This window comes from Podarcis cretensis (genome assembly GCF_951804945.1).
Source record: "Podarcis cretensis genome assembly, chromosome: 1".
In the NCBI taxonomy this organism is placed as follows: Eukaryota; Metazoa; Chordata; class Lepidosauria; order Squamata; family Lacertidae; genus Podarcis; species Podarcis cretensis.
The window spans coordinates 85,552,998-85,624,138 of record NC_137170.1 but is presented as its reverse complement, the minus strand read 5'-3'; the positions used below and the strand labels follow the sequence as shown (position 1 = coordinate 85,624,138).

General features: G+C 42.9%; 10 protein-coding genes and 2 pseudogenes across 12 annotated transcripts; 8 read left to right on the top strand and 4 right to left on the bottom strand.

The window, feature by feature from the left end:
• Positions 1–1,518: 1,518 nt before the first annotated feature.
• On the top strand, positions 1,519–2,475 carry LOC307201254 (olfactory receptor 4S2-like; the record flags this gene model as incomplete). Its single annotated transcript, XM_079950303.1, has 1 exon — positions 1,519–2,475. One exon carries the CDS (start codon positions 1,519–1,521, stop codon positions 2,473–2,475), a length of 957 nt encoding a protein of 318 aa, XP_079806429.1.
• A 7,094-nt stretch (positions 2,476–9,569) lies between these two features.
• On the top strand, positions 9,570–10,540 carry LOC307215042 (olfactory receptor 4S2-like; the record flags this gene model as incomplete). The annotated part of the gene is made up of 1 exon (XM_079974197.1): positions 9,570–10,540. Exon 1 carries the CDS (start codon positions 9,611–9,613, stop codon positions 10,538–10,540), a length of 930 nt encoding a protein of 309 aa, XP_079830323.1. The 5' UTR covers positions 9,570–9,610.
• A 3,330-nt stretch (positions 10,541–13,870) lies between these two features.
• LOC307215093 (olfactory receptor 4S2-like) lies at positions 13,871–14,783 on the top strand (annotated as a pseudogene). Its single transcript has one exon. The product of its transcript is annotated as an olfactory receptor 4S2-like (transcript).
• Positions 14,784–20,942: 6,159 nt separating this feature from the next.
• Positions 20,943–21,932, top strand: LOC307214870 (olfactory receptor 4S2-like; the record flags this gene model as incomplete). The annotated part of the gene is made up of 1 exon (XM_079973932.1): positions 20,943–21,932. The coding sequence occupies one exon, from the start codon at positions 20,943–20,945 to the stop codon at positions 21,879–21,881; it is 939 nt and encodes a 312-aa protein (XP_079830058.1). The 3' UTR covers positions 21,882–21,932.
• Positions 21,933–26,416: 4,484 nt separating this feature from the next.
• LOC307215086 (olfactory receptor 4S2-like) lies at positions 26,417–27,340 on the top strand (the record flags this gene model as incomplete). The annotated part of the gene is made up of 1 exon (XM_079974255.1): positions 26,417–27,340. One exon carries the CDS (start codon positions 26,417–26,419, stop codon positions 27,338–27,340), a length of 924 nt encoding a protein of 307 aa, XP_079830381.1.
• Positions 27,341–27,640: 300 nt separating this feature from the next.
• Positions 27,641–29,376, top strand: LOC307201246 (olfactory receptor 4S2-like; annotated as a pseudogene). Its single transcript has 2 exons — positions 27,641–27,740; positions 28,552–29,376. The product of its transcript is annotated as an olfactory receptor 4S2-like (transcript).
• Positions 29,377–34,271: 4,895 nt separating this feature from the next.
• LOC307201238 (olfactory receptor 5AR1-like) lies at positions 34,272–70,674 on the top strand (the record flags this gene model as incomplete). Its single annotated transcript, XM_079950280.1, has 2 exons — positions 34,272–34,301; positions 69,850–70,674. The coding sequence occupies 2 exons, from the start codon at positions 34,272–34,274 to the stop codon at positions 70,672–70,674; spliced, it is 855 nt and encodes a 284-aa protein (XP_079806406.1).
• LOC307223532 (olfactory receptor-like protein OLF1) lies at positions 34,380–35,078 on the top strand (the record flags this gene model as incomplete). Its single annotated transcript, XM_079989537.1, has 1 exon — positions 34,380–35,078. One exon carries the CDS (start codon positions 34,380–34,382, stop codon positions 35,076–35,078), a length of 699 nt encoding a protein of 232 aa, XP_079845663.1.
• On the bottom strand, positions 39,879–40,883 carry LOC307223519 (olfactory receptor 5AR1-like; the record flags this gene model as incomplete). Its single annotated transcript, XM_079989534.1, has 1 exon — positions 39,879–40,883. One exon carries the CDS (start codon positions 40,881–40,883, stop codon positions 39,879–39,881), a length of 1,005 nt encoding a protein of 334 aa, XP_079845660.1.
• Positions 46,381–47,352, bottom strand: LOC307222066 (olfactory receptor 5AR1-like; the record flags this gene model as incomplete). Its single annotated transcript, XM_079987109.1, has 1 exon — positions 46,381–47,352. The coding sequence occupies one exon, from the start codon at positions 47,350–47,352 to the stop codon at positions 46,381–46,383; it is 972 nt and encodes a 323-aa protein (XP_079843235.1).
• Positions 52,559–53,960, bottom strand: LOC307214674 (olfactory receptor 5I1-like). Its single transcript, XM_079973518.1, is given in 3 exon segments — positions 52,559–53,077; positions 53,079–53,590; positions 53,778–53,960. Coding segments are annotated over 3 exon segments (1,038 nt in total). The 5' UTR covers positions 53,826–53,960; the 3' UTR covers positions 52,559–52,599.
• LOC307214724 (olfactory receptor 5AR1-like) lies at positions 61,204–62,201 on the bottom strand (the record flags this gene model as incomplete). The annotated part of the gene is made up of 1 exon (XM_079973658.1): positions 61,204–62,201. The coding sequence occupies one exon, from the start codon at positions 62,199–62,201 to the stop codon at positions 61,248–61,250; it is 954 nt and encodes a 317-aa protein (XP_079829784.1). The 3' UTR covers positions 61,204–61,247.
• Positions 70,675–71,141: the final 467 nt, after the last annotated feature.

The following is a 71,141-nucleotide window of genomic DNA, read 5'->3' as shown; positions in this document are numbered from 1 at the left end:
GCATATATTCAACACAAAAACAGCGACAATTTGTTGTTGACAAAGGACAGCTGGACATATAAAGGGCCCCATTACCTTCAGTAGCTTAGGGCCTCATCAAACCTAAATCCGGCCCTGCTCTAAATGCAATGTCTTTCTATTCTTGGAAAGTCCAAAACATCTAAGACTGCTCCCCCCTCTATTTAAAGGGTTGGGGGAAAGTTCCAGGAAACCACTGGGATGGGCATGTGGGCACTCCTGTATTAATGGCAAGACAAGCAGGTGCAAATCCACATTTTGCTACAGTATGAACAAGTCCTTTATTTCTTTCCCATTGCCTCTTTTTTTCACTTTAGTAAATAATACTGTAAACTTAAGGCACCAGGTGCATTTGAAGATTTCTGCTCTAACCAGGGCCATCTTACCCATAGGCGCCAGGGGTGCGGGGCACCCGGGCACCGGGCTCTCAGGGGCGCCAGGCTGAGAGTCCGGGGCCTGAGAGTTAAGCCTGGGGAAGAGCCCGCCTGTCGGTCGGAATGCCACGGTGGGCTCTTCTGCTGCAGGCAGCTCTGTGCTGAGAATTCGGGCGTGACCAAGCCAGCAAGACGCTGAGGCGGCCGGCCGGCTCTGCCCTTCTGCATGCCCGGGACTGGGCAACCTGGAGGGGGGGCACTGGGTGGATCTTTGCACCCTGGCGCCGCATATGCTTAACACAGCCCTGGCTCTAACTGTATGATTTACAAATAAAGGAAGAGCAGAATTGACTATTATGGATGCATTAGTTAATGGGTAACTTTAAAAAGAGAGAAGAAAAGGGGATTTAAATCAGCTGCTTACTCAGAAAGTGAAAAATAAGCTGAAATACTGTATATACTCGAGTATAAGCATACCTTTTCAGCACATTTTTAATACTGAAAAGTGCCCCCTTGGCTTATACTCGACTGAGGGTCCTTTTGGGCTGCTCCTTCCTCCTCCTCCTCCTTTGCTGCTGTCTGCAGTGGCGGCGGAGGAACGAACAGCTCAAAAGCAGCCCTTTTGGACTGCTTGTTCTTCCTCCACCGCTGCCACCACCACCAGGTTTGTGGTGTGTGAACCGGCTTATACTCGAGTCAATAAGTTTTCCCATTTTTTTGTGGTAAAATTAGCTGCCTCGGCTTATATTTGGGTCGGCTTATACTCGAGTATATACGGTACCTTCCTGAGTACCTGAGAATCCTCTTTCCTTTAAAAACAACAACCCTAGTTAACTAATTTGTGTACAACTGCCATTGAGGGATGTCCGTGCTGGTTGGGAGTTGGAATCCAACAGAGGGTGACAGATTCCCCATCCCTTTAATATGGAGTTGCATGGCAAGGCTTCCTTCCTGGCATGCTAGCACTTTTTACTTGCATTGATATATATATATAGCCAGAGACTGTTATGGTTGACTTCACTCTGCTACCTCCACCATCTGATTGTCATAAAACCAGGGGGGATCCTGAAAATGACATGCCAGTTTCTGAGCATTTTCCTTACTTGTTTCTGCAGGTGATCTAGATATGGAACTCAAATCTCCAGCTGAGAACATAAACAATGTGACAGAGTTTATCTTTTTCAGCTTCACCCAAAATGAGGAGCTGGAGAAAATTTGTTTTGTGGTTTTTCTGTTCTTCTATTTAGCCATTGTGCTGGGAAACTCCCTGATCACAGTCACCATCATCTTCAGCTCCCGCTTGAATTCTCCCATGTATTTTTTCCTCAGCTACTTATCTTTTGTAGACATCTGCTACTCCTCTGTCACAGCCCCCAAAATGATTATAGACTTCCTTGTAGAAAAGAAAACCATTTCCTTCATTGGCTGCATAGCGCAGCTCTTTGGGGTCCATTTCTTTGGCTGCACAGAAATCTTCATCCTTACAGTGATGGCGTACGACCGGTACATTGCTATCTGCAAACCTCTCCACTATACTACCATTATGACCAAGCGGGTTTGTGGGCAGATGATAGCAGCCTCGTGGGTTGGAGGGCTCATGCATTCGTTGGTGCAGACCCTTTCCGTCACTCAGGTCACCTTTTGTGGACCCCATGAAATTGACCACTATTTCTGTGATGTCCACCCTTTATTGAAACTGGCTTGCACAGATACCTACATTATTGGCATCATCGTGGTGGCTAATAGTGGGATGATTGCATTGGGCTGCTTCATCATCCTGGTTATCTCCTACATTGTCATCTTGGTCTCCTTGAGGTCTCGCTCTTCCGAAGGGCGTCAGAAGGCTCTGTCTACCTGTGCTTCCCACATCTTGGTGGTCATTTTATTTTTTGGTCCATGCACCTTTATGTACATACGCCCTTCCAGCGACTTTGCAGAAGACAAGTCGGTGGCTGTGTTTTACACCGTGATCACCCCGATGCTCAACCCATTGATCTACACATTACGAAATGCGGAGATGAAGAATGCCATGAGAAAACTATGGAGCAGGAAAGTGACTTCAAGTGAGAAAGGAAATATTTGAATTTTAGCATCATTTAATATTTGAATTTTAGCATCATTTAGCATCATTTTAGCGTCATTAATTTAGTTAAATAAGGTACATAGAAATCCAGTGGGGCAAAACCACTTGGACCCATGCCCCGAAAGCACAGGGCAAGTGAAAAAACTGCTTGGACCCATGCTTTCTAGGCATGGGACAAGTGGGTGTGTGGATGAGCTTGTAGTAGTAAAAATGCAGCTGGTGCAGATTTTTCAGCTCTGGTGTGTCAGGATTTATGATCTCCCTCTCATACCAAGAGACGGCAAGCTGGTGGTTTTCTAATGTTCAGATTTATTGGTATTTACACAGTAGTTTCAGTCCAAGCACACAGCTCAATCTTCCTCACTAGATGGGTCAGTTGAGCCCACTGAAGGGCGGGCTGTTCGCCAACAGGATATCCTCCATTGGCTGCCCATCCTTCTGTTGGCCTGACACCAAGTCTGGACTCTACTCCTCCCCCTAGTACAAAGGAGGCTCAGGAGCAGCTTGTCCAGTTTGCCCCTCCTCCCCCGAGAACGGGTCTGTGAGCTGTGGCCCCTCTGCCTGCCTTACACTGTCTTGGGGATTTACGACATGCATTCCAGGACGGGAGGGGCTCGTCTCATTCTCCACATGGGAAGAAAGCAAGTCTCTGTCTCTTTCTGCTTGCCACCCCTCCTTGGTCTTCAGAGCCCTCGCTGTCACTCTGGGAAGGAATGTTCCTGACATGGTGTAATGTGTGTACAACTATGTGACTCAGTACCTTGGTAGCTGCACTTTGAACTAGTTGCAGCTTCTGAATCAGGCACATGGGTACAGTGGTACCTCGGGTTACAGACACTTCAGGTTACAGACACTTCAGGTTACAGATTCCGCTAACCCAGAAATGGTACCTTGGGTTAAGAACTTTGCTTCAGGATGAGAACAGAAATTGTGCTCCGGTGGCGTGGCGGCAGCGGGAGGCCCCATTAGCTAAAGTGGTACCTCAGGTTAAGAACAGACCTCCAGAACAAATTAAGTTCTTAACCCGAGATACCACTGTAGTCTAATCATGAGGTTACCAATTCATGTGCCACCCTGGCAAGACTAGCCCTGTCTAGGAATGGTTGTAGATGGTGCACAAGTAACTCTCTCTCTCTCTCTCTCTCTCTCTCTCTCTCTCTCTCTCTGTCTCTGTCTCTGACCCACCATTGAAAAAGCTCTAATTCTTCCCTCAGCAGCCCCTATAAAAATGTCTCCCTGTGCTGTGTTTAGGTTTGGGAAAAAAGTATCTTATTGCCTCCAATAGCAGATTTTCTCCAAACCTAACTGAGGTGCAGGACGGGAGAGAGAAGGAGGTCCTGATGGTTTCTCACCACTGTACTATGAAATAATGAAGAAGAAAATTAGTGGAGTGATGGAAGGAACCAAGTCTGATTTGGTGAGCCATTCAAAATGTCACCATACTGTTTGCCAGTTCATTCCACCGACTGTGGTGTCCCCCTTCCCCCAGGTGCATTCTGCAAAGTGTTATTGCCACACTCAGTGGCAGATTTAAGTTGATCAGAGCAGGAGCATCAGCTAAGTCTGGTTGGGTACCGGAATAGAAAAGCAATATGAACCAGTTTGAAAGGATTATTTATCTAAACAAATTCCACCAGGCAGGCATGGACTTTGGTCTTTCAAATGTCAGTGGTGTCCTATGTGAGCCCAAAATTTGGCACCCCCTGCCTCCACTCTGCTCAGTTCACTACGCCATAGTTGTGATGCCCTGCGGCACCTCCTAGGCTTGGCGCCCAGTGCAGTAGAACTGGTTGTGCCCTCAATCAGCCTCTGCATCAGTCTATAAGACAAAAAGAGAGATAGGACTGCAAGGCTTTCCAGCCATTCCGTGGAAAGACTAACAAAATTGAGCTGCTCCTTTCCTTGAACTCTTTCCATTCCAGCTGGTGTTTACAAGAACTCTGTAATTAAGAAACAGTGCCTGAATCTTCCAATCCCTTTTGTGTTATGTGTTTTAGATTGTAAGCTTGAGGGAAAGACTATCTTATCACTGACATTTGTAAGCTGCTCTGGAGCCTTTTCTGGTTGAAGAGCAGGATAACAATGCTATGAATGAATGAATGAATGAATGAATGAATGAATACCTTGGTTTTCACTTGCTACTTTGGCGTACTGTCTATAAATGTGTTCATTTGTAAGGGGATAACTCCATTAGATACTGAAACACCAGAAGGAAAACTTCTACACACATTTGAGATAGGATTCAATGTGTGTTTTCACTCAACTCTACCAGGTTTTGGAGAGCAATGACGTCCTTCCTGTATTGCTGTGGGTTCTATAAGCCCAAATTAGGAGTCACATTGATCAAGCAGATGCATATAGGAAGCCTGCAAATGCAACAGCACTGTGCTCAACAACAACAACAACAACAACAACAACAACAACAACAACAACTTTATTATTTATACCCCACTCATCTGGCTGAATTTCCCCAGCCACTCTGGGTGGCTTACAGTACAGTGGTACCTCAGGTTACATATGCTTCAGGTTACATACGCTTCAGGTTACAGACTCCGCTAACCCAGAAATAGCACTTCAGGTTAAGAACTTTGCTTCAGGATGCGAACAGAAATCGTGCTCCGGTGGCGCGGCAGCAGCAGCAGGCCCCATTAGCTAAAGTGGTGCTTCAGGTTAAGAACAGTTTCAGGTTAAGTACGGACCTCCAGAACGAATTAAGTACTTAACCTGAGGTACCACTGTACATATAAAAACATAGTAAAACCAAGTTATTGGTGTTCAAAGACATACTGCCTCTGACAGTGAAGCGGGGACATAGCCATCATGGCTAGTAGCCATTGATAGTCATGTCCTGCATAAATTTACCTAATCCTCTTTTGAAGCTATTCAGGTTGATGGCCATCACTGCATCCTGTAGGCTCCAAAGTTTAACTGTGCACTGTCTAAACAGGCACTTTCTCTTATCTGTGCTGAATCTTCCAACATTCAGCTTCATTGGTTGTGCATGAGTTTTAGTGTTAGAAGAGAGGGAGAAAAAGCTTTCTCCACCCACTTTCTCCATGCCATGCATCATTTTATAAACGTTCATCATGTCACAAGTTGCCTTGACTTTAAACATCAGAGCAGTACCAGAGAATGAAACAAACTCTGGAATTTCTATTCTAACTTCTAAAAATGAAAAAGGGAGAATGATAGAAAAAACAAAACCTTGATTGATATTTCTGTCCTGTGTCTTAAAAAAAAGTTTTGCATTGCTTCCTCATGAACGTTTTTCTATTGGGAAACGTCTATATTCTTTTGAGAGCTTATTAACTAAATTGATGACGATGATGTGCTCTTGCAGAGCATTATCACATGCAAATATTTTAGTTCAGAAAAAGGAGAGGAGTGACAACCTTCCCAAAGATTTTGTAGAAGCAGCAGTGATTTGAGATAAATATATCGAGTCAATAGCTTCAGCTGGTCTTTTGCTCTCAAGAGGGGAATTTGGCCTGCGTCAACAGCACTGGGACAGATGTCAATTGGTGGAATTGCAGAGCAGTTCAGTGAAGCAAAGAACAGATAAACTTGGTAGAGAGATGCAGCAACTTTGGTCACAGAAGGTATAAAGGAAACTTTGTCAGTGCTGGCAGATCGTGAAATAGGATCTCTTCCAGAGGACCAGTTTATTTTTTGCACAATTTTTTCAGGGAAGGTACACAACATCGGCCTTCTATGGAACAATCATGCTGATTTCTTTGTGAGGTGCTTATCTAACATTGCATCAAGCAAACGTTATCACATACTTTCTAGCACATTTTATCACAGAAGTCTGCATTTGCGGGGTGGGCATTGGGTTTGTTGTGTACGAACTTTAATTGCACCACCTGAATTTGCTGGTATGTGGTTGAATCCCACCTGAAGATAAGCGACAGCCCAGCAGCGCCCTTAAAGGACACTCCTCAGTCAAGACCACCCAGGTAAGAATGGCGAGATACAGTAATGAACCGTACAGATCACTGATTATTATTGCACTAAAAAAAAATGTTCATTGGGATTTCCAAATGGTTCATTTCTTTCTTTCTTTAATGCTGCATCGAGGTACATACAATACTTCCTTATTTATTCTTAAAACACTCCTCAAAGTGCCATTTTAAAAATTCCATTTTATTTTGATGTGACATTACACCCCCTCTCTGGCAAAGTCATGGGTTCAGAACATGTGGGAAGGGGTAAAAGTTTGTGGGTTCTTTTCCTTTATCCTGAGGCAACTGGAATAATCACATGGTTAACATTTTGTAAGATTCCAGGTCTCTTATTTCAGGTATGAGTGTTCAGTGGTAAACTAAATGCAAATTGTGAGGGCAACAAGGGTAAGTAAAAAAAGAGGAAAAAAAGAGAGAGGTTCAAATCATGATCAATAAGAGGCAACTAAGGTGCAAGAAAAGAGATATTTTGAGTCTCTCTGCCCATATTGGCAATGTCACTGACTGACAGATAATAACTTCACACAGTTCTCTAATGTTTCCTCTACTGCAGGTTCTTGATATGTGTCCAAAAGAGGATAATAAAAACCACATTTAAAATGTGTACAAAAATGTTGAATGGCTTGATTAGGTCAACGACGGGGAAACTGTGGCTCTCCAGATGTTGTTGGTCTACATCTCCCATCACTCCTAACCATTGTCCATAGTGGCTGTGGGTGTTGGGAGTTGGAGTCCAACAATATCTGGAGAGCTACAGGTTCCTCATCCATGGTTGAGGTGGTCATGATACTGGGCTTGGTTGCTTCCAGTTGTCCAGCCCAATCCAATGCTTATTCAGAATTAAGTTCTGCTGGGTCAATAATGGGCCTTATTCCCAATTCATTGTGCATTGGACTGGAACTCTTTGGCCCTGATGCAAAGAACAATGACTTAAACAAGAGACTGTGGGACAATAGCTGTCCATACAGAGCCCCATTTGCTGCCTAACAGCTGATCCAGTATTTCAGACTTGACATTGTTGATCCCCTCTAAAAGGCAACAGGGCATATGGACATAGCTCCATGGTTGAGCATCTATTTTGAAGGTCCCAGGTTCAATCCTTGGCATCTACAGGAAGGGCTGGGAGAGGCCCCTGTCTGAAACCTTGGAGAGCCATCATCTGTCACTGTAGAGCAGGGGTCAGCAACCTTTTTCTGCTGTGGGCCAGTCCACCGTCCCTCAGACCATGTGGTGGGCTGGACTATATTTTGAAGAAAAAAAATGAATTTCTATATCCCACAAATAACCCAGAGATGCATTTTAAATAAAAGCACACATACTACTCATGTAAAAACACGCTGATTCCCGTACTGTCTGTGGGCCAGATTGAGAAGGCTATTGGGCCACATCCAGCCCCCGGGCCTTAGGTTACCTACCCCTGCTGTAGAGCTATATGGATCAGTGATCTGACTCAGTATAAGGCAGCTTCCTATGTTACATAGCCCAACACTAAGCCCCTCATCTCATGTGATCATTGTTGTTAGTGTGGAAAGCATTGCTCATTTGTTCTTTTATTGATCTAACAGGTGATCTAACCGGATCACAAAAATGTTGGGAAAAGTATTTGGGTTATGATATTGACATCATCAAATAGGAAATGATAAGGAACAAGGTATCTGTGAAATCAACCACAGTAAAGATTCAAGACTCTACTCAATATATTCTTTGGGTGGAATTACGCTGGTAATTTTTTCATACATTAATCCCAGTCTGTCTCCAAAATGCTGGTGGTGTAAAAAACCCAAAGACATGAATTTCCGCTTTTTGGGAGACGGTGTTCGTAGGAATTAATTTAATAACAAAGCAAGAATTTATACTAATCTGTCCATTAGCATTGTTGCGGATATGGGATGTATCAAATGAAGATGGTTTTGATAAATAATTGAATCTGCTCTTATTGCTACTGCCCGGGTGGGTTATTGCAAGAAAATTGACATATTTAGAGGAATTAAATAAGGATTTGTGACCTAGTCCAATCTGGTTCATAGATAGTGCTGAAAAAAGAAATAAACTGGTCCTTAGGAAATGCTGAAAAATTAAGGTACACTAGAGGACCAACAAAATAAGATTCATTTTCAACTACATGGCAAAAAATTATTTTATATATTAAAGTTGATAGTAATATGCAACTGTCTCCAGTATAGTATGCTAGGATTTCAAATGCTTAGTAGTTTTTAAGCTTTAAGTGAGAATAACATAAAGCCTTGAGGACAATATCTTGATATTTATAAATAAAACTGATTTATTTTTTTAAAATGTTGTAATAATAATAATAATATTAATATATTATTTATACCCTACCTATCTGGCTGACTTCCCTAAACAACTCCCCATCACCAGTAACGATAATTATTTTCCAGGGAATGTGAATAAAATGACCCAAACTTGTACTTTGTCTGCATGTCTATGTTTAATTCTAGTTTTCATTCTGCTCTGTTGCTTTTCTTTCCTGATTTCTTCTTTGTATGTTGTTGAAGTGTATGCTTTTGTATGAATAAATAACTTTTAAAAAATAGATAACCATCATCACTTTAGGGGCTACCCTTAGTATACCACTGGCAATAGTTGCATTAAGGAAGGTGACACAGCAGCAAGGAAACATCAGTGGCATCTGAAAAGACATGCATTACTAGGTTGCTTATGGCAGTCTCAGTGGCTGATTTGAGAGCAACAGTATTCTATGGCGATGTTGACAGGGCTGTTCGGAATAAGGAAAGCAAGTGAATGAATAAAGGATCAGATTTCTGTACAGATGTTGAAAACAAATGTATTTTGTGCTTATATAGCTGACTGTAAAACTTTATTAAATCTAGAAATTTGAATAGCACGCTTGCATCCCAAGTTATGGACTATTCCCCCAATGAACCATTCTGCAGCTGACTTACCACACCTCCTAGATTTCCTTTCTTGAATTGCTGAATGCCAATTGGTTAACTGCAGAGTGAAGTATCTTATTTTATATTTTTAGAATGTGACTCCTCGGGAAACTTCTGATGTTAACATCTAGTTTGTGGATGTGTTGTTTTTTCATTGCTGTATTCAAAAATAACCCTTATTGTTGACACTGTTCTTATTTTTGTATGATGGCAGGTTGTTCTAATTCTGCGTTGTAATCGACTGTCTCCTCTGACTGCATGGCGAACAGGAACAATGTGTCTGAATTCATCTTCTTGGGACTCACCGCAGATCAGGACTTACAAAAAGCCTGTTTTGCGCTCTTTCTGGTCCTCTACGTGGCAATATTAACGGGGAATGTACTTATCATTGCCACCGTCAAGAGCAGCTCCCGTCTGAACTCTCCCATGTATTTCTTCCTGAGTTACCTCTCCTTTGTAGATATTGGCTACTCATCTGCTACTGCCCCCAAACTGATTGCAGACTTCCTTGTTGAGAAGAAAATCATCTCCTTTGCTGGCTGCATGACACAGCTCTTTGTGTTCCACTTCTTTGGTGTCACTGAAATCTTCCTCCTTACAGTGATGGCTTATGACCGGTACATAGCTATCTGCAAACCCCTCCATTACACAACAATTATGAGCAAAAGTGTATGCAATTGGACGATGAGGGCATTATGGCTGGGAGCATTTGCACATTCGATGGTACAGACTCTCCTCACCTTACATCTCCCCTTCTGTGGGCCCAATGAAATTGACCATTATTTTTGTGATGTCCACCCTCTATTGAAATTGGCCTGTACTGATACTTATATTGTTGCGTATGTTGTCATTGTCAATAGTGGCATGGTTTCTCTAGTCAGTTTTCTTCTCCTGACAATTTCATATATCATTATCCTAGTCACTCTGAGAACTCGTTCTTCTGAAGGGCGTCTCAAAGCCCTCTCAACCTGTGGCTCTCACATCACGGTAGTGGTTTTATTTTTTGTGCCTTGCATCTTCATCTACCTGAGGCCTTCCACCACGTTCTCAGAGGACAAGGGCGTGGCCGTGTTCTACACCATTATCACCCCTATGCTCAACCCTTTGATTTACACCTTGAGAAATGAAGAGGTGAAAAATGCAATGAGAAAATTATGGAGCAAGAAAAAAGTACTTTGGGGTGGTTAATTAAAAAGTGTGAAATAAGATTATGACTTTTACAGGGCTCAGCCATTAGATCTGAATCTGGAGAGGAATGGTTCCCTCCTGATATGGTTTCATTTTTTATATTTTAGTAAAGGAAGGACTCGTACATTTGTGTTCTTGCTTAGTGTTCTTTTCTATGCAAATAAAAATGATTATACTCAGTTCTGATCCCAGAGCAGGCCACCAGGATAAAGAATATTATGAACCGCTTTGAGTTTTTTTAAACATTCAATCAGTATATAATTTTTATGGAATAAAATAAACAAATAAATATTACATTCGTTAGTACCTAAAAATAGGGTTGGCATATTTCAAAAAGTAAAAACAAGGACACCCCGAAAGTTGTTTAGTTTTTTTTAATGAAAGGAAACCACCAAAATTGTTGAGCTTTATAAAGGAAAACCTGACAGCTGTTTTTTTTAAAAAAGGAAAACACCAAGAAAACTGAAGATCCAGGACAAACCACTGCCTTCTGGGAATTCTACCCAGACATCACTTCCGCCTTTGAAATCCCGGTAATGTCCGGGACATATGGCTAGCCCAACCTAAATGCTTTCATGGAAAGAGGTGTGGCATTGAAATGACAAGAGGCTTTATTGCCTCTAAAAGCATCATCTGCAGCAGGAAAGTGACTTTTATGTTCGGACACTACAGTCTTTTGCAGATAATTATTATTTTTTAATTAAAAAACCCCTAAAAACCGAAAGGAACTTTTTCTTGAAAATGCTTGCTCAGGAGCTGCTTGGGTTGGTGGTGGTGAGGGGAAGGTGGAAAGGAGGGCAAGGCACTGTAATAAGGGCACTGTTTTGTTTTAAATTGCCCTTTTCTCCAGGCACCAGGGAAGAGTATGAAGGGTGAACTTTGGGATGTCAACTAGGAACAAAACAACATAAGAAGAAGCCTGCTGAAGAGGCCCATCTAGTCTGGCATCCTGATCTCTCAGTGGCCATCAAGATGCCAGTACTCTCTCTGGTATTCAGAGGCATTCTACCTCCAACAAAGGAGCTAGTACATAACCACCATGGCTACTAGCTATCAATAGCCTTATGACCCATGAATCTGTCTTCTCCTCTTTTAATGACATCCAAGTTGGTGACCACCATTACTTCTTGTGAGAGATTTCCAGAATTTAACTATGAGCCGTATGAAGAAGTAGTTCCTTTTGTCTGTCCAGAATCTTCCAACATCCAGCTTCATTGGATCTCTTCCGCTTTCAAGTGTTATGAGAGGAGAAATTCTCCCTTAACAACTTTCGCCACACCATGAATATGGTTATACACTTCTGCCATATCCCCCATTACTCGCCATTCCTGTAGATTCCTATAAAAAGGCATGACCCAAGGAGGGTGCCTTCTCAAAGCCTGGTGAGCACTTGCCTGGCTTCAGGAAGGAAGTAGGAGGGCTCCTTCTTCTCAATACTTGGCTTCAGCCTGTGTCATGTGGGTGCAAATGGCCTTGCACATGACAGCATACCACGAAGGTCTGCCCCTGCCCTGGAGAGCAGTTGCCAGTCAGAGTATGTGATATTTATTCCTTATTAATTTTATGAGCTGCTTAACCTGTCCTTTAACACAAGGCCCCAGGGCAGCTTGCAACAATAGAATATGCAATTATAAAATAAATAAAATAGCTACAACCATAAAAAGAAGAGTGTAGAATACGGAACTAGATGGAACAATGGTCAGATTCGGTAAAAGGCAGGTTCCTATGTCCCTATATTGGCTTGACTGGGCTTGCATGAGGAGACAGGGACACCTGAGGAAAAAGCTAGCCTGATCCAGTTTAGCACAGCAGAAGATAAGGATGTTGAGGGTGGAAATTGATACCTATGCAACCCATACTCACTCTAGTCCAGCTAGGGGCCACATGCAAGGAGAAGAAGATGCCCCTATGTGTAGCTGAATGAGGAAACACATTTGCTAACAGATGCTGTGAATGCAGACTGAGCCACTGCTGGGGCTGTGCACTCTTCAAAGAGTAACAATTGAGCCAATCAAATGTTTAAGTGGTGGGCCGGTGAGCTAAAACATTTCCTACTCTTCCTTTCTCTCTGAACAGATGTTTGGCAGAATCACTGCCTTTTGCAGAAGGCCCCATATAGATGCAGCCCTGGCTGCTGTGTCGCTACAGAATAGGAGTGGGGCCATTGTTCTGTAACTCTTGATTTTATGAAACCACAGACAATTGAGGAATAGTAGAATACAGTTGAGGATCCTGGAACAATTCAGAATAAGTTGTGGATGCATCCCCCTTGGGCATAATTAAAAGCTGCAGATAAGGAGTAGCTAAACTGTGATGTGACATCAGATTTGGCAAAAGTTCCACAAAGCAAATAGTTATATATCCTTTGGAGGAACTAACTTTGCCTCCCAGGAAGAGACTGGAAGAGCTTAATTGTTGATGAAAGGAGTAGTTGTGTTTGGAACCCCTATGTATACTTGACTTTAAATATTTCAACCACAGTTTAGTGCAAGAAGATTCATAGAAGAGAACACTGGCAGATGCAATAAGATGATATCTTCTTACATCATTCTGTTGAGTACAAAAAGAAGTTGAAGATAATATGTGGTCAGGTGGCACAGCTTTTCATTCTTGGGTTGAAAGCATCAGTGTTTTTTAGACTTTAAAGAATCCCGTGATAACGAAGCTCTAATGTTGCAGGTGGTTTAAATGCCATGAACTCCAGAGTTGCTCAGCCTGCAACAATAAAATGAACTAGGCTTCAAAGCAATAAGATAAGCATAATTAATTGCTTCCTCCTGCAAAATATTGACAATCGTCATAGATTTCATGAAGGACATGGGACCTACTCTTCAGTAAGCACTTCAGCTTGCTGGGCAAAGCAGTTGGTTGGAGTGCTAGTTCATTTCTATATCTACTTGCAGGGAAAGTTTCTCAGCTTAGTCATGGAAAAGCTCTGTTTAGAAGCAGAGGCAGATGTAGGGCAGCACAACTGGTTCTCACACTGAGTGCCAAGCTTAAGGGGCGCGGCAGGGCATTGCAACTATGATGCAGTGAATTGAACAGACTGGAAAGTGAGAAGTGAGAGAGGGAAACAGTCTTTTACTCCAGTGTTTATAGATGGCTTTGCTGCAAATCCCCTAAGGATACAGTTTATAACCGTAACAGAATAATTGTGTTGTTAATTGTAGTGTTGCAGGAGAATGGGAAAAATGCATAAATACTATGTTCACTGTAGTGGATATCAGCCTCCACAGTATGTTCTGGATCTCAACTACTCAATAACAGTAGAAGAGCAATTTTTTTTATTCTCATTGCAGGTGATCTAGTCACAGATGAGGTGTTCAGGTGATGCAGAACATAAACAATGTGACAGAGTTCATCTTCTTTGGCCTCACCCAAAATGAAGACCTGGAGAAAGTATGTTTTGTGCTCTTCCTCTTCCTCTGTTTAATCATCATGCTGGGAAACCTCCTCATAGTTGTCACTATAGTCTTCAGCTCCTGCCTGAATTCTCCCATGTATTATTTCCTAGGCATCTTATCTTTCATAGACATGTGCTACTCCTGTGTCACGGCCCCCCAAATGATTGTGGGCTTCCTTGTCGAAAGGAAAACCGTTTCCTTCATTGGCTGCATGGCACAGCTCTTTGGGGGGTATTTCCTTGACTGCACAGAGAGCTTCATCCTCACAGTGATGGCGTACGACCGGTACATTGCAATCTGCAAACCTCTCCGCTATACCAGCATTATGACCAGGCAGGTTTGTGGGCAGCTGTTGGCAGTCTCATGGTTTGGAAGGTTCATGCATTCATTGGTGCAGACCCTTGCTGTCTTTCAGCTCACCTTCTGTGGACCCAATAAAACTGACCATTTTTTCCTGTGATGTCCACCCTTTATTGAAACTGGCTTGCACAGATACCTACATTGTCAGCATCAACATGGTTGCCAACAGTGGAGTGATTGCTTTGGGCTGCTTCATTATCCTGGTTGTGTCCTACATTGCCATCTTGGTCTCCTTGAGATCTCGCTCTTCCGAAGGGCATCAGAAGGCTCTTTCTACCTGCGGTTCCCACATCACGGTAGTCATTTTATTTTTTGGGCCATGCACTTTCACCTACGTATGCCCTTCTGGGGAGTTATCAGCAGATAAGTCTGTGGCTGTGCTCTACACTATGATCACCCCAATGCTCAACCCGTTAATCTACACATTACGAAATGCGGAGATGAAGAATGCCATGAGAAAACTATGCAGCAGGAAATGACTTCAAGTGAGAAAACAAAAATGTGAATGTTAGCTTTATTTTAGTTAAACAATATGCATAGAAGTCATTAAAATAGATTTTTGTGATTCCTATCTTGAAAGCAACAAAGACTGTCCCTACCCTGGGCTCTTAAACAGGTTAAAGCTTTATTCTATCTTTGCCAGTGGCATAGCGTGGGTTATCAGCACCCGGGGCAAGGCAAGTAATTTGCGCCCCCTAACCCATGGATTTGCGCCCCCTAACCCGTGGATTTCCCTAACCCCCAGATGTTGCGCCCGGTGTGGCCGGCCCCCCCTGCACCCCCCACGCTACGCCACTGATCTTTGCCATATGTTTTTATGCTGCTTTCATACATTTTATTCGAGGTGTGTATTTTAAATTTGTTTTTATTTTATTTGAGAAGCTGAAAGTCTGTACATGATTGGAAACACATGTACAAAGAAGCAACCAAAATATTCAGCAGAAATTGAATCTTAGAGGAATGAGTAAGGATGTGTGTAACTGTTAATTTTTGTTCCTCTCAATTTCTCATTTTCCCACTTCTTTATACTTCCATGTCATTTTGTGATTATTTCTTTATCTTTTTTTCTTTATAAATTTCTGAAAATTTATCAGCATTTTAGTGTGAATTTTTCCTATTGTATACACATTTCCCTGCACAATTCTGCATAATATGCACATTGTCACAGATCAACATTCCATAATATAATGACTTTTAAAACATGGTTTTCACGAGTATATGCATTAATATGCACACTTTGCCCAGAATATGCACTTCTGTACACATTCCTTGACAGAAGAACTGTATTGCAAAATTTGGAGAAGTGTGAATTTGGAAGGATAGCTGCGTTTGCATTTGGGTATTGTTTTGGATAGTGTGAATTAGGTAGATCCACTTTAAATGTGAACTGAATCGAGCCTGTTCCCCTTTAGAGAGGAATAACTCAGGAGTTGAAGATTGTTGACACTATAAATATAGTTTTGAGAAAGTGACCAGAGAAGAAATGTACTCCACACAGGTGGACTCAATAATCAATAACCAAGCACTTGTCAGACACACGTCACTGCTTTGAAAACGGTTTTGGCACACAATCTATATAAGCAGCTCCTAAAGCAGGTCTAGAGAACCATTTTCCAGCTGCAGGCTGCATTCTTTCGTCACCAGCTTCCTGGGGGATGCTTGTTGGCCATGCATATGGCTAGCTGGCACAGGGCAGGTCTACTCCATGTGCTCAGGCTCACCCATACATGTACACCCACCCACACTCATGCATTCACACATACCATCCATTTTATTTATTTATACTTTTAAAGACTGCGTAATAGAAACATTGCTAAGTAGTTACCATAAAAACCACACACAATAAAAATGCAACAATGGCATTGCTGAGGAATGGATAAAAAGAGATCACTACCACTACAACAACACTGATTTTCTTTCTGGTGCCACAAGACTCTTAGCTGTGAAATTGCCTCCGTGGGATGCTGCTCAGAGAGCCAGCAGAGATTTAGTGCACAAAAGGTCCCAATGATTGATTATGGTCTCTGAGGAGGGAAGACTGGGAGAAGCTGTACACACTGGAGATAGGATAATCCTATATCCAATCACAGTGACTGGCACATGGACCAGTGACCTCACTTTGGTAACTTTCTGCCACATTCGGACCCCTAGATACCTGGCCTGCCCCAGCCACACTCCTAAAAAAATGAGATGAGACTGCAAGGCTCTTCAATCCACTCTGTCGATAGACCAGCGATATAGTTGACTGTTCTTCTGTTGAACTCTTTCCATTTCAGCTGGTGATTACAAGAACTCTGTAACTAAGAAAGAGTTCCTGAGTTGTTTCCCCCCATCCCTCCCAATCCATTTGCATTGTATCTTTTAGATTGTAAACTTGAGGGCAGAGATTGTCTTATCAATGGCATTTGTAAACTGCTCTGGGAGGCATTTTTAGTTGAAGAATATGATAAAAAGTATTACAAACAAACAAACAAACAAACAAACAAACAAACAAACAAACAACTGGAGACCTTGGCTTTCACTTGCTGCTTTGGTGTTCTGTCTTTGTTTATTTGTGAAGGGATAGCTCCATTAGATACTGAAATACAGTTGTACCTCGGGTTAAGAACTTAATTCGTTCTGGCGGTCCGTTCTTAACCTGACACTGTTCTTAACCTGAGGTACCACTTTAGCTAATGGGGCCTCCCACTGCCACCACGCAATTTCTGTTCTCATCCTGAAGCAAAGTTCTTAACCTGAGGTACTATTTCTGGGTTAGCAGAGTCTGTAACCTGAAGTGTCTGTAACCCGAGGTACCACTGTATCAGAATGAAAATGAAATCTTGCTCACACATTTGAGACATGATTCAGTGTGGGTATCCGCTCAACTCCTCTACCATGTTTCAGTAAGAGGCAATTCAACATAATGTGATTCTTCCTTTGAAGAATGAGTTATCAAATTGAAAGGTGGGGATCAAGGAGACAGGTGGTTGGTTTCACGCGTCCAAGCAGCCTGTCCACATCCTCGGGGGTAACGGATTGAAATTGATTCCATGCAACTTGACCAGACAGGGCTCCAGCACTCTCCCGCCCCAGCCCTGCTCCCACGGTGGTGTCTAGCTCCTTCCGAATATGAGTGATTTTATCTGCAAAAAACTTTGCAAAGTCATTGCAGGAGATCTTGGGGTCTTTGCAAGGCCCCGGTGGTAAAGGTGGTTCCTGCAAAGAGAAGCAGATGCCCCGTATGTACCCAAAGCAGAATGAGGAAATGCACTTTTTCAGCATTCCCCCCTCCCCCCCGGAAGTGCTGTGCATGCAGATGATGGATTGGGCCAATCATATGTTTAGAAAGTCATCTGGTGGGTTAAACTATTCCCCACTCTTCTGTCCTCTCTGAACAGATGCTTGGCAGAATCACTGCTTTTTGAAGAAGGCTCTGAATAGATGCAGCCCTGGCCACTATGTGGCTACAAAATTGGAGTGGGGCCAGCCATTGTTCTTAACCTCATTTATGAATCACAGACAATCCTGGAACAACTCAGAAAAAGTTGTGGATGCATCCCCCTTGGGCCTAATTAAAAGCTGCAGATAAAGTAGTAGTTAAATTGTGATATGACATCAACTTTGGCAAGAAGTCCACAAAGCTAATAGTTATGTATCCTTTGGAGGAAATAATTTGGCCTCCCAGGACAGGAGTGCTGGTGGAGCTTAATTGTTGCTGAAAGGAGTGGTTGGTCTCCAGGTGTTTGGAACCAAGTATGTATGCTTGAGATGATTGTAAGATGCAGTAATATACATGTAATTCCTTCTTACAGCTTCCTGTTTGGTGCAAGAAGAAGCTGAGTTTCATACATGGTCAGGTGGCACAGCTTTTCTTCCTTGGGTTGAAAACACAAATGTTTAAACTCAAGAATCCTGTGGTACTGAAGGTTGGTAAAGAACCTCTAACCTTGTAGATGATGTAAATGTCATGAACTTCACCATTGCTCTAGTGCAGGCTTGCAGCAATAAAATGAATTCATCTTGAAATCAACAGGGTAAGCGTACTTAATTGCTTCTCACCTCTGATTTCCAAGTTGTGCACTCATTACAGTACAAATGAAAATAAAGGCTGTTTCTGCAGCCTTGACTCAAAACAGAACATATTTTCTTGCTTGCTTATCAATCTGAGAACTAATGAGGACTGTTGTGCTGAATTTACACGTCTTTGCCTTTAAATTTTTCAGGGAGGTAACACAGAAAAAATATTGGGGAGAGTTTCTGGTTAGGAAGCCACTTCTGGGTTTGAATACAAGAAAGTGGGGAAGTCTGTGAGGTTTCACATGTCTTAGGGTACCTCCATATGACCGGTTTATGTTGCATGCTAGGGTTGCCATGTGTCCTCTTTTTCCAGGACACACCCTCTTTTTCCAGGAGTAAAATTTCTGTCCAGGTGGATTTTTTTTTAAATTTGCCAAAATGTCTTTGGCTATACTTTCTGGATGAGACATAGACATAACTGGTGGCTGAAGACTTGCTTTCTTCTTCTCTTCTCCTGCCCCCTCAGCAATATATTATAGCTTCTATAGCCTACATATAGTAGCGTTATTAAAAATGAGAGTCGTCACAGCGACCTCTTTTTTGCTCTTCAAAATATGGCAACCCTAAATATACTGATTTATTTGTAGGGAGCATTCATTCTGATTTGCTTTTGGAGTGTTTATATGCCTTTCCATTAATTCATTCATTCTACACCCTTCATGCTTTTCTCCATCAGCTTGCAGGAAGCATCCCACAACAAAACAGGAAATTTAGGTTTGTGCAATTAAAGTGGGTTAAACATTCTGTTGCCCTAGTGCAACGAAGCTGCTTTTAAAAAAGCAACAGACTTCCTGTGGTATGGAAAGTGATGGGTAAATGCATTGAAAAGTGTGGGATGAGCAAATGACTAAAGGGATGATGTGTCAAAACTAATCATGATGGATGCACAGTAAAGACCTGCCATAATCTAAGGGCTTGCCCACACTTCTGCTTGCCCATGCCTAGAAAGCAAGGGACTGAGTGGTTTTCTGCTTGTCCCATGCTTTCCAGTTACAGGACCGAGTGCTTTTGCCTTTGCCTTGTCACTTTCCTCTGGAAAAATCACTTTTTAGCACTAAATCAGAGCAAATGTCAATCTGGAGAAAACTCGATTTACGTTTTCTCTGATTCGGCAGTAAACAGCAGGTTTTCCTGGGGGGAAACAGTAGCAAGTAGAAGGGTGGATGAGTAAACTTCTGTGTCAGTTTTGTACAAGCAAATCAGGATGAGTGCTCAAAAATCTATATCTATGTTTAAATTGGATTTGTTGCACTATGGGGACAGAGTACTTTAATCCACTTTAAATGTGGAAACCTGAATTTCTGGGTATGCACTTGAATCCTTCCTGTAAAATACTGACTGTTCTGGAGGCACTCTTAAGAGATTTCATGAAAGCCATGGAACCTACTCTTGAGTAAGTGCTCCGGCTTGCTGGGTGGGGTGCTTACTCACTTGCAGATCAACTTGCAGGAAAGGTTTCTTAGCTTATTCATAGAAAAGCTTTGTTAGAAGGCACTCCATTAAGCAGAATTGTATATAAATTTGAGAGCTTTTTCAAGCATTTCTTCTACTCCAAGACAAAGAGAACCAGAATTTATAGAAGGCTTTGCCATGGAATTCTACTCAGTATTGATCCAGATTAGATTCCAATGTATAGTTAGCAGAGTAACAACTTAAACACGTTGCAGGATTCCCAAAAAATAAACCAGAGGCAATTGTATTTCATCTAGCAGAGCTTTACTGTTATTGAAGGCAAATGAGCATAATGGTCACAAATCCAATACATTCAGGATTGGCACCGTCCATAAGAATTCCAGTTGCAGCAGACTTAAACTTACAATAACTTATAATAAGTCTGAACCTTAACACTAAGCATACTATGTACAGAACACCACACCAGACGGAAAAGAGATAGAAAGAGAGAGTGAAACCCAGGCTCCTTCTGGCCTCTTATTATAGTCAGCATGACCCTGAAGAATAGATAAGAGAACCAGTTTAAGCCAGCTGTACTCAGCTTCTCTGAAGGAACGACCCAAACACCATGAACCTTCTGCTTGTTTCTTTCACACAGAGAAGCTTCCAGAACCCTCTTGAATTAATTAGAATAGGAAAGATGAATACTTTCTGCACTAAGAAATGCAAACTGACCATTTTTTCTATAAATCACCTACAGGATGCCACTGATTATCTCAGCAGAAAAATTGGGTTAGTAATAGCTGTTTTGGGGCTGAGTGGACACACACACACACACACACACACACACACACACACACACACACTATAGTTGATGTCAGGCTTGCCATACAATATATTTCTGGATTTCAACTACTTATTAACACCAGTTACAGATAGGTAGCCGTGTTGGTCTGCCATAGTCAAAACAAAATAAAAAAATTCCTTCCAGTAGCACCTTAAAGACCAACTAAGTTAGTTCTTGGTATGAGCTTTCGTGTGCATGGTATCTGAAAAAGTGTGCATGCACACGAAAGCTCATACCAAGAACTAACTTAGTTGGTCTTTAAGGTGCTACTGGAAGGAATTTTTTTATTTCATTAACACCAGACGTTACAGAGCAAACTCATCTCTTCTCATTGCAGGTGATGCAGAACATAAACAACGTGACAGAGTTCATCTTCTTTGGCCTCACCCAAAACGAACAGATTGAGAAAATATGTTTTGTTCTCTTTCTCTTCTTATATTTGGTCATTGTGTTGGGAAATCTCCTCATCATTGTCACGATCTTCTTCAGCTCCCGCTTGAATTCTCCCATGTATTTTTTCCTCAGCTACTTATCTTTTGTAGACATATGTTACTCTTCCGTTACAGCCCCCAAAATGATTGCGGGCTTCCTTGTCAAAAAGAAAACCATTTCCTTCATTGGCTGCATGACACAGCTCTTTGGGGTCCATTTCTTTGGCTGCACTGAGAGCTTCATCCTCACAGTGATGGCGTACGACAGGTACATTGCAATCTGCAAACCTCTCCACTATACCACCATTATGACCAGGCGGGTTTGTGGGCAGCTGGTGGCAGCCTCATGGGTTGGAGGGCTCATGCACTCATTGCTGGAGACAATTGCCACCAACCAACTTCCGTTTTGTGGACCCAATGAGATTGATCATTATTTCTGTGATGTCCACCCTTTAGTAAGATTGGCTTGCACAGATACCTACATTATTGGTGTCATTGTGGTTTCTAATAGTGGAGTCATTGCTCTGAGCTCCTTTATCACCTTGGTTTCATCATACATTGCCATCTTGGTCTCCTTGAGGTCTCGCTCTTCCGAAGGGCGTCTCAAGGCTCTATCTACCTGTGCTTCCCACGTCACGGTAGTCATTTTATTTTTTGGGCCATGCACCTTTATGTACATACGTCCTTCCAGTAACTTCTCAGAAGACAAGACTGTGGCTGTGCTTTATACTGTGATCACACCAATGCTCAACCCATTGATCTACACACTACGAAATGAGGAGATGAAGAAGGCCATGAAAAAATTGTGGAGCCAAAAAGCGATTTCAAGACGGAGAAGAAGAATGTGACATTTATGTATTTTTTCATTTAAGCCATGTGAGTTGCAGTGATTAAAATAAGCAGTGTATATTGTGCTTTAGGGAAGGGCCGAGTAGAAGGTAGATTGGAATCTAGTCATAGTTTTGCAGTAGACCAGCAAGAATTTCTGATTCCCAAATTTGTAATAATAGCAAGAACAAAAATGCTCCCTCTTATTCCCAAATTATGATATTAAAGATGCTGATTGAAGTAACTCAGCTGTCAATTTGTGCTTAGATATGCAGATCATCTCAATTAGCTCTGCCCCCCGAGCTGCTGCTTTGTATCTAGCAGCCATTTGCAGATATTGGGCTCCATTGTAGTGCAGTCGCTAGAGTGTTGGACTAGGACCTGGGAGACGAGGGTTCAAATCCCCACTGAATCAAGGAGGTCACTGTCTCCCAGCCTATCCTGGGTGGTTGTAAGAATAGAATCAGGAGGAGGGAAGAACCACACATAGCACTTTGAGTTCTTTGGAAAGGTGGGATAGAAATGTAATCAATTTTTAAAAAGTAAAAACAAAGTAAATCTCCTCAGCCTTAAGTCTGTCCACCCTTCTTTGGAGAATGACCTCTACAGGGTTGTATTGATCTGAATATGTTTTGATAGTTAAAATCTTTTCACTGCAGTTTATTGAAGTCTTGTTCTATAAAAATGACATCAATAACAACAAAGGATGATGAAGCACGTTTTTGCTTATGTTGTAAATCAGCAGCAGTTTCTATGATTATCAATATATTCAATATAATTTTCCAACAAGAGACTTCAGAGAGTTCTACGGGTGGCAGGAGTTTGGGATTTATTGGGATTATCTTTTGTCCATAGAAAAAATTCCTGCCATTGACCTTAAAAGCCATCTATAGTGTTTTCTTGTCTAGTCGCTTTAATTTATGTTGTTTAGTTTATCTAACAAATCAATATGCCAAATCCTATCTATTGATCCTCACTCTTCTGATTTCCAGTTAGTGTTACCACTAGTCTGGCTGCTGCCAGAATAAGTGACATCATGACTTTGTGAGGGAGATCCATGTTTTCCCCATTAAAGATAGTTAAAAGTTCCAGGGAGAGTTCTGTCTTAATATGGTGACCTGCCATTTTGCTACATTCTAGAAAAATGTTTCCTAATGTTTGTGTATTGCCTCTCAACTTCACCTATGAGCCTATGCTCATAAGCTCAACAGAGCCTATGCCTTTACATTCTTTTCTCCAAAAGTAAGGGATCATAGCAGCATATATGCAGCTTATTTTGGCGTGTGTGGCACCAATATAAAACTTTAAGTGGATTTTTCCTAATTCTTGTTGAAACTGATATTACTGTTTTCTTCTTCTTCCATTTTTGTACAAAGTTTTCATACTTAGAGTATGACCTGAATTCCCCTCCTCATATTATCTCTAGTGTACTGAGATTATATTGCTTTGCATTTTGTGTTAACCAATACATTTCTGATACTAAATCCTTAACTTGTTCCTAAATTCAGGAATCATAATTTCTCCTTTTGTTAACAATCTTATTGCCTGTGCATCCACAATAGGCATAGCACTAAAATATAATTTTTGATTAATGTTGTGCCAAGAATGTTTAATTTTTAGAAGCTGTTATTTTATTTGTTGTCTTGTTTTCAATCTGGTTCCTCAATATAAATATTTAATGCTGTAGAAATATTTTCCTCCATTCATTAAATTAAATTAATTGATTTTTGCAATGAAAAAGTGTGTGACAACCTAATGGCTCAAGGTTAATGGTGAAACACCTGAAGTCCACTTTTTGGCATATTTAATCCACTACAGAAGCATTACCTGGTGCCCCCAATAGTGAGAAAATCTTTCAGGACAGCATCTACAGCAATTAACTTGAATGCAGTACACCTACATACTGCCTTGCTAAATCAAGATCAATGCATTTCCCCCCAAAATTGCTATTCCCCCCATTTTATTCAAAGACATTGGAAATATACAGACATTCATACCTCCAACTTTTTCTTTTTTTTGCAGATCTCCTTCATTTGCTCAGTATGTTCAATACTAACTGTTGATAGGTAACTTCACTCCCTTCCTCACTTCCACATCTTATGGTTCTTTATGGTTCAAAGAAGTCACCCCTTCAAAGAGAAGATGCCTTCAAATGGAGGGCTATTCTCTGCAATGAAGGACACATGGCCATTGTGGCTGATAGAACTTGAAATGCCTCCTTGAAATTTGTATCCTATGGTATCCCATGCTAGTGCAGCTCAGAGTAGACCTACTGAAGTTCATGGGCCTAATTTGGGACCATTAATTTCAATGGGTCTGCTCTGAGTACAGCTTGGTTGAATACAAACCTAGGCATTAAAAAAGTTGAGTTGTTTCTCTAATGACTCATTTTCCACTGGAAGGCATCTCTATGCTCCTGGGAGCTTATTAAGCATCTTAGTGATTTGCTAAGAGGGCTTGATCAAAGCCACATGCTTCTAGGTTCTTAGAGCACAACAGTGTGCATGTGTGCATGTGTGAGAGACAGAGAGATAGAGACAGCCAGAGAAAGAGAGGGCCCCGTACAAACTTCAGCTGGTCTCCTGCTGCATTACATCCAAGGAAGGCCATCCAGGTAATAAATGAAGGACTGCAATAATTGATTTAAGTGTGTAGATTGCTGATTAAAGCAAAAAATAAAATAAAATGCCCGTTAGGACTCAAAGTTTTGTCCCCCCCCGCTATTCTAATTTTATATATAGCCTGTCTTGTTAACCATAAGGGCAAGGGAAGGTAACAGCATTTCCCCATCTCATTTATTCTCACAAAATCCCTGTAAGATAAATATTCATTAATTGCTTTGAAGAAAGGCAAGTTAAAAAGCAGTATATAAATTTGGGAAATGATCAAATTATTATTCCTATTTTACTGCCGACAACATTTATTTCCTTGTGGAAAGCGTTTTATACATCCCAACAGAACTAAGTTAACATAGGGCCCAGTAAAAGGAGTGTATGAATGACATTCCACTGGTTCCGTCTCCCCAGGCAAGGCTCTGTTGGAAGTTTGTTAGGCATGCTTGTATCCAGTGCTTAAAAAAAGAAAGAAAGAATAAAACGTGCCGGTACTCACCATGAAGTTGTTAAAGTAAGTTCTACACTTTTAACATTGGGTGGGAGGAGGTGCCGGTATTACATGCCCTTAAGTACCCCCACTGCTTGCACCCTAAAAGTTACTTTTCTTCAAAGATACAGTAGGGGTAGTTTCCTTGTCACTGCAATACAATGAACCTGTTGGATTTTGGGATGACACATTCAGCTCTTTGAAGGAACAGAACTTCCATTAGGAAAAACTGTGACATTCCATCGTGGTGAGAATGCTGCCATGTTGCTTTTTTTGTGTTGCCCTCTTGCTATTGTGGGAAAAGGTGGGAGGGTTTTGCCTGTGGATGGTTGTGGGCAAAAACTTCAAACGTGATTAATGTTTAATCCGTGTCCCCTCCGCCCTTTCGTAGGGTTCCTGTCTTTGAAACAGCTGCATGCCAGTAAAAATGTGCAACTGGTGTGGATTTTCTGGTGATGTACCAACAGGTGATGTACCAAGTGTTAGATACAGCACATTATGTATTAATGTCACACCATGCACAACATGTCCCTATGATAAATTTCACTGATGTGCATGTCCCCAAATTCCTACTATAAGACCCTGATCTTGTAATGCAGGTTTCATAACTTGAGAAACGGGATGTCATTTCTGATGGCATAAGTTTGTCAAACACTAGTCATGAAAGATCTTTTAATTAAAGGCACAAAGCTTCTATCTATAAAAATATGATTCCAATGCCAGTTAATTCTAGGCAAAGTCCTCGGAATGCATTCAAAGAGATTGTTTGTTGCCCTGGTCACATTCTCCCCATAACTAGTCAGCACTTCCACTGTACACCATACAGTGCACAGTCCATTGTACACTGGAGATTTTAGGGACCAACTGCATGTGAGATGAAAAACACCACTCAGAAGCACATCAGACATTTGAACATTTTAATAGTATGTGTGCTCCCAATCCACATTTTTCACTGGGACCACAATGCATAGGGAGCTGAAGTTTAACCCTTCTCTACCCAGCTGTGAGCCATCCTGGTATTAGGAAAAAAACTCTGATAGATGCTGATGGGAACTTTCTCACTAAGACTAATAGCACTGCCTGGAGTGGGATTTTCATTTGGCTTGTGGATTACCCCCCCCCCAATGTTTTGTGATCCCAATGAAAACTGCCCCACTGCCCCTGCTCTTACATTTTTAAAAACCTTGGTGTCCTTCAAAGTGGTGTGTGCAGTGTCATGTATAGTTTGGCCCTTTGCAGTATGTGGCAAAGCTGCAGACAACAATGGATTCTCAGAGTTGTTCAGAATTAACGAAAGAAGGTTCATCCCACAATATTTCTGAACTGTCATGAAAACAACTACAGTTTTCTCAGGTTTACTTAAAAATATCAGTTTTAGTTGACTCTATTCATTATTTTGTCTGATGGCAGGTTATTTTAATTCTGGATTGTAATCATCTTCTCTGCTGACTTCATGGAGAACAGAAACAATGTGTCTGAATTCATCCTCTTGGGGCTTACCCCGGATCCAAACATACAGAAAGCCTGTTTTGGGCTCTTTCTGGTCTTCTACACAGCAATAGTGTTGGGGAATCTACTTATCATAGTCACCATCAAAAGCAGCTCCCGTCTGAACTCTCCTATGTATTTCTTCCTTAGTTACCTCTCCTTTGTGGACATCTCCTACTCCTCTGTTACTGCTCCCAAAATGATTGCAGATTTCCTTGTTGAGAAGAAGACAATCTCCTTTGTTGGTTGCATAATACAGCTATTCTTCATTCATTTCTTTGGTGGCACTGAGATCTTCCTTCTCACATCAATGGCGTATGACCGGTACATAGCCATCTGCAAACCCCTCCATTACACAACTATTATGAGCAAGAATGTATGTGGTTTAATGGTGGCAGGCTCATTCCTAGGTGGGTTTCTTCATTCAATAGTCCAGGCTCTCCTTACTATACAGCTGCCCTTCTGTGGGCCCAATGAAATTGACCACTATTTCTGTGATGTTCACCCTTTACTGAAATTGGCCTGTACCAATACTTACATTGTTGGACTCATGGTCATTGCCAATAGCGGCATGATATCTCTGACCAGCTTTCTTGTCTTGGCAGTTTCATACATCAGCATTCTAGTTATGCTGAGAACTCATTCTTCTGAAGGACGCCTAAAAGCCCTCTCCACCTGTGCTTCCCACATCGCTGTTGTGATCTTATATTTTGGACCCTGCATCTTCATCTACCTGAGGCCTCCCACCACATTTTCTCAGGACAAGAGTGTGGCTTTATTCTATACTATTATCACCCCTATGCTCAATCCCTTAATTTATACACTGAGAAATGAAGAGGTGAAAAATGCCATGAGAAAATTATGGAGCAAAAAAGTATTTATGGAGTGAGAAATAACAAGAGGTGCAAGTTTATGACTCTCATATGAACACTGGGGACAGGGATATTCCGCTTGCATTTACGGAAGTGGCTAATTGTTACATTGAAATCTGGAAAGGCAGTTTCCCTTAAGCTACCGCTGTGTTGGTTCTATTTTAGTAATTTTTACTTGTGTGTTTGCTCATTAAACAATCGGTACAGAGAAATTACCTCTCAAGGCATAGCTGAACCACTGATTGGGCTGCAATCATAGACATGCTTATATGACGGTAAGTGGAATTGAATGCAGAGGGCATTTCCTCTGAAAAGACATGCAAAGCTGGTGTCAGAATCCAAGAAATCTCAACAGGGGCATCCACCAAGGATGCCCTCTGTCGCTGCTGCTCTTTGCACTGGCGATAGAGATCTTAGGTATATACCATATTTTTCGCCTCATAAGACACACTTCTTCCCTCCTAAAAAGTAGAGCAAAATGTGTGTGCGTCTTATGCACCGGGGCAAAAAGCAGATCATGCCTTTTTTTTTAGAAAGAGGGAAGGGGGTGTTGAAACAAAGCCGCTGATCAGCTGATAAGCAAGCGATAGAGAGGGGAGATAAGGGACTAGCGATAAAGGAGGCTGCCTGGAAGGGGGGAGGTAAAGACAGTGAACTTGCAAGGAGAGGAGACAGAAAGATTAAATCAATGAGGAGAGAAATTAGAAGAAAAGGAGGAGCAAAAAAGTGCTCCAGCTAAGGAAAAGACACTATAGCAAACAACTGTTTTGGCTGCACGCGCAGCACCCAGAGCGCCGTGTAACATTGTGGACATTGTGCGATGCATCCTGTTGTGTGCGTCAAAGACTCTCCTCCCTGAAAGAGAGGGGAGTGGTTGTGGGCGGGAGCCCGAGCACCGCCCAGCAGGGGGCATTTGCCCCCTGCCTCCAGCTCACCTGGCTGGCGCTCACGCATCAAGCTGCTGGTTCCTTTCTGGCTTTTCCGCTGTCGGCGCACGCTTTCAGTGCTGTCCAACGTGGGGTGCCAGTGCAGAACGATGGGGAATGCAAGCGGCATGGAGGCAACATCTCCTGACAGGATCCATGTGCTCCTATTCATTGGGTTTTGTCGCTGCCATTGGTGCTGTTGGCGTGCGGCGGATCTGTGACAGAATTCATCCTCTTGGGACTATCCCAAAATGAGCAGGTCCAACAAGCCTGCTTTCTCCTGTTTCTGCTCATCTACTTAGTGATTGTTCTGGGGAACCTTCTGACCATGGTCACTGTGCGGTCCAGCTAGCGCCTCCATATGCCCATGTACTTCTTCCTTTCTGTCCTGTCGTTTGTGGACATCTGCTATTCATCTGCTGTGGTGCCCAAGCTGATTGCAGACTTGCTTGCCAAGGAGAAAACCATTTCATTTGTGGGCTGCGTTGCTCAGCTCTTTTCTGTGCACATCTTTGGTTGCACTGACATCCTTATCCTCACAGTGATGGCTTATGACCGCTATGTCACCATCTGCAAGCCCCTCCACTATATAGCCAACATGAGCAGGCGAGTCTGCCATCAGCTGGTTGTAGCCACTAGGCTGGGAGGACTTGTGCATTCAATGGTCCAGACTATCCTCACCATAAAGCTGCCCTTTTGTGGGCCTAATGAGATTGACCACTATTTCTGTGACATCTACCCTCAAGCTGGCCTGCAGTGACACCCACATTGTTGGAGTCTTGGTTGTTGGCAACACTGGGATGATTGCTTTGGGATGTTTCCTGGTGCTGGTTGCGTCCTATGGTGTCATCTTATTCACCCTCCACACACACTCCTCTGAGGGGAGGCAAAAAGCCCTCTCGATCTTTGCTTCCCATATCACTGTGGTGCTCATTCTGTTTGTGCCCTGCCTGTTCATCTATGTCTGCCCTTCTACTACCTTAGCAGTAGATAAAGTGTTTGCTCTGTTCTACACTATCCTCACGCCTATGTTGAACCCAATCATTTACTCGCTGAGGAATGCCGAGATGAAAAATGCCACGAAGAAGCTGTGGAGCAAGACACAGAGGCTTGGGAAGCCAAAATAAATTGGGTTAGTTCTCCTGTCCTTGGAATATTTGTAATCATCTGGCCTTTCGATTGGCATACTCAACAAAGATCAAACCTGTCTTTAGTGTGGAAATATTATTTAAGAAGGAGTTATAATTCAGAAACACCCCCCTTTGAAGCCCCCCACTCCAAATTCAGATAATACTTTGGACATCAGCAGAGAACACATTACAGATTTTTTGAGGATCTAGAGTGGCTGTGAGCCGGAAGCCTATCTCCACTACAGATATATGCTTCAGACATAGGTGGTAAACCTCCAGTTTGCAGGCCAAACTTAGCTCACCAGCCTTCCTCATTTCATTTAACTTTTAATTTGTATACTGCCTTTCTATATTACTATATGCATGGCGGTTTACAAGCTGAAGAAACAACAAAGATCACACACATTGTAACAATCTAATCCAATTCAAAAAAGTCATAATAAAAATTTAACTTATATACAACTTATATCAAACAAAGTAATATTCAATAATCCATTAGAATATAGCAGTGCACAATGAAATTAAATATCAGCAAACAATGATTAAACAGAAATTCACTCTTAACAATTGCAATAAATAATTACTAAACTATAATCAATAAAAACAACAGCAAGTCACAATGCATAAAACACTGCAATACATACAAAACCACGTAAAAGGGTTAAGTTGGGAAATTGTGACACACAATTCATAAGATGATGATGATGATGATGATTAGTATTAAATCCTGAAATCCCTTTCTCCCCATTTGGCTCACAAGGCCATTTTGGAAAACCCACAGCAACCCTTTCTACACCTGACATCAGGTGTGGGATGGGTAAGGGTAGTGCTTCAAAGGAACAATTGGGAATTTAAAGTGAGCTCCCCATTATTCCTTTGCTGGATGGGTGATGGGACTTGATGAGTGGTGGGCACCTTAGCAGCATATGGTGGGCACCATGACACCTGCAAGAACCATGCTGGCAAAGTCAGATGTAGTCAATACTGAACTAAGGTAGCCCAACAGCCTGATGGGGTGTAAGGCAGCATCTCACGTTCTTGGCATAAGGGCCCAAATTTAATCCTCAGCATAGCATTAGCAGCTGAAAGGATCTCAGACCATACTGTAAAAATGTGGGGCAGGGAGGAAGGAGGAGAACCGAGGAAAGAAAATCTCACCCTCTCCAAGACATTCGCTTGAGGTGACATTCAAACCCAGGTTTGGCTCATCATGGTCCCCACACTGAGACCCCACCAGAGGTCTTCTGGTAAAGATTTTCCCCAGGCTTTCTTTCATCCACAAGATCAGACTCATTTTAATTCCCTGAAATCCTGTTTTGATTGATTTTAACATACTTTTATACTCCCCATGTTAAAGACTTACTGAGGACTGTGTTGAACTATCACATGGTGACTACAAAATGTGATAATTCAGGGAAGAATGAATGGATGTTCCTGTGGGAAAAATGAGGAAAAAAAATATTGGTATTCACAAACTCTCTGAAGGAATTGTGCAACATGCAACCACTTTGAGCATGATTTAATTGGCTTCATCTAGGGCCATTAAATGGGGGAAAGAAAACCTTCAAAAGCTCCCCAGATTTAAAAGTTGCTTATAAAGCCTCTTCTTTCTGATGTAGCAGCAGTAAAGCATTTAGTGTTAATTAAGGCAATGCATTCTCATATTTTGAAATGGGATTGTACATCAACTAAGAGTGCTTCCAGACTGCTGCTATTTTTGGGGTGGGATTCAGTCCCACCATGGCAAATTGAGGCTGTGCAGTTAAAACTGATTTGGAGCCCATGCACAACAAAGCTACCGGTACTTTCCTGAAAGGTCAGACTTTTTGTGATGGAAAAATGCACTGGAAAGTGTGGTTTAAAACTTGCTTGGTGCAATCTTGTTGAATCCCTCCACAAACAAATCAGGCTGAGTGATCATTAAACAGGTTGTCTGGAAGTGCCTGAGAAATAATTATCCATGCTGTATCTTGAAACTGCTTAGTGATTTTGACAATTAAGTGCCATACAATTTTTTAAAAAAATAATAATTAAAAATGTTTCTTAATCACCGGTTGGGAGCTAACAGAGACCTGATCTGCATTCCCTGTGCATTTGGTGAGGTTTAGAGTGGCAGACCCAGACACTTCCATCTTTTTGTAGGCAAGTGAAAAGAATGGATGGTTAAAGACTGTAGCGGTACTAGATAAACACCTGCCTAGCCAAGCTTGTAAGGAAGGAACTCCACCAATCTTCATTTATTTGGAATCCAAATTTTCATGTAAGTAACAGTTTGCTGTCCTTGTGTCTAACCTACCATCTGGGTTAAGATTCTGGGAGGAAATGTGAGATGTGGATGTAACAAACCAACAAACAATTGATGGGCTAGTTTTCAGTTACCCAGGTTATGCCAGAATCTTGGCTAGGACCAGGGAATAACATCTAATGCTGCTGAAAGCCAGTTAAGCAGTGGATAAGTAAATGTGGACACGACTAAAGCACTCCCATGCAGACAAAGCTCACATTTCAGCACTTCACTGGAAGCGAGTGAACGTCAGAGTTGTGAGGTTGTGGCAGGGAGGATGAACTCCTGGCTGTCACTCAAGCTTAGGACATCAGACACTGTCTTCTTTCTTTCCCATTTATCTGTAACTGCAAGCAGGACACCATGGTTGTCCCACATTGCCCTGCTCATTTGGCAAAGAGGGAGAAATATTTGGCAGTTAACCTTGTTAGTAGCAGAATTCCCTGGGGCACTTAGTTTTACAGAGTGAGCTTGTAATATCCTTGTGTTATTAAAATGGTCAGATGCTTCAAGCCTGCTTCTGCAGCTCTGTTTTCCCCATGAAGAAAAGCAAGCTTTTTGCATACACTCAGCTGACTAGCTAGCAACCCACTGAACTCAGTTTGGATTGAGTATTAGCATATAAAACTGCAAACTTTTCACTTGGTGAGTCAGGCAGCCTGTTCTCTATAAACAGGGAGCTTTGGCTGAATGAAATGGAACTATTCTGAACAGCTTTGTGCTTCAATGCTTAAAAGCACTAAAAGCTAAGTAGTAGTAGTAGTAGTAGTAATTATAATATAATATAATATAATATAATATAATATAATATAATAAGTGTCCCATAACATGGGTAGCTCACTAAACAATGTGATGGGCTATACTGCAATGTGCTCTACATGGGGCTACCTTTGAAGGTGACCCGGAAACTACAACTAATCCAGAATGCGGCAGCTAGACTGGTGACTGGGAGTGGCTGCCGAGACCACATAACATCGGTCCTGAAAGACCTACATTTGCTCCCAGTACGTTTCCGGGCACAATTCAAAGTGTTGGTGCTGACCTTTAAAGCCCTAAATGGCCTCGGCCCAGCATACCTGAAGGAGTGTCTCCACCCCCATCATTCTGTCTGGACACTGAGGTCTGGTGGTTCCAGTGGCGTAGCGTAGGGGGTGCAGGGGGGGCCGGCCGCACCGGGCGCAACATCTGGGGGTTAGGGTTAGGGGGCGCAAATCCACGGGTTAGGGGGTGCAAATCCACGGGTTAGGGGGTGCAAATTACTTGCCTTGCCCCGGGTGCTGACAACCCACGCTACGCCACTGGGTGGTTCCCTCCCTGCGAGAAGCGAAGTTACAGGGAACCAGGCAGAGGGCCTTCTCAGTTGTGGCGCCTGCCCTGTGGAATGCCCTCCCATCAGATGTCAAAGACATAAACAACTATCGGACTTTTTGAAGTCATCTGAAGGCAGCCCTGTTTAGGGAAGCTTTTAATATTTGATGAATCATTGTATTTTAATATTCTGCTGGAAGCCACCTAGAGTGGCTGGGGAAATCCAGCCAGATGGGTGGGGTATGTATGTATGTATGTATGTATGTATAAATACAATACAATACAATACAATACAATACAATACAATACAGAAGGATAAAAAACAGTTATTTATAGTTTTAAAAAACACAATGAAAACATAGGTGTTTATACTGAGTGGGAGGGTAAATATCCCATGCTTCTGAGCATGCATGTTCCCTTTGACATATACATGCATGTTGTATCTTTTCAATGAGACATACAGCAGAAAGGACCTTTTCAACAGGCAGTGATAGAAGCAGAAAGCATTATGAGGGGAGGGCCGTATCTCAGTGATAGAGAATCTGCTTTGCATGCATAAGGTCGGCAAGGTTTACCTCGCCTGGGCTGGTTCACTCCAGCGGAGATCCCTCTGTGGGCCGGATTGCGCATGAGTGTGAGTGTACCCACCCGTGATTTCCTGCGTCTGCACAGATGCAATTTCCGGCACCGCGGAAGTGAGTCCCTGCGCGCTGCGCTGTGCCGGTTTAGCGCAGTGCGCGGGGACTCACTGAGCAGGTGGCTCGGTTCGGGGGTGGCTCGTTAAATGACCCCTGTGGGCCACTTGTGGCCCATGAGCCTTAGGTTGCCTACCCCTGCATAAAGTCTTTGGCTTATTTCCAGGTAGGATTGAGATTGTCCCCTGCCTGAAACTTTGGAACATTGCTGTCTTTCAACGTGGACAATGCTGAGCTTGATGGACCAATGGGCTGATTCAGTATCAGGCAGCTTCCAGTGATGTGGTTTATAATGGGCTATAAAAAGAACCATATGCCATTGATTCCTGTGGCCTTTCAGACAAAAGCCCTTCACAATCAAGTCAGAACAACATGGGCAATCATCAAGGATTTATTCAAATGCTAATTCACACAATGATGGCCCATCAAGATACCACCTCATTTGGCTGATCTACTCAGCAGAGCTCTCATTGCTCAGAAGAATGATGGAGAGAAATAGCACCACTGTGACAGAGTTCATTCTCCAAGGATTTATGGGAAACCCAACATTACTCTTCGTAGTATTTCTTGTCATGTATCTTTTTAGCTTGATAGGGAATCTAGGGATGGTTGTCTTGATTAGGAGCAGTCCCCAGCTCCATACCCCCATGTACTTATTTCTGACACACTTTTCATTTATGGATGCATGCATAACTTCAACCATTGCCCCTAAAATGCTGCTGAACTTCCTGGTGGAGAAGAAAGCCATTTCCTACAGTGGGTGCATTCTCCAGTTTTTCACATTTTGTACTTTTACAGATGTGGAGTCCTTCATCCTGGCTATCATGGCAATAGATCGTTATGTGGCCATCTGCAAACCATTGTCCTACACAGTCATCATGTCGAAGGCACTCTGTGTCTGGCTGCTCACTGGGGCATATGTTGGGGGGATCACGAGTTCTCTGATACACACGTGTGCATCTCTAAGACTGTCTTATTGTGGGGAGAATTCTGTCAACCATTTCTTCTGTGACCTGGCTGCCCTGATGGCTCTTGCCTGCTCAGACACATCCCTCAATGAGTGGCTTCTCTTAACTTTTGGCATCTTGGTTGAAGCGTCCAACATTGTGACTATCCTCACCTCCTATGGCTTTATAATCACAACTATCACCAGGATACACTCTGCAGGAGGCCGGCTGAAAGCCTTCTCTACATGTGCTTCTCACTTGACGACTTTTGCCCTGTTCCATGGCACCATCCTCTTCATGTACTTCCGGCCCAGTTCCAACTTCTCAATGGACACAGACAAAAGAGTCTCTGTATTTTACACTCTTGTCATCCCCGTGTTGAACCCCCTGATTTATAGCCTGAGGAATTCAGAGGTGAAGGATGCCCTAAGGAAACTGATCAGGAAAAATGTAAATCCTCACTGATTATTTTAATACTGTGGACTTGAGTAACTAAGTTTTGTGTATGTATGTAGGCTGGCTGCAGCGCTAGAAGTAAAGCCATAACCAGCAATGGCTGGTCTACTTGGGCAAATGGGGCCCTGCCCCACCAACCTCCAGTCTATCTTCAGCCAGCCCTCCACCTGCTTGCCTTCTTACAACAGCCCAGGAGGAGGTACTGCCCATCAGCTTCATTCTCCTTATTCTAAATATTGTCCTTGTAGAGGGGAGAATGGAAGCAAAACTAGAGCCTGTTATTGGCTCTGGCTTCACCTGTGGTTAACCTTTCTACCTTCCACCCCACCAATTCAAATGGGAATCAGTCACCACTGGCCACAACAAAATAGGAATTTACTTAACAGAAGTGTTCCTTTGTTCATGACTTCAGTTTAACAAACCCTCCACACATCTTAATTCCAGATGCATGCATAGGCATTATTTGAAGACGAGTTAAGTTGTGTCAGGGCTCAGTGTTTTTAGTGGTATGGTTTAATTCTAAAGCATGTAAAGTATGTAGCACTAAAGAGCCCTTGAGCAAGTGCAGATAATATTTCTGTCACCAGTGAACAATGACAGAGAGTGATTAGGTGATTAGGAAGAAGGGTATCAAGATCAGTTGGTGGTGTTTTCAGACAGACTCGAACTCTGACATCTCTTTTTCTCACAGTCATGCTCAACCTATGGTACAGTTGATGACTGGCAGGTGTATGTGTGACTCAACTTCACTGAACAGCATTCAATCTGAGGTGGGTGGTATGAAAGTTCTATCTGTGTTGATGGCCCATTCACACATGTGATGTTGTAGTCATCTGGAGATGAACATGCCAGTGGGAATCAGCTCTGGGAGAGGAAATATAGTGATGAGGGAACAAGGAAGACATGAATCCCTTAGTCAAAACAAAAAAAATTCCTTCCAGTAGCACCTTAAAGACCAACTAAGTTAGTTCTTGGTATGAGCTTTCGTGTGCATGCACACTTCTTCAGATACACTGAAACAGAAGTTTCCAGACCCTTCTATATAGTGAGAAGGTGGGGAGGGGTATTACTCAGAAGGGTGGTGGGAATGGGTGATTGGCAGATAGCTGTGATGAGCCTGTTGACGACTCTTAACGACTGCAATAGGTCTTACAGGAAAAAGCAAGGGGTGAGAAGGTGAAAAATGGCTTTGTCATGTATAATGAGATAAGAATCCAAGGTCTTTGTTCAGACCAGGACTCTCCATGGTTTTAAGTTTGGTGATAAGCTTATCACCAAACTTAAAACCATGGAGAGTCCTGGTCTGAACAAAGACCTTGGATTCTTATCTCATTATACATGACAAAGCCATTTTTCACCTTCTCACCCCTTGCTTTTTCCTGTAAGACCTATTGCAGTCGTTAAGAGTCGTCAACAGGCTCATCACAGCTATCTGCCAATCACCCATTCCCACCACCCTTCTGAGTAATACCCCTCCCCACCTTCTCACTATATAGAAGGGTCTGGAAACTTCTGTTTCAGTGTATCTGAAGAAGTGTGCATGCACACGAAAGCTCATACCAAGAACTAACTTAGTTGGTCTTTAAGGTGCTACTGGAAGGAATTTTTTTTGTTTTGACTATGGCAGACCAACACGGCTACCTATCTGTAAATGAATCCCTTAGTCTCTTGAATTGTTTCTCTGCTTCATCCACACCTGACTTTAATGTTTATTTGAAGCTGTTTGCATTCCCATTTATGTAGTGTTATTTGCATGACATCCTGGTCAAAACAGTTTCTTTCCCCTTGGTATCCCCTTGTAAATTTCTCTAATCCAGGGATTGTGTTAGAGAAAAGCAAATACATTTCCTTCTCTTGAGTTTGTCTTTAATGCATGTGTTGCTTTAAACCACCAGAGGACACTGCTTGTGTAGCAATCTAGCCAACACTTGTTTGTAGCTCTCTGTCAAAGTTAAATCCACCCATAAAAGCTGAGCTATTTTGTTTATTTTTCTCTCTCAAGCTGTTGAGCCAAAATGTTTGTTATTTTCTCCCTCTCATTTCCACTCATCCTGTAAATAGATCCTGCATGAATAAAGCCTTTAAATTCCAGAAAGTGTAAGTGATGATTCCAATCCAGTCCACCAAGCTGCAAGGTCTGCTAAGAGTTTGAGACAACAGGGCAGAGGACCATAGGGCAAATCCAATGCTGTTAATAGTACCACACCAGTTTCAAAGGGGAACTGTTTTCCACAGAAAATATTTTAGAGATCAAGAATAATTGAGAGGGAAGAAAAGCATGCAGTGGGACTGTTTCCCATTAGATTTCTTTGCCATCTTATGCCAAAGGTCTTGGTGTAGGTTATATATTGACAGCTCTTCATAGTTTCATAACTAAATTGATGAGCTATGATGAGCTGTGAATATATTATAACCAAGACCTAGGATTAACCAAAATGAAAAAGAAAAAGAGAGAGGGAAAGAAATTGAAAAGAAAGAAAAAGAAAAAAAAAGTGCCCAAGGAAGTTCAGTGGGATTCATCATCACTGTAAACTATCTCAAATGGACACAATGACAAGCTACATCATACATCATACAAAACTTAGCCTCTCCCAGATATAGAATAGTGAAGAACAAGTGTGAGCTTCAACAAAATGATGTAGTCTGGAGTGAATAGTATGCAGTGCTCAGTTTTCTAGCCAGCCAGCCAGCCAGCCAGCCAGCCAACCATTCCTTTTCCCAGAATACTCAATTCCATTTCCCCCGAGATTTCATTTTCCCATGCATTCCATGACTACTGACCATGCTCAATCTTCTTTGTGCTGTTCCCTCCTCTGCATTTCCTTTTGGCATCTTAAAATCTTGGGTTTCCCCTAAGCCTGCTGATACCTCCGTCTTGTTGGTAGGTGTGGTCCTTTTGACTTCATAAAGACCCACACTTGAAGAATGAGTTTGCTATTAGCATTCAAGATAAAATTTCACAAACACACAAAAATACAAACACAGTAAAAACGGCATCCTTTATTGGGTCAGTCCATTTGTGCAGATTAGCTTTAGGTACACAGAAAAAGGTGGGTATGAGAAAGCAGATATCATACCCTCCAAGTGTCCTGGGACAGTCCTGGAATCATGGAAGCCATCCCGGCTTTTGATTTCATCCCGGAATGTCCCTATTTCCCCTTGCCAGTGCTGTTGCCCACCAAGGCTGGTGAGGAGAATGAGCCGGCACTTGTCCTGGGCAGCAACAATGAGCATCCTGTTGCCTCTCCATGGCTTCTCCATTGCCGCCACAGCTAGACTCCTTCCTTGGGCAGTTGATGGTGGCACTGGCTCTGAGAGTCAGGCAGAGGGCAGGGGAGTCCTGGGTGGGAAGAATCATAGAATCATAGAATCATAGAGTTGGAAGAGACCACAAGGGCCATCGAGTCCAACCCCCTGCCAAGCAGGAAACACCATCAGAGCACTCCTGACATATGGTTGTCAAGCCTCTGCTTAAAGACCTCCAAAGAAGGAGACTCCACCACACTCCTTGGCAGCAAATTCCACTGTCAAACAGCTCTTACTGTCAGGAAGTTCTTCCTAATGTTTAGGTGGAATCTTCTTTCTTGTAGTTTGGATCCATTGCTCCGTGTCCGCTTCTCTGGAGCAGCAGAAAACAACCTTTCTCCCTCCTCTATATGACATCCTTTTATATATTTGAACATGGTTATCATATCACCCCTTAACCTCCTCTTCTCCAGGCTAAACATGCCCAGCTCCCTTAGCCGTTCCTCATAAGGCATCGTTTCCAGGCCTTTGACCATTTTGGTTGCCCTCCTCTGGACACGTTCCAGTTTGTCAGTGTCCTTCTTGAACTGTAGTGCCCAGAACTGGACACAGTACTCCAGGTGAGGTCTGACCAGAGCAGAATACAGTGGCACTATTACTTCCCTTGATCTAGATGCTATACTCCTATTGATGCAGCCCAGAATTGCATTGGCTTTTTTAGCTGCCGCGTCACACTGTTGGCTCATGTCAAGTTTGTGGTCAACCAAGACTCCTAGATCCTTTTCACATGTACTGCTCTCAAGCCATGTACTGCTCTCAAGAGAGGAGCACAAGGTGCCTTGACTTTTTTATTTTTATGCTTTGTGCATTTGTGTCTAATCTTGCCCCTCTCTTTATTTATTGGTGTGTGTTTTTCTTTCTGCAAATTCTACCAAAGAATAAATTTTTAAAAGGGGGTTAAGGGATTTTTTCAGGATGGTGGAGGCAGGGGTGGAGGAAGGAGGGTGCGGTGGGTGCAGGCTGTCCCGGGTGTCATCACGGGGGGGGGGGACGACAACGACGAAATGCCGGGCGGCACTCATCGCGGGGCCTGCAGCGTGCCCAAGCCATGTGTCTCTTGTGGGAGAGATGGGGTGGCTTGGGTGCACAAAGGCTCCGCGCTGCCCAAACGGTCCGCCTGCTGCCTCCCCCCCCAGCTGTAGGGTGGTAGAGTGGGAGGAGGCAGGCACACTCTGGAGGCCCCGCGGTGCACCCTGCCCCTATGTGAGGGTTGCCCTGCCCTCGCCCCACCCCTATGTGTGACTCGCCCTGCCCCTGGGCGTGCTGCCCCAGTCACCTGAGCGGCTTCCTCTGCCACTGGTTGGAGGTCATGTGTGCTGTGTCCTATTGGTGTAGTGGTGGTGGCGGTGGGCAGGGCACAGGTTCAAAACTGTGGGAAGGGGCCAGCGGCACTGGGTGGCAGTGTATTTTGCTTGAAGTGCCAAAACATCCGGGACCTCAGGAAGTATCTCTCCCAGTACTGATCTCATCTCTGATAAAGCCCTGGTAAGATACTTAGCAATCCTAAGGATCCCCAGAACACAGTTTTACAAACATGGCGTACACTTCCTTTGAGGCAAAACCATTCCCTCTCAAAAGCCTTAAGTTGGCAAGTGCTTTTGTCAGGGCATCCTTCACATCCTTGTTCCTCAGACTGTAGATCAGAGGATTGAGCATGGGGATCACTACCGTATAGAACACTGAAGCCCATTTGTCTTGGTCCAAGGAATAGCTGGAGCTGGGCCGAAAATACACGAAGAGCATTGTCCCATGGAATATCCCAACGGCTGTAAGGTGGGAGGCACAGGTAGAAAAGGCTTTACGTCTGCCTTCAGCAGAGCGCATTCTCACAATTGTGCCCAAGATGTAGATGTAGGAAACAAGAACCATGCCAATGCTGCTGGCTAAAATGCAGCCAAAGAAGATAAATACCATAAGCTCATTGTTGTATGTGTCAGAGCAAGAGAGCAATAGAAGAGGAGGCTCGTCACAGAAGAAATGATTGATGATATTAGACTTGCAGAATGGTAGTTGGAATGTACAGCAAGTGTGTATCATTGCATCCGCCATGCCTATGAAGTAAGCCATAGCCATCAACCGTCTGCAGACTCTTTTGGACATAAGGACTGAATAGTGAAGGGGATTGCAGATGGCCATGTACCTGTCATAGGCCATCAAAGCCAGCAAAAGGCAATCAACATCTACAAAAAGGGAAAGTATATATAGCTGTATAGCACAGGCATTGAAAGAAATTCTTTTGGTCTCAACTAAGAGGTCAGCCAACATTTTGGGAGCAATGGCTGAGGAGTAGCAGAGGTCAGCAAAAGAGAGGTTGCCCAGGAAAAAGTACATGGGGTTGTGAAGCTGAGGCTCAATGCAAATTAAGACAATCATCCCCACATTCCAGATTACTGTGATGACATAAATCAGTAGGAAGAGCATAAAAAGAGGGAGCTGCATTTTTGGATCATCTGTGAATCCCAGAAGAATGAATTCTGCTATGATAGAATTATTTCCTTGATCCATCATTTCCCTCAATCAGTGCTGGGTTCAGGATGATTCTTTCTTTTCCTTGAGAAGGGAAGAAAGAAGATTTGTTTTTTTGACAGTTCCCCACAACTTCCTTTTTGTTTAGAAACAACAGCAGTCCTGGATTCAAGATAATGGCCATCACAAGCTCAGCTGCACTAGTTCAACACAACACCAGCTATGCTCCACATCCCTGGCACATCCGTGTTTCAGCCGTTCTCAAGAGAGGTTTTTTTTTTTTGAAAAATCAGTAACAATAGAGGACAGATTCAAGGCTTTAGCCCCATGTACCAGAGGTTTGGTGATGTTATTGCAGACCCAAATGCTAAATATTTCTTTCTGAATTAGTGAACTTACCTAAGGTGTGGTCTGGAAGGTTTCTCTGCTTTCAGAAACTGAGTAGGGGGAGAGACCTTAAATGCTAGCTGCTAGGCACCTGGGACATCATCCCTGATGCTACTGAATACCCCAGATACCCATGGTTGTTTTGATTATTACATTTTAATTGGCTGCTTGCATGCAAGAGACCTCTAAGACTTCCCTTCTGATTTTTGTATAGTCAATTTTAACTATCTAGGTCTAGTATAACTTCTACACACTGGTCTGGATTGTTTCTGTCAATGGTTTTGAGAGCTCCTCACCAAGCCATGACAACTCCTACAGATTCTGCCAAAATACTAAGGCATGCACTCTCTTTCATTCCATGATGGCATGGTACAAATTGTAATTTGTTTGCTTTCTCAACAAATCCAGTGGAACAATGCAGGAGGAAGCATGAACAAAAGTAAAATTGTTATGTTTGTCATCTTTGTGCTTCACTGTCCTCAGATCATAATTTCCTTTGTGAAATGACATTGTGGGCCCAAGTACTGGTATTTGGGCAAACAAACAAACAAACAAACAAACAAACAGTCAGATAAGTAAGTAAGTAAGTAAGTAAGTAAGTAAGTAAGTAAGATACTTACTTATTGTGATGTTTTAAGATGGTGCCTCTTGCATTGGTAACAAGATTTGCATGTTATATTCATGGATATATGCACTTTTATAAACACTTTACCTCAGTGTATATGTTTTTGGAGACATCTTTGGCAGGAGAACACCACTGTCAAATCTGAATTGCAAAGGTGAGCATGGAAGCTCAGTGGGATTCATCATTGCTGAACTGTGAACTATTGCAATTGACACAAGACCAAGGCAACTATCTGTTAACAAACAATAGACATCCATAAAAATAGCAAAAGTAGTTTCTTTCAAAAATAGATTTTATCTTATACAACTGCAAACACAGTAAATAAAGAGTCCACTTGTGTTATACCAGTAGTTCAGTGGTCGGACATTGTTCTGGTAATCAGACGTTTTGTAGCTAAAGAGCTTAGTCATCGAGCTGTCAAAATCATATCTAAGATTCTGCCATACATTAGGGACTCCATGGATTTCGTTCAACAAATTGAGTCAGTGGTAATTCCTTCTGATTCTTTCTTTGTGACTCTGGATGTTAAATCTTTATATACCTCTATACCTCATGAGGAAGCCTGCACTTGTGTATCTGTCTCTCTAGGACGACATACCTTTTCAAATCCTCCAAAACATTTTCTTATGGACCTATTAGACATAGCTTTAGAGAACGATTTCTTTAGGTATAGTGACACCTTCTATTGTAAAGTGAAGGGTGTAGCCATGGGTAATCCCATGGCTCCTTCCATAGCCAATTTATTTATGGCTGATTTTGTGTATGGGCCTAATAACCCTTTTGCTTCATATCTGGTTTTCTGTTGAAGGCTCATTGATGACATCTTTCTGATTTTTTTAAAATGCCAAGAGATTTCCTGACTTTATATCATGAATTGATCAACTACACACCTTGCTAATGTTTTCTGCCAATACTAATCATTAATCAGTCCCATTTTTGAATACTTTAGTTGCATGGACCATTGGGATTTTTTTTCTGTTTCCCTATATAAAAAGGATACTGACTGTAACACTTTGTTACATTTCAAACCACATCATCCATACAATCTTAAACATAACCTATCTTTGGGCCAATTTTGTGTCGAAAAAGGATTTCCTCTACTTTGGACATGTACCAATGAGCAGCAGGTGAGCTAGAGATTGCCATGGTAAATAGAGGACATCCCCGGCATATTATTAATAAAGCCTGGGTGAAAGTAGATGCATGTGACAGAGGGGACCTTCTTGTACCCAGCAGGAAAATACCATAAAAAATGTATTACCTGCTCTTTTGAGTTTACCCCGCAGACGATGGAGGTAAGACAAATCATAAACAGATACTGGGGCTTTGTATCTCACATTGTGGGTTGTGATCTGCCTCCCTTGATAGGGTTCCACAGAACCTCCAATGTTAAATTTTTTTTTGGTTCACAGTGATTTTAAATGACCACAGAAAATTTCTCATCTACCAGTGGCACACTTTAAGTGTAGAGGCTATTGAAACTGCCTCATATCATGTCCCTAACAGCTCCACGATTCTGAAACGAATGGGTTCACTAACTGTGGCACCAGAAATGTGATTTATTTAATTGAATGCACTTGTCAGTTGATATACATTGTGCCACCACCCGCCCTGTTAAGACTCGTATTTTAGAACACCGATCCCACATTAGAGGCAAAATCAGAGAGGCTCTGCTGGTTGAACACTTCATTGAAGAAAACCACACTTGTGATGACTTTCGCTTTTTTGTTGTAAAGCACAAATCTTCAACTCACTCCACTGGCATTAATGTGTCCAGATTACTTTCCCAGATGGAGTCCAAGTGTATTTATAAACTCAATACACTAGATCCACATGGATTAAATTCAACATTAGAATTCACAGGATTCATTACATGTGACTGTGTTTGTGGACTTTCTGCTGCTAGGTCTTTAAATTTGTGAGCCCCACCCATGTTTCCTAAGAAGGTTTAACAAACTGAAAGACACCGTCCTCCTTCTTTGCTCCTTCCAATGGAAACATGCAGATGAGTGCAGGTAGGTTTCTATAGAGATTTTTTGCAATAGTGGGACTGGGGGTATTAACTATATATGTGCAAATAGACTAGTTATTGTCTCACCTTTATTCTTGTAGATATACTCCTGCTTTAAGTGTTTACATAATGTCTTCTCTTGTATATTATTTACTACAAAGGTATGTCTTAATTATGCATTCTCAACGTATTTTTAATTTTCCTTATTCTACAGTACTTGTTAATTCAGTGCAATTCTGTTACAACTGATTTTAACAGCTTGATGACCAAGCTCTTTAGTTATGAAATGTCTGATTACCGGAATGACGTCGATCACTGAACCACTGGTATATTACAAGTGGACTCTTTATTATTGTGTTTGCAATTGTTTAAGATAAAATCTATTTTTGAAATAAACTACTTTTGCCATTTTTATGGATGTTTAGTGTTTGTTTACAGATAGTTGCCTTGGTGATATTATCTTGTGTCGACTGAAGTAGTCATTGTAAAAGGTCATTGTAAAGGACGCCTGGACGGTTAAGTCCAGTCAAAGGCGACTATGGGGTTGCAGCGCTCATCTCGCTTTCAGGCCGAGGGACCCAGCGTTTTTCCACAGACAGCTTTCCAGGTCATGTGGCCAGCATGACTAAACCGCTTCTGGTGCAACGGGACACCGTGTTGGAAGCCAGAGCGCATGGAAACACTGTTTACCTTCCCGCCACAGTGGTACCTATTTATTTACTTGCACTGGCATGCTTTTGGACTTCTTGGTTGGCAGGAGCTGTGACAGAGCAACGGGAGCTCACCCCATTGCAGGGATTCGAACCACCAACCTTCTGATTGGCAAAACCAAGAGGCTCAGTGGTTTAGACCACAGCGCCACCCTGTTCATTGTTTTATTGTTATGAACTGTGAACTATGGCAAACTACATCATACAAAAGTTAGTTAGACTCTCCCAGATATCGAATAGTGAAGAACAAGTATGAGCTGCAACAAAATGTTGCAGTCTGGAGTGAATAGTATGAAGTGCTCAGTGTTGCAGCCAGCCAGGCAACCATTCCTTTCCCCAGGATACTCCATTCTATTTCCCCCAAGATATCATTTCCCCTGCACAACAATCAGTCAGCATTCCATGACCATGCCCAGTCTTCTTTGTGCTGTTCCCTCCTACACATTTCCTCTTGGCATCTTAAAATCTTAGGTTTTCCCTAAGGCTGCTGATACCTCCGTCTTGTTGGTAGGTGTGGTCCTTTTGACTTCATAAGGACCCACACTTGAAGAATGAGTTTGCTATTAGTATATAGGATAAAGCTACACAAACCCATCAAAAATACAAACACAGTAGAGTGGCATCTTTTATTTTGTCAGTTCATTCGCATAGATTAATTTTAGGTACACAGAGACATGGTGGTGTGAGAAAGCAAATATGTACAGGGTTCTGGGTTGTTGGTTTGGTTTTTTTTTGCTATTATTATTATTATTATTATTATGATCTTACTTTCTTCTTTCAACCCTTGGAATATAATGAGTCACATGGTCAGCCGAAGTCATTCGGCTCCTGAAGTATGAAATCTAAACCCCCACCCCAAGTTTGAGATGGCTGATTAGGGGCACCATTAAAGAGCAAAGGAGCAGCAGTGATCTATATTTTGTAAAATGCTTTGAACTTCTATTACAATCAAATGGCATGTAAATATTGTGCAAAAATAAATCAATCAATCAAATATACCAAACTGCAAAAGCATGTTTTTTTAAAAAAATAGAGTGCAATCCAGCCAAAGTTAAGAACCTTTTAAGTGTCGTTGACTCATTTCAACAGGGTACAGTTTAGCATTTGCCTGACTATCCCACTGAAATGAAGTGATTCAAATCTGCTCAGCCCTGGGGACAGACAGGATTTGGGGAAATAGCTGGATTACAACATACTACCAAGATAGTTTGAAAAAGACAGAAGCGACACACATATTTTGCTGATGTGTGAACTGTTACATATGGGCATTTTTAAAAAAATCGTATGGTTTGTACAGCCAGTGGTTTTCCCTTTCTGCCTTCTGGGAGACGTCTCCACATTATCTGCCAAGGAACCACTGCTTGCTGTAGAAAATTAGGGAAGATTACTCATTTTTTTAAGTAGCAGGAAACTTGTCTTTTCAGGAAGCATAGGTCTGATCCTCCTCATGAGGTGAAGCTGTTGTCTCAGGCAGCGGATCTGGGCCCGAGGAGCACACTGTTTACCTCCATGTCTGTGCCTGGGCCTCTGCGGTTGTGCCCCTGCTGCTACACCCTCCTTGTTGTGCCTGAAGTGCACTATGGCAGTGCTGGCAAGGGGGCAGCGGTGGCAGCACAATATGAGAGGGCAGTGGCAGTGGTGGTGGGCAGGTTCAAATCTGTGGGGAGGGGCCAGTGGCATTGGGTGGCCATGCACTTTGCTTGAAATACTAAAACATCCGTGGTCAGATGTGAGGAAGTATCTCTTCCAGTGCTGATATCCTCTCTGATAAAGCCCTGATAAGATACTTATCAATACCAGGGGTCATCAGAACACAGCTTTGCAAGACTTAAGACTCCCTTCCAAAAGCCTTAAGCTAGCAAGTGCTTTTGTCAGGGCATCCTTCACATCCTTGTTCCTCAGACTGTAGATCAGAGGATTGAGCATGGGGATCACTACCGTATAGAACACCGAAGCCCATTTGTCTTGGTCCAAGGAAAGAGTGGAGCTGGGCCGAAAATACATGAAGAGTATTGTCCCATGAAATATCCCAACGGCCGTAAGGTGGGAGGCACAGGTAGAAAAGGCTTTGCGTCTGCCTTCAGCAGAGCGCATTCTTATGATTGTACCTAAGATGTAGATGTAGGAAACAAGAACCATGCCAAGGCTGCTGGCTAAAATACAACCAAACAAGACAAATAACATGAGCTCATTTTTGTATGTGTCAGAGCAAGAGAGCAATAGAAGAGCAGGCTCATCACAGAAGAAATGATTGATGATATTAGACTTGCAGAATGGTAGTTGGAATGTACAACAAGTGTGTATCATTGCATCCGCCATGCCTATGAAGTAAGCCATAGCCATCAACCGTCCGCAGACTCTTTTGGACATAAGGACTGAATAGTGAAGGGGATTGCAGATGGCCATGTACCTGTCATAGGCCATCAAAGCCAGCAAAAGGCAATCAACATCTACAAAGAAGGAAAGTATATATAGCTGTATAGCACAGGCATTGAAAGAAATCCTTTTGGTCTCAACTAAGAGGTCAGCCAGCATTTTGGGAGCAATGGCTGAGGAGTAGCAGAGGTCAGCAAAAGAGAGGTTGCCCAGGAAAAAGTACATGGGGTTGTGAAGCTGAGGCTCAATGCAAATTAAGACAATCATCCCCACATTCCAGATTACTGTGATGACATAAATCAGTAGGAAGAGCATAAAAAGAGGGAGCTGCATTTTTGGATCATCTGTGAATCCCAGAAGAATGAATTCTGCTATGATAGAATTATTTCCTTGATCCATCATTTCCCTCAATCAGTGCTGGGTTCAGGATGATTCTTTCTTTTCCTTGAGAAGGGAAGAAAGAAGATTTGTTTTTTTGACAGTTCCCCACAACTTCCTTTTTGTTTAGAAACAACAGCAGTCCTGGATTCAAGATAATGGCCATCACAAGCTCAGCTGCACTAGTTTAACACAGCACTAGCGGTGTTCCACATCCCTGGCACATCCCTGTTTCAGCCTTCCTTTGGGAGGCTGATAATGTATATACACCCGCAAAGCCTGAGCAAAGCCTACCTTAGGTTTGCCATATTTGAAGAGGTAAAAATCCATACACAAAAAGTTCTTGAGCTTTTTTAAGGGCAATTGCCGAAGAATCCCTCAGCCACTGCCGAGCCCAAGCTGCCCACACCAGAGTCCCATCCATATGACAACCCTATCTATATCTGTAATGTGCAAAGTTGTGGCCAATTTTCAATCCCAACAGTTGTCTTCTTGAGTTTGTTCCACCTACCTTTGCTATCGTCCTCGTCCACGGGAGTGTGGGGCTCTTCAAGTGTGTCTGCAAGAGAGTTTTTTTCTTTTGAAGAACAGTGTCAGTGGAGGGCAGATTCAGGGCTTTAGTGTCTTTACCCGAGGTCTGGTGATGCTATAGCAGAACCATACACTAAATATCTCTTTCTGATTTAGTGAACTTACCTGAGATGCAGACTGGGAGGTTTCTCTGCTTTCAGAAACTGAGTAGAGGGAGAGACCTTAAATGCTAGCTGCTAGGCACCTGGGACATCATCCCTGATGCTACTGAATACCCCAGATATCCATGGTTGTTTCGATTAATTTTAATTGGCTGCTTGCCTGCAAGAAACCTCTAAAACTTCCCTTCTGATTTTTGTATAGTCAGTTTCAACTATCTAGGTCTACTATAACTTCTACACCCTGGTCTGGATTTTTCCTGTCAATGATAGTGAGACCTCGCCACCAATCAATGACAAGGCTCGTGGATTCTGCCAAAATACTAAGGCATGCACTCTCTTTCAGTCCATGACGGCATGTAACAAATTGTACCTTGTTTGCTCCCTCATCAAATCCACTTGGACCATGTAGGTCCCTGCAGCAGCAAATTTGTTCTGTTTGTCCTCTTTGTGCTTCACAGCCCTCTGATGATCATTTCCTTTGTGAAGATATCACATCATGAACCTAAGTACTGATACTTGGGCAAACAAGCAAACAAACAAACAAACAAACACACACACACACTACTGTGGTGTTTTAAGATGGTGGTTGAGATGCCTCTTGCATTGGCAACAAGATTTGCATGTTATATTCATGAATATATATATGTGTGTATATCTATCTATCTTTGGTTTCTAGGAGGAAGGTGAAACGGGAGGCATATGCTTCCCAGTCTCCTGACGCTGGGTTGAACAGCAAGAAGCTGCTGTTGGTTGCCATTCTGAGTTCCTTGGGTCCCGGAGCTGAAGCCTGGATACACAGTGTGAGGCAGTGGTGTGGCAGGTGGTGGTACTGCGGTGCTGTGTGTGGTGGTCAGCTCAGCGGGATCCCACCTTTGTCGCCAGTGAAATATACTCGGAGTCGAGAGTGGATTTCATGCTCTTTATTCAGCTCATAGTGGTGAGGAGGAATGGAAGTTCCCCCACAATATCTGCTTTATGTACATTATTTACACAATGGGCCCCACATGATTGGCTAATTCCGGGATTCTCCTGTAGGCCAATCAGGTTGTGGATTCACTTCCACCTGGAGCTGGATTGGGTGGCTCCTGTGGACCAATCAGACTGCTGTATTTTGGATCCTATTCAACTCAGTACATAACACCAGTAAACACGTACATAAATATAACAACCACATATCTGAAGCGGCACAGGAAGACAGTCCTGAAACCATTTTGACTCCAAAACTGACCAAATGTTTCTCTGCAAGGAGAGAGGGGGTGAGGGAACCTTCTCATTGTCTCAGGAATTAAGTAATTACCATCTCAAAGGAATGTCCAGACTACTGGAAAAGGCAATCAGATAAGGCATTATCAGATAACCTGGTAGACAGGAAAAACAACAACATTCGAATGTTTGTTGTAGACCGCCTTTTCTGTGATGTAGGTATGATGTTTGTGGGGGGTGGTCTTGGGCTGCACCCCTTCTGTGATGTATGTATGGAGGGGTGGTCTGGAGCTCCAGGGCAGGGAATTTCAAAATGTCTATATAAGGGTGGGCACACCTTTGTTCTGGGTCCTCCTTCTGCGTGTGAGGGGAACACCCTGTTGCAACAGCTTTAATAAAGATCAGGCTTACTAGCTGCTTTGCTTCACAATATTCTCTGGTTGGCCTCTGTTATTTTCTCCTACCAATAGAGAACCTACAAAGGACTCTATAAAGGCTCTTGTGTACCCCATAAGGGAATAAGGGCAGATTTTGTTTACAACACCCCTGTGAGGCAGTTGGGGAGACGGAAGCTACCTGCCTTCCTACAGCTGCCTAAGTCCTCTTGTCTCCAGGTGTTAGGGATGTGGCTGAATCGAATGCCTGGGAAGGGTCAGATTCTGGAGATGAAGGAATGCCTGTACAAAGGGAGACAGAGTCTGACTCTGGAGATGAGGAATTGCAGCCACAGCCAGAGCAGGAGTGGGCTAGTTCACCCCCCCCTTCACCAAGGGCTGGGAAAGCTCACAGGCAGAGGGAGGGGAGGGGATAGATGACATTGAGGGGGTTGCTATGCATCTGGGAAATGGGCAGTGTTTAGAGGGATCTTCGTTTGATAGCAGGGAGGGGGTGACCAACTCTGAAATATACTCAGAGTCGCAAAGTGATTTCATGCTCTTTATTCAGCTCATAGTGGTGAGGAGGAATGAATGAAAGTCCCCTCAAAGTATCTGCTTTATATACATTATTTACACAATGGTCTGCACATGATTGGCTAATTCCGGAATTCTACTGTAAGCCAATCAGGTTGTGGATTCACTTCTATCTGGAGCATGATTGGGTGGTTCCTGCCAACCAATCATACTGCTGCATTGTTCTAGGACCAATCAGACTGCTGCATTCTGAATCCTATTGTTCTAGGACCAATCAGACTGCTGCAGTTTGGATCCTATTCAACTCAGTACATAACAAACTCGTAGCTAATGGCAGCAGGCCTAGAGCTGCTTTCTGGGTGTAATTTGTAAATAAATGTACATAAAACTGCCAGAGATTCATTAATTCTTATTGGAGCTTGCTTGCCTGCCTGAGATCATTACACCAGGGTTTCCTCCAAGCAATCTGGGATTGTGCCTGCATGTCTGCCTTGCCTTGGGAGACTGGGAGAGGGTGGGGAAGGGGAGCCTGTCACAGCATGTTTCTTCACCAGCCTGACTCATCTCTGCCTCTTGGCCTCCCTCATTCCACTCTCCTGCTTCTACATCTGGACTCCTCTGTCACAGGCTCTCCCAGCTCACTAACGCCTGTTACATCTTCAGCTTCTGACACCTCCTCCTTCCAGTCTTCTCCCTCTTCTCCCTCTGACCACTCATTGTCGTCCCACCACCACATCCTGGGTATACCCTCCAACATTTCTCAGATGAAAATAGGTGCGTCCCATTCCACAATGATAATTTTACTATTTATACCTCACACATACTACTCGGTTGCCCCAGCCACTTTGGGCAGCTTCCAACATATATTAAAACATTAAACATTAAAAAAACTATACAGGATTGGCTTCAAATGGCTCGGGGGGGTCTGATAACTCCATATCCTCCAATATTTCTCCAATGAAAATAGGGACATCCTAAGGAAAAGTGGGGCATTCTGGAATCAAATCAGAAACTGGGACAGCTTTTCTAAGTCAGGGATGTCCCTGGAAAATAGGGACACTTGGAGGGTCTGCCTGGGCTCTGAGCCTTCTTCCCTTGGGGTTCCCCAGCTGGTTCCTCCCACTATTCCTCTGCATCCAACCAGCCCCTGACAGTGCCCCACTAAAGGGATCCAGGGAGAAATGTAAAGTATTGCACTTGGGCAAAAAAAATGAGAGGCACAAATACTAGATGGGTGACACCTGGCTTGAGAGCAGTACATGTGAAAAGGATCTAGGAGTCTTGGTTGACCACAAACTTGACATGAGCCAACAGTGTGACGCGGCAGCTAAAAAAGCCAATGCAATTCTGGGCTGCATCAATAGGAGTATTGCATCTAGATCAAGGGAAGTAATAGTGCCACTGTATTCTGCTCTGGTCAGACCTCACCTGGAGTACTGTGTCCAGTTCTGGGCACCACAGTTCAAGAAGGACACTGACAAACTGGAACGTGTCCAGAGGAGGGCAAACAAAATGGTCAAAGGCCTGGAAATGATGCCTTATGAGGAACGGCTAAGGGAGCTGGGCATGTTTAGCCTGGAGAAGAGGAGGTTAAGGGGTGATATGATAGCCATGTTCAAATATATAAAAGGATGTCACATAGAGGAGGGAGAAAGGTTGTTTTCTGCTGCTCCAGAGAAGTGGACACGGAACAATGGTTCCAAACTACAAGAAAGAAGATTCCACCTAAACATTAGGAAGAACTTCCTGACAGTAAGAGCTGTTTGACAGTGGAATTTGCTGCCAAGGAGTGTGGTGGAGTCTCCTTCTTTGGAGGTCTTTAAGCAGAGGCTTGACAACCATATGTCAGGAGTGCTCTGATGGTGTTTCTTGCTTGGCAGGGGGTTGGACTCGATGGCCCTTGTGGTCTCTTCCATGATTCTATGATTCAGTAAGGAGTGCTTTGTCCAGGAGCCCAGATGAGGGACAATGGGCTATAGCACCCATCCAAAATGGCAGTCCTGGAGGGATTGATCTGATGTCTGTCATAGGGTGACACTTAACCCAGAGTTAACCCAGATGAAATAATAAACCAGAAGGTTGGGTGGTTGATTCAGGATACATATCTGATGCCTTCTCCAAAACCTACTTAATCAAGTTTTGATTTGCAATCAATAAAGTTGTGGCCACTTTGAACCCAATACCAGTTGTCTTATGCCTTATTATTTCCCTTTCTTTAGGCTCCATTGGTCACATGGTCCCTGCGCCTGGGTCCACAATTGGTGTCTGAATTTGTCCCCGCACTGCACTGCACCGTCCCTTTCCCTTTTTGTGTCCTGTCTTTTAGATTTTATGGACTGTATTGTTAGAACTGACTGGGAAAAAGCCATTCCAGGAACAAGGAACAATTGCTCCACACAAATAAATAAATAAATAAATAAATAAATAAATAAATAAATTTCTATGATTCTTCTTTCGACAGTCTCTCAGTTATGAGACTCCCGAACAAAGACTTTAGTGACTATTGTTCTCCGGAGGGCATTCTTCACATCTTTGTTTCTCAGACTGTAGATTAAGGGGTTCAGTACAGGGATTACAATGGTGTAGAAGACAGAGATGTATTTGTCAGAGGTGGGTGAGTACCAGGAGCTTGGGCGGGAATAGATGAAGAGGAGTGTGCCTTCATAGATGATGACGGAGGTCAAGTGAGAGGCACAGGTGGAGAACGTCTTGCTTCTTGCTGTAGCGGAGTGCATCTTCAGGACCGAGATGACAATGAGGACGTAGGAGATGATGATGATGATGGAGGACATGATTTCCACTGAGCTCCCATATGTGTAGAGCAGGAGCTCATTGAGGGAGGTGTCTGAGCACGACAGCTTCAGAAGCAATGGGAGGTCACAGAAGAAGTGGTTGATGACATTTGGGCCACAGAAGGAGAGCCTGAAGGCAAAGCAGGTGTGGACCAAGGTAAGAGAGGGCAACCAGCAGGAAGCAGAGCCTTGGTGACATGATGATGGTATAAAGAAGTGGGTTACAGATGGCTACGTACCGATCATATGCCATAGTAGCGAGGATGAAAGACTCAGTGTCAGCAAAAGTGCAGAAGAAATAAAACTGCAGTCCACAGCCGGCGTAAGAAATACCCTTTTTCGTTACCAAGAAATTGACGAGCATCTTTGGGACGATCACAGAGCAATAGCAGAGGTCAACCAATGACAAATTGCTAAGGAAGAAGTACATAGGGGATTGGAGCTGGGGGCTGGTTCTGATCAGAACCATCAGCCCAATGTTCCCCAGCAGAACCAAGCTGTAGAGCGTCAGGAATACCATGAAGAGGACGACTTGAATAGCTGGGCTGCTGGCAAAGCCTAAGAGGACAAAGTGGGTCACCGTGGTTTCATTACCATCTGACATCTCTTTGCAATATGTTAGGTACTGGAAGGAGGTAGAAGCTGGACTGCAGAACTCAGTGTGCTTAGGGAAAGAAAGGCAACAGGCTTTTCAATAAAGCAGGCACCACAAAAGTAGGTCAGCAGCTACGACAATAAAGAAAGGAAGGTGTCAATTTCAAATGGGCAGCACCGTATAATTAGAAAGTAGCACTGTTAGGTGGTCATGGGAACAAATATTCAGAGGATGGAAATCAGTTATAGTCACCGACCTGTATCAGGAAACGATATGGGCCATTGTTTCTCTCCTTTCCTTTCATCTGTTGTTGTCTTCTGCTAACTAACACACAGCTGGGGAAGGAACTCCACCCTCCTCCTTACTTCATGCTGAATGTCTCGGCTTTTGTCAGGATTCTAAACAAACAAACAAACAAATTTGTATACCGCCCTGTATGTGCAGGTCTCAGGGTGTTTACAACATAAAATCACAATATCAAAATACATAACAAAACCAAAAAACAACCCAGTAACCCCTCCCTCCTGAACACATTTTAAAATGGCATTGAATGTTCATCAGCCAAAGGCCTGGTTAAAGAGTAACCTTTTTGCCTGGATGAAGGAGCCATCCAGGATGTGGATGGATGGAAGTGAAAGGAATCTCTCCTAGTTTCAACAAAAAGAACTCACTCAGTACTCCCAAGGTATCTGCACACATCCACTTCACCTTAAGGACAGGACTCTGTGTATGCACAGAGGCTATGTTTCTTGAATCTAAAAAACACACAAATATGCCGGTCATAATATAGAAATGGAAGTATGGGAATGACTGTGGAACACGGATATAAAATTTACAGCATGTTATGGTTTAAAGAGAGAATTATATGAAAATGCTATATAAACGATACCTAACACCTAGTAGATCGGCAAAAATGTATAAAAATGTAATCTTACAGATTGCTCCGTGAAATTCAGTTAGCCATCTGATGGTGCATAGGTTCTGTTGCTGTTGCCACAAAGAGCCTCAATATTAGTTAATTAATGCTGAAAAATAAAATTGTGATAGTTACTCTTCTGAACAAAAATGCAGACCCATTCAACATACCTTTGGCTCCGTTATTTTCCTTCTCTGAATTCACAATTTGCTCCTAAGCTGGAAAAAATGCTATATATGCTCCTTTTTCGAGCCCTTGGGGCATAACCTCTGAAGGATATGGCACCATAAGATCTCAGGAGTATTGTCTGCAGAGCATGGTAATTAAACCCTGACAGTTTTGTGCATTTTGCAGAGTTATTTTAAAGATAATGAAGTGCTTCTTATGAATCATACTATGAAATCTGTTTTAAGCTCCAGTTTTTACAGTTGAGATCCCATGCTTAATTGTCACAATCAATCAATAGTCTCTGGACTTGCTGACACAAAGCAAGCATTCCTTGCCACACATATGCTCAGCTGCTCCTTACAGTCAAGCTCTCCTGCTTGCCATCAGGCTATTCAGAAGGTTCTGAAGTGGGACTATTAAACAGCTGCCCCCTTTCCCCCAGTCAGACTGCTGCTTCCTTTCCATTAAGCTACAGCAGGGGGAGAGATGGAATTGTAGAAGCTCTCTATAAGCTCAGCAGAGGGATCAGTGACTTTCAGCTTCCTGAGCTCATTCCCTTCCAGCAGGTTGTTCCAAGAATGCTGCAATTAAAAACTAGTGCTGAGTTTGTCCCCCCCCCCCATTCTTCTCATACCCTCTTCCTTCGTGTTATCCCTTTTTAGATTGTATTATTGATATCTGTGAGCTGCTGTGGGAACCTTTGATTTTGGATGAAGAGTAGAGTAAATATTATCCATAGGCTCTGCTTCGAGGCATTATGGACCATGTCTGTAGCAGAGAGCCTGCCTTATAGGTGTAAGCTCATCCTGTGATGTGGATTTCTGTTTGCACTGGGTTCCACATCACAGTCTACGCATGGAAATCGCGCTGCCCTCTACAGATATATAGAGGGACAACAAGGGATGCAGCTGATGGGGATGCAATAGCAGAGGTGGGATCAGCAGCTGGAACCCTTCTCTTCTCCACTTTGGGGATGCTAATCTAATGAGGGGAATGCTTGAGCAGGACTAGAGAAACATGTTTCTCCCTCTCACCCTCTCTTAGGTCCTGGGTGCAGGTATGAGAGGTCAACGGGATGCAACAGCCAAACTTCTGGCAGTGGCGGAGCTTCATGCTCTGGCATGGGGGGGTGGAGAGCAGGCAGGGGCGGGGCTGGCGTGTGTTCTGGGGCGTTGCGTTGGTCCAGGGGGTGTGGTGCTCCACCCGTAGGGGCGTTGCGCGCCTCCTGGGGGCATGACATGCCTGTTGGAATATTCCGTTCCACCTTAAGAACAGACGTGTGGAATTGTTGTATGTAACATGTCTGTTTCCACTCCAGCACAGCTTGCTGGGGACTTCCGTTTTGTGTATAGCTTTTGCTTTTGCTGTCTTGCTTTGGACACGAAGGAGATTGGATATGTTTTCCTTTTGTCCTGATGTATGCTGAATAAACTGCTTGTAAATATGCTCACACATACTCTCCTGCCACTTCTATTGTGTAGCGTTATATCTGCTGATAAGAGCGTGCCCTAGCTTTTGAAGTTCGGGTCGCTGATTCATGCTGCACCAAGGACTGGAGTTCATCCGGGACACTGGCTGGTGGTATGGAGCCAGCTGGGGGCCTGCCAATTGCACCCGCTTCCTTGGTTGTATGCCAACAGTGCCGCCCATAGGGGCGTGGTGCCCAGCACGAGTGGGGGGGCAGCCACAATGGCACCCTGCTGGGATCGTGCTGTCGGGGGCAGTGCACTCCCCCCGCATGCCTCTTCCTCCGCCAGTGACTTCTGGTAGCAGTTAAGAACATAAGAAGAATCTTGCTATGGTCAATGGTCCATCTCGCCCAGCCTCCTCTTCTTACAGCGGTCAACCAGAGGCCTCTTGGGAGGCTCCCAAGCTGGACTTGAGCGCACTAGCGCTCTCCCCACTTGTGTTCCTCAGGGGCACAACTGCCTTTGACAGGGAAGGTTGACATCAGGGTTAGTAGGCATCTTATGAATTTGTCTATGACTCTCTTTCATCCCAGTTAGCATCCATCACTGCCTCTTACAGGAGTGAATTCCATAGTTTAACTACCGGTATGTGCTGTTGGAAATTATTTTGTTGGTACTGAATCTTTTAGCAGGATATCCTCCTTCTCGTATTATGAGAGAGGGAGAAAAACTTCCCTCAACCCACTTTCTCCAAATGGTGCATAATCTTATACCTCTCTATCATGCTCCCATTCCTTATTTTTGTTCCAAACTAAAAACATTGTAACCATTCCATGATTAATTTGGGTTGCCCCTTTTTGAAACTTTTCCACCTCTACAATATTCTTTGTGAGGCAAGGCGACCAGAATTATACACAGTATTACAAATGTGGTTGCATCATAGATTTATATACAGTGGTACCTCGGGTTAAGAACTTAATTCGTTCTGGAGGTCTGTTCTTAACCTGAAACTGTTCTTAACCTGAAGCACCACTTTAGCTAATGGGGCCTCCTGCTGCTGCCGCGCCACCTGAGCATGATTTCTGTTCTCATCCTGAAGCAAAGTTCTTAACCCGAGGTACTATTTCTGGGTTAGTGGAGTCTGTAACCTGAAGCGTATGTAACCTGAAGCGTATGAAACCCGAGGTACCACTGTACTAGTATTATAATGCTGGCAGTTTTATATTTCTGTCTGCTTCTGCTGCCTCCTTCCTTCACTGGCCTCAGGACTCCAGCATTGCTTTCCACCCACCTGTCTCCATAAAGTCATGGGTGAGCATGAGCCTGATTGCATACATGTACTGAGAACGCTCCTCATCTCTCTCTGCACTTTTTCTACCTCTCCTCTCCTCGGCCCTTTTGCCTGCCTTATCTCCTCTGCCTCTGAGCAGCTCAGCCAATGGCAGCCAGCGGCCTTTCCACCTGCTTCGTCTCTCTGTGACCTTATGGTAGTTCAACCAATCACCAACAGAGACTTTGCTACTGCCACAAAATGCCTTACAGCTTTACTATGTAGAAAATACATTTGTTTATTCGTGGTAGTTGTTTTTTTATAGTAATTTCTTATTTTGCTTTAAACAAATACATATAAATATAGACAACCAAAATTACAAAATAAAATTCCTTAATAATAGTAATAATAAAAAAAACTACAAAACTACAAAAAATATCAAAGTACATGGCATAGAACATAAGCCACTATGGGAAAGAAAAAAGAAAAGGAAAAAGGAAAAAGGAAAAAAAAGGGGAAAAAAAGGCAAGATGAGCCAAAACAGGAAAGCTCATCTATTGTACACTTCCATTAAGTTCACAACAGATCATTATTCTTATCAGTTCTCTCTGTCTGCATTCCAAAGGAATCCCTCATCTTGGTGTCAGGGAGCATTTCTCTATGCGGTATCATTCTAAACATAGACAGGTCTTTCTTGTTGAGCCCTTGTCCCCTAAATAATTATTTAAACACTCCCCTTCTTGTGAGAGTGGTAGTCTCGTAATCTGGGGAACTGGGTTCGCGTCTCCGCTCCTACACATGCAGCTGCTGGGTGACCTTGGGCTAGTCACACTTCTTTGAAGTCTCTCAGCCCCACTCACCTCACAGAGTGTTTGTTGTGGGGGAGGAAGGGAAAGGAGAATGTTAGCTGCTTTGAGACTCCTTAAAGGGAGTGAAAGGTGGGATATCAGATCCAAACAACTCCTCCTCCTCCTCCTCCTCCTCCTCCTCCTCCTCTTCTTCTTCTTCTTCTTTCACCCATTTTTTAGGTTTGTCTTGTATTGCATCTGTCAGCTTTGCGAGCTCCAAGTACTTGCACAATTTGACTACCCATTCATCTTATTGGGTGTATTTTTATCTTTCCAGTGTTTTGACACTATAACCCTTGCTGCTGACGATGCATACATAAATAGCCTGGTTTTATTTTTGTGAATATTATCTGAAACCATTCCTAGTAAAAATTCTTCCGGTTTCTTGCTAAATTGTTATCTATCTCTTTATCTCTTCATAAATCATATTCCAAAATCTTTGTATCTCTAGACAGGACCACCGCATATGGTAGTATGTTCCTATCTGTTCCTTACATCTTCAGCACTTGTTATTGTTTTATTTATTTATTTTTGCAAGTTTTACAGGGGTCAGGTACCACCTATAGTACATTTTCATAAGATTTTCCCTTATAAGGAAGCAAGCAGTGAATTTTATATTTTTAGTCCATAATTCATTCCAAATATTGGGTTTGATCATATGTTGTGAGGGATGACCCCCTTTTAGCATTCCACTCGCAACTTCTTAATTTTATCTGTTTGTTAGTTCCCCCTTTTTTTGTTTCTGATGTATTGTTGGGGCTTAAATAACCCCTTTCTCACTCTATATATTGGGGGGGGGGAACGCACCTTGAATTTGTGTCAATATCTTACTGGAGAGTCCAGGGCTAGCTCATGGGGTCTGGAGGTGAAGGCACCGGAGGGCAGTCTCGCTCCTTTGCGCTGAGGTTCTCCCCTAAATTTCTTCTTTTTAAAGTGTCTTAAAGTCCAGGTCTAGTGTGGGGAAACCCCTTTTTGCGCCGCTGAGCCTCTGCTCCTGGGAAATCCACCCGAGTAGGGGCAACTTACGCCTCCTGTTACTCCTGCTTTGCCTCTCCAGGTGCTGGGTCTGTCTCAAGCAGCTCAGAGCTCAAACTCCCACCCGACGCTGAGCGCGCTAGTAATTTCATATCAGGTCATGTATTCCAACATAGCAGCAAATAGTAAAATAAAGCCAATTTTGACCTGAGTCCATGATTTGGATAAATGCAGTGTTCCTTGCTGCCAGTTCCAGATCAAAGGATGGCAACCAACGAAATAGTTATGTTATTGCAAAGGCTTCTGGCTGTGCAATGGAACTTAACTTCTCTCTCCACTTCCCATGTCCATCCCCTAAATAAGCTCTGGGGGTTCTCCAGCCCTCTGGAGCAGATTTGGGGGAAGTATAAGGGTATGCAGGGAGAGAAGAGGGAGAAAAAGTTCTATAGTGCTAATGGAAATTCTTGAGCCAATGGAACTTCTTCATTGGACAGCACCCCGAGGGTGCGACAACACTGCCTATGCAGGATGATAGTATGTTCCAACCTTCTGCTGGCTGGGTGAGGTCTGTGCTTGTTTTTGGAGGCAGGTGGCGCTGTGGGTTAAACCACAGAGCCTAGGGCTTGCCGATCAGAAGGTTGGCAGTTCGAATCCCCGCGATGGGGTGAGCTCCCGTTTCTTGGTCCCAGTTCCTGCCAACCTAGCAAGTAGATAAATAGGTACAGCTCTGGTGGGAAGGTAAACGGCGTTTCTGTGTGCTGCTCTGGTTCTCCAGAAGCAGCTTAGTCATGTTGGCCACATGACCCGGAAGCTGTACGCCAGCTCTCTCGGCCAGTAAAGCGAGATGAGTGCTGCAACCCCAGAGTCGTCCATGACTGGACCTAATGGTCAGGGGTCCCTTTACCTTTACCTTCTATGCAGTGGAGTTCACCTCAGCCTCAATACTCAAGTTAAATTGCTCCATTTGAGCAGCTCTCATTTTTTTTTTGGGGGGGGGGGGAATGTGCTGGACTAGAGATTTGTCCCACCCTGTATATTGCAGTGTGTAGAGCAAATAACCAAAGCCCAATGCTGCGCTCCCTCAACCCTTGCTCATGGGACTGGCATTGCACCCTGAAGCTATTTTGTCCACTAGCAATCAAGATGGATCTTGGATGGTCCTCCACTTAACTTGCTTAAAGGGGAACTGGTGACAAGGAAGCACAGCGGACCATTCTTTGAATCCTTCAGCCAATCAGAAAGAGATAAGATAAGTCAGATTTTCTGACTAGCCAACCTCTAACCAAATATTGCTGCTGCTATTTCTTTGTCTGTTTTATTTTTGTTTTCTTCTTTGCTTTTTTCCTAAATGTTCTTTGTGTGTATGTGTTGAATTTAAACCAATAAACATTAATAAATAAAAAACCAAAACACACCCACCAAGTATTGCTTTAAGGATAAGGCTGACTTTCAAAGTGCAATCACCAGATACTACTACTACTGTACTACTACTACTAATTTATTTATACCCTGCCCATCTGGCTGGGTTTCCCCAGCCACCCTGCGTGGCTCCCAATAGAATATTAAAAACATAAAAAACCCAAACATTAAAAACTTCCCTAAATAATGATGTATAAGGTTGGGAGCTTTTCTCATTCTTCCCCTAAATTTTCAGGTTTTGGTAATATTTTAAAATATATTTTCCTAAAAGAAATTATGAAAGCCAAACCTAGATTTATTCATGTCATATTTCAGTTCAGAAAGAACCAGATTTTTTTTTTAAAAAAAACATTTTATTGGATTTTATAATTTTATGACACTAAAAATGAAAACCATTAAGTAAGACCTAGATTTTCTGGTGGTCAGGACAGTGTTCTTTGTGTGTGTTAGGTCTCCAGCAAGCATTCCTTCATGAATCCCAGATTCTCAAGCAATCAAGGGTGACCAGTTCTTCATGTCATGCATATCTTACTCTACAGTGTGCTACATAGTAATTATTGTCTAGGTTAATTTATTCTAATGAGTGTTTTGGGTACAATCCTGCATACAAGCTACTGCATTTAGCACTACCTATTTCTATCCCCCAATTTCTTAAACACTCTTAACAGTGCATTAGATCACACACTTCAATAAAATGGCTCAGTTTGTCAGAGTTTAGTATTTATAAGCTTCTCATGCTCCACCTGAAAGATAATTTCAGTGTTTGAAATCTTCTCAAGGCATTTTTCACTTCCTTATTCCTCAGGCTGTAGATCAAGGGGTTAAGCATGGGAATCACCACAGTGTAGAAGACAGAAACCCATTTGTCCTGGTCCATGGCATAGTTAGAACTCGGCCGAAGATACATGAAGACTGTTGTTCCATAGAAGACAGTGACAGCCACCAGGTGTGAGGCGCATGTTGAAAAAGCCTTTCGCTTCCCCTCTGTTGAGTGGATTTGCAGGATTGCAGACAGGATGAAGGCATATGACACCACAATTTCCACTGAAGTGAATATGCCCAGGACTGTAGCAAATACAAAGAGAACCATTTCATGGATGCTTGTGTCAGTGCAGGAAAGCGCCAATAGCGGGGGAACATCACAGAAGAAATGGTTGATGACAGAGCCGCAAAAAGATAGCATGAAAGTGGAAATCGTTTGGGTCATTGCATTTATGAAGCCAACCAGGTAGGATCCAGCCACCATCAGAGAACACATATTGGGAGACATAGTAGCCATATACAGCAGAGGATTGCAGATAGCCACATACCGGTCATATGCCATTGCTGCCAGGAGGATGCACTCGGTGCTTGCACAGAAGACGAAAAAATACATCTGCACAGCACAGCCTTTGTAGGAAATGGTTTTCTTCCCTGCTAAAAAATTCTCCAGCATTTTAGGGGCAATGGCTGAGGAATATCCAAAATCTAGGAAGGACAAATGGCTGAGGAAGAAATACATTGGTTTCTGGAGTTGAGGGTCGATCCTGATTAGGAGGATCATCCCAATATTCCCGGTCAGGGTGACTAAATACATAACTAATATCACAATAAAGCAGAGTGCTTTCAGTTCACGACTGTTCACTAATCCCAAGAGGACAAACTCATTTACCTTTGTATGGTTTTTGCTATCCATTTCTCTGCTATGTCAATCATCTGTTGATTATATCCACTTTGCTGATGAAATCTGATCTGTAATTCAGAAAAAGGGTACGTTGGTAGGGAACCACGCTTGCAGCCTGGAGCTCTGAGAGCAGAATTCTTTGGCTGCTACCGGAGGTGGCAAAGGAAAGCACAATGCTAATACAGGCAGACATGAGGTTGACTGGATGAGACAAAAGTGGATAGAATTTTCAGGCACTTGGGCCTCCCTTCATGGTAAATGAAGTTTGTCTGATTACAGGCAAATAGGTCCATGGACGTTTGTGCTCGTCAACTTTAAAATTTGATAGAAAGAAAGAAAGAAACAAATGAAGGAAAAGTCTATAACTTTTTTAAAAAATTGGGGGCAGAACTAAATTAATTTTGAAGGAAAGTGCTCTGCAGGCATGAATCCTGTCAAATTTCAAAAGGATAGCTACAGTGCTAGGTACCCTTAAATTTGAGTTTGGGGTGGAAAGTACTAAAAGGGATTGATTTTTTCTGGTAAAATCATCTCCTCTCATTACAAGCTGGACCTGTCAGTCATAGTGGAGCTTCCTTTCTGCTCTCTTCCCACAGTGGCGTATGATCTCCCTTCTTCCACAACCCCACTCTAGTGTTATGGCACTATGGTATACTTAGAGACATCATTATTGCTTTCAGAAGACACTTGTCTGCATTTTTAAATGCCTCAAGCACCACAGCATGCTTCAGGGGTGTCCAGTTCAACCTATGCCACCATGTACAGATCCTACATTACACCCCTTTGTCTCAAGATTCAGGAATCACTCTTCTATTAGATGCACCACTGATCTGATTTGGTCTAAAGCAGCTATTCTCCAGTGCAATTGGAAGCCTGCAAGGAGAATCTATATCTCACTAAAAGATTCCTGCATTGCAGAGAGTTGGACTAGATGACCCTTTTGATTCCTTCCAACTCTACAATTCTGATTCTGTGAAAAGCTTTATGCACTGTGGATAACTGAGGTTTGTGCCACTTCTCTTGCATGCTGCAAGCTGTGTCCTGTTTCCAGGTTTAATCAAAATTGTCTGACATAAAGAAGTCTGCGAAAATCTTTCCTTCCGTCAGTATTTCCCCCTCTGCTCAGTATAGTCCAGCTTTTCACAATTTGCAAATCTGTATTAGATGTGCTACTCCAGGGCACATTTTCTGCAATAGATTAAAGCAAGGGAGATAATTTATCACTGCCTCTCATGTGTAGTGCCCAGTTTGAACATTGCAAAAAACATTCATTATCTCTCATAAGTAAATATAATATTGACTCACTTTTGTTCTGTGGCATTCCTGAATTATTTTAAACAACATGGATATTGGTGATATAATCTTTTCATTTGCTAGGGATCTCTGGAAACCATTTTGTGTCCACACCAAGAGTGTAGTAGAACTGATCTTGAAATTTCTGATATTAAAGCAGCATTCATAGTGATAGAATGGCTCTTAGAGACCTCTCTCATGTGGAATATCCCTTGTGAGCAAATCTCCTGATTCCTTCTAATGTTCACTAAACAAAGTGATAAAATTGATTCTCAAGGGCTATTGCACTGATGCTCTACGAAATCTTCACAGATTCAGAGAAATGTTGGTCACTGAATGTTACCAAGAAGGTAATTTTCTTTGCAAAATGTGGAATATAGGAATCTGTCATTTGCTGAATCAGGCCATTGCTTCATTTGTCTCAGTACTCTTTTTTCTAGAAGAAATGGTGCTTGTAGTTACCACACAAGGGAGGGCTCTCAGATCCTGCCAGAGAATGCTCTGGGCAGAAGCTTTTGGAAGGAGATGAAAAAAAAGTGCCAGTAATGTGTACTGTTGTGTACCGCCACAAAAAGTACGAAGTATCAGATACACCCGATACAGGGAACATATCTGACATGCTGGCAGGAGTGGATGGGAATTATAATAGAACAATATCTGGAGGATTGCAGGTTCACCACTCCTGATTTACGCTGACTGGCACTGTCTTAAGCAGGGCTGCTTCCTAGTCCTTGGCAAAGCTACGGATTGAACCAGAGATCTGGAAGCAAAGTGTGTGCTCTACTCTTCCTAGCTCTGATTCTTCCCCACTGTGTTGTGCAAGGCTTACGGAGGTATTTCCAAAATCATCCCAAGTTTGGTTCACTGGGATCCCAAGGGGAGACCCACTATTACATTATAGGCTAAGCTACAAATGTCAACACAACTCACATAGTCTGTCTGTGTAGAGGTTTTTATTATTATTATTATTATTTATACCCCGCCCATCTGGCTGAGTTTCCCCAGCCACTCTGGGCGGCTCCCAATCAGTGTTAAAAACAGTACAGCATTACATATTGAAAACTTCCCTGAACAGGGCTGCCTTAAGATGTCTTCTGAATGTCAGGTAGTTCTTTATCTCTTTGACATCTGATGGGAGGTTGAGTGGGACCACATCTGCTGGTTCCATTTTCAACCTCCACACATTCAGAGTAAGATGAGAACTGGCTCTGTGCGTGTACATAAGAACAATGGCCCATCTAGTCCAGCATTCTGTATTTACAGTGGTCAACCAGATGCCGGAGGGAAACTCCCAAGCAGGAGTCAAGCACAAGAGTAGTTTCCAGCAACTGGTTTTCAGAAGCAATGCTGCATCTAACTGTGGAGTCAGAGCATAGCTATAGACTAGTAGGCTAGTAGCCATCAATAGCCCTCTCTTCCATGAATTTATCTAATCCTCTTTGAAAGTCACTTCATTAATTCCAATAAGGACTTAGCCACACTTCCTCTTGTCCTGCTCTTGTTCCCCTGGGGAAAACCACTCTTTAGCGATCAATCAGAGCAAACAGCAATTTGGGTTTTCTCCAGATGGATGTTTGCTCTGATTTAGCACTAAAGAGTGAGTTTTTTTCTAGGAAAGGAGCAGGGCAAGGAGAAAACTGTTTGGACCCATGCTTTCAAGGCATGGGGCAAGTGGAAAAGTGGACAAACCCTGAGTCTACTTTAAGTAAAACTTAATTGAACATACACACACACATTCCTCCTATTCCCTATACTCCCCAGTGCCCCTAAAAATTGGCTCCAGAGAGTGGGGTGGTCTCCCAGAAGAGGAAAAGGGCTGCAAGGGGGAGAGCAAATTGGCAAAACTCCTTTCCCTCCCTGTTAACAGAGGTATCTGCTAAAGCAATGGTCCTTCAGTGAATGCAAGAGCATCAACTGGCTCATCACCTTCTTTGTGTGCCTCCTCCACAAGATGTCTGGAGGGTGGCAACATGAGAATGGGCCTTTTCTGCAGTTGCTCCCTGTTTGTGGAATGCTCTCTCCAGGGAGACTCGCCTGGCACCTTCATTATACACCTTTTGGTGCCAGGCAAAAACATTGCTTTTCTCCCAGGACTTTGGACTTTTAAACTGTGTGTCAGGGGACTGGGCAGAGGAGGAATGGTGGAGACTGCCTCCCCAGCCTGACCCTTCCAGAGATGAAGAAGACAGTTGAGAATTACAACAGGGGTTTGAGGAGATGACAGCTCAGAGGCAGATGAGGGGAAAAGCTGGGAAATAATGGGAGAAGAGGGGTGACAACTGACGGACACAGTGTCTTTAGAAAGCATTCCATTCTAAAAACCTTTGTCAAAAAACCAGAATCTTTCCTGCTCAGAATTTTAGATCATGATATAAGAGAGGGAAATTGGAGATTGTTTGTGTATGCGACAACAGCAGCAAGAATCTTATTAGCACAAGTACGGAAAACAGAGAAAATGCCAACATAGGAAGAATGGCAAGCCAAGCCATTCCAAGACTACGTGGAACTGGCCATGCTGACAGAGAGGATACATGGGAGAGACAACATCGATTTCAAAAAGGAGTGGGAACCATTTATAAACTATATAAAAAGACAATATAAAGACTTGGACCCATTGGCAGGTTATGACTAAACTTTCACAACAATATAAGAGGTAAAACCAGCAGGGTATAGAATTTGTTTAATAAATCAATACAGAAATATGGGGGAAGCCAAAGGGGGGGGGAGGGGAGAAATATGGATATATAAATTGTTCAGTTAAGATTTGTGGAAAATTTGTTGTTATAATTTGAAAATTCAATAAAAATTAATATATATATATTTCAAATAGAAAGCATTCCAGACCCCCCTCTCCCAGAATCCAGTGAACACTGAAAGTAGGAGAGCAGAGAGCTCAGAGGCAGAGGGCACTTCTCAGTACCCGTACTGATGGTGCATGAAGAAAGAGAGGGAGGAGGTGGAGACTCACTCGGGGCAATGGCATTATTCCAAGAGGTTGCATTTCCAAGCCTAGCTTTGTGGATATTGAATAAAAAGCAGTTGGTAAGAACTTTTCCTTGTCTTATCCATTCCTGGCAACCTGCCGTTGGGGGCGGGGGGGGGGGTTGGATCCTCTAATGCCTGACACTTCGTGCTTTTTTCTTCTTCCTGCATTAATTCTGAATTGGGACCCAGCATGGTGCATACAGAAGCAGAGCTTTGCATGAGAGAAAAAGGTGGAAGGGAAATAATAACACTTTACCAAATTACTTTCGCCAAATAAGATTTTTATACAGTGGTACCTCGGGTTAAGAACTTAATTCATTCCGGAGGTCAGTTCTTAACCTGAAACTGTTCTTAACCTGAGGTACCACTTTAGCTAATGGGGCCTCCCGCTGCTGCTGCGCCGCCACCACATGATTTCTGTTCTCATCCTGAAGCAAAGTTCTTAACCTGAGGTACTATTTCTGGGTTAGTGGAGTCTGTAACCTGAATATATAGATATCCTGTATTTGAAATTTAAATAAATAAATAAATAAATAAATTCTACCCTGCTTCTTTTCCCTGGATTGTCTCACTAGATCTGGCTGTGGATGTGTTCCATATAGTATGAGCTAAGCACCTCCCTTGCCATTTTGGTAGCATTTATTAGTTTCCCTTGACTGGGGAGCTAGTTACTACTGTTGATGGAAATTACAGAGGCATATATGCGAAACTGTCAGTAGAGCTGGTTAGCTGATTCTGACTATAAAGTGATCAGGGAGGCAAGCAACCCACAGCTTAAAAAAATCTACGAAAACAAAATAGGAAGTTTAATTGCTAGGATATTCACACAACAGTGTATTCACACAAGGGGTATTCAGGTGCCTCAGGGACACTATCCCAGAAGCCACCAAATGGCATTTAAGACCTCTTGGTCTACTTACAGATTCTGAAAGCAAAGAAGAAACCACACAGTATACTCCAGGTAAGTTTGCTAATTGAGGAGCAGAAATCTAAGGCCAGACTTACATGTTTTGCCACTTTGAGGTAACTGTTTGCAATCATTTGACCATGGTGAACCATGTGGGATTTTATGTTGAGAACATTAACATCACAGGCCAGCTTGATTACTGAGAGTTACCAAATCCAGAGTGGTTCAAAATCCTCCCAAATCATTCTCTGAGAGCCAGTGTGGTGTAGTGGTTAAGAGCAGTAGATTTGCAATTTGGGGAACCGGGTTCTCGTCTCCACTCCTCCACATGCAGCTGCTGGGTGACCTTGGGCCAGTCACACTTCTCTGAAGTCTCTCAGCCCCACTCACCTCATAGAGTGTTTGTTATGGGGGAGGAAGGGAAAAGGAGATTGTTAGCTGCTTTTGAGACTCCTTCGGGTAGTGATAAAGCGGGATATCAAATCCAAACTACTACTACTACTACTACTATTCTTCTTCTTCTTCTTCTTCTTCTTCTTCTTCTTCTTCTTCTTCTTCTTCTCAGAATATTATTTCATGAAGACTATTTTGAAACATGAATCCATCCATACACACTGGCTTGGCTCTGGAACCATGGATGCCTGGGGCTGTGCACGCTGTGGGGGCATGTGCGGTTGATGTCCCATGTGCCCGCTGCTGCATTTTGTAGGTGTCCGATTCCTATATGGGGAATTTTGTGGGTGTTTGGGCACCCAAGACCTTGATACCTATGAATCTATCTTGAGCCCAATCTAACAGCCAAATTTGACTGAGTTACTTGTACACAACTTAAAAGAGCAGAACTGAGTCTTCTAGTGATTAACTGTCACTCTGACTCTCCACAGTGTTTACTGCCTCACTTCAGCTGCGGGAAATTCTACAGTGCTTATTTTTATCTTTACGCATTTATAAAAATCATTCAGTTTAGTAAAAATAATGAGAATTACATGCAATGAAATAAATAATATATTTGTACCATTTAAATCAGGGGTGACTAACTTTCATCCTGAGGGCCAAACTGATGGTAAGCCATCCTTCTGTGGGATATATGCCAAAGTTGGTTGTGGCCATTGTATATGTGCATCGACACATGCATACATGTTTATTGTGCATACAGATCCCACACACAATAATAAATAATAATACAATTTTATTTATATCCCGCCCTCCCCAGCCGAAGCCGGGCTCAGAGTGGCTAACAACAATAAAAGTAACGCAGTTTACATAAAATCACAATAAATTAATTTAAATGCATTCTAAAATCAATTCATTCTAAAATCAATTCAAAATCAACTTAATGGCAACCATTGGGCTAGAGTTCTATGAGGATTACAGAAGGAGAGAGGGGGTCAGACTGTGCCTTGGCCAAAGGCCTGGTGGAACAGCTCTGTCTTGCAGGCCCTGCGGAAAGATGTCAAGTCCCGCAGGGCCCTAGTCTCTTGTGGCAGAGCATTCCACCAGATCAGGGCCATGGTCGAAAAAGCCCTGGCTCTGGTTGAGGCCAGCCTAACCTCCCTGTGGCCCGAGATCTCCAAGATGTTTTTATTTGAAGACCGTAAGGTCCTCTGTGGGACATACCAGGAGAGGCGGTCCCGTAGGTACGAGGGTCCTAGGCCGTATAGGGCTTTAAAGGTTAAAACCAGCACCTTAAACCTGATCCTGTACTCCACCGGGAGCCAGTGCAGCTGGTATAGCACTGGGTGAATGTGATCCCACGGCGAGGACCCCGTAAGGAGTCTCTCTGCGGCATTCTGCACCCCCTTGAGTATCTGGGTCAGTCTCAAGGGCAGCCCCACGTAGAGAGAGTTACAATAATCAAGTCTGGAGGTGACCGTTGCGTGGATCACAGTGGCTAGGTCAGGGAGAGAGAGGTAAGGAGCCAACTGCTTAGTTTGGTGGACATGAAAAAATGCCGCCTTTGTTATAGCTACAATCTGCGCCTCCATGGAAAGGGAGGTATTGAATATTACAACCAAACTCTTAATGGATGGTGCTGGCACTAATTGCATGCCTTGCAAGAGATGGGAGGTGCATTTACATCTGCCACATTTACAGCTCAAACACATTGCAATTTTTTTTACAATGGGACTGACATATGAAAATGGTGTGAACCCAATAGGATGTGAACCCATAACCCCCGTTCCAGGATTGTACTCAAGTAAAATGTTAAAAAGCATATTTGTTTGCTTTTTTTTCTTGCCTTGCTAGGAAAAGTCAGAAAGAAAATTCCAGAGAAAGAAAACGTCCTTATCTCAGCATCCATTGCAAAAAATAATGGATAAAGGAAATCATTCGGTGATAACAGCATTCATTTTTCGGGGATTCACAGATAATCCAAAAATGCAGCTCCCTCTTTTTATGGTCTTCCTACTGATTTATGTCATCACTGTAATCTGGAACGTTGGGATGATTGTCTTAATTTGTGTTGAACCTCAGCTTCATAACCCCATGTACTTTTTCCTGGGCAACCTCTCATTTGTTGACCTCTGTTATTCCTCAGTCATTGCTCCCAAAATGCTGGCTGACCTCTTAGCTGAGAGTAAAAGTATTGCTTATAATTCTTGTGCTATACAGCTATATTTATTTGGCTTATTTGCTGATGTAGAATGCTTTTTGCTGGCTTTGATGGCCTATGACAGGTACGTGGCCATCTGCAAGCCCCTTCACTATTCGGTTCTTATGTCCAAGAGAGTGTGCAGAAAGCTGATGGCTGTAGCTTACTTTATGGGCATCGTGGATTCAATGATACACACTTGCTGTACATTCCGGCTACCATTCTGCAGGTCTAATGCCATCAATCATTTCTTTTGTGATATACCTCCCCTACTGGCACTCTCCTGTTCTGACACATACATCAATGAGATTCTGATATTTACCTTCCTTAGTTTCATTATAGGAGGCAGCATTGGCATGATTCTTGTTTCCTACATCTATATCTTAGGCACAATCACAAAAATGCACTCCACTGCAGGCAGGCAGAAAGCCTTTTCTACCTGCGCCTCCCACCTTACGGCTGTTGGGCTATTCCATGGGACAATGCTCTTCATGTATTTTCGGCCCAGCTCCAGCTATTCCTTGGACCAAGACAAATGGGCTTCGGTGTTCTATACGGTAGTGATCCCTATGCTCAATCCTCTGATCTACAGTCTGAGGAACAAGGATGTGAAGGATGCCCTGACAAAAGCACTTGACCACATAGAAGTGGTTTTGCTTCAGTATAGTCCTTGGCACATAGAAAGAAAAGGGAATGGTAAAAGGTAAAAGACCCATGGATGGTTAAGACTCAGAGGTGTGACACTTATCTCGCTTCAGGCTGAGGGAGCTGGCGTTTGTCCACAGACAGCTTTCCAGGTCATGTGGCCAGCATGACTAAACTGCTTTTGGCACAACGGAACACTAAGGTGGTAACAACCCCGTCACATATACCATGGGATGCTTCAAAGGCAGTTTGAAAGGAAAACAGGGAGCAGTACCATGCGGTATATGTATGAGGCATCCAACTCTTTCCCCCCTGTAATATTTCTTTTCTCTCAAATTCCCATTAATTTCTCTTGAATATAAACATAAACACAAATATATGTGTAATCTGTAACATTACAAATAAACAAGTTACATCTTTTCAAGAATGAGCTCTAGCATGCTAAAAGTTATTTAAAGTTTCCCTCTGTATCAATTTCTTATGTTCGTGTCTGCCTTTTGTAACTCCTATATGACTAGTTAGGTTTATC